Genomic DNA, 72,089 nt, shown 5'->3' with positions numbered 1-72,089 from the left:
GGTACAAGGGGAACAGACCCATCTTGGGGGACGTATGGACTTCCCCGGCTCAGGGGGGGTCCAATCAGGTGAGAACAGCCCCAGGAAACTTCCCTCCCAACTTCCCTCCAAACTTCCCTCAGGAGGGCAGTAATCGTCCACCCTTTAGTTTAAGTTTCTTCCCCAGGTACTTTCAAAATCCCAACATTCAGAACAACCCTCCTTACTCTACTTGCTTTCAGGAGTCAGACCACCAAATCAGGGAGAGGGTAGGCCAAGGATGGAGGGCTACCAGGGAAACCCTCAATACCCAAGTTACTCTGGGAGAAGGGACAGTTCCCCTTCCCAAGAGCAACAAAGATTTGACCCAAGACCCCCGTATTAGCCCGAGAGGGTGTCACAACTGGAGCGCCAGGTCCAGAGCTTGACCCAAGTCGCATGTTGAGAGCTCAGCAGAACCCTCAGATGAACATGGTGGCCCAGAACAGCTCAAACCCAGTATCTGGCACCCCGGAACAATGGCGGGGAGAGAACCCAGACAACCAGCAGGTTACAAAGAAGGATCGTGAGGAAAGGGGATGCAAAGCCCTGGACGAAGCTTCCTTCCCCACCCATGAAAAGCCCCTGGAAACCTCTGAAACTGAACCCAAATCTCCTACCCCCGAAAAGCTGAAACCTAGGGAACAGAGGGTAACTAGGAGAAACCAAGGGACAAAGAAGACCCATTTTGTAAAGGAAGTCAACGTCCTCCAGTTTGAAGGGGAAGAATCCCTGGAGGATTCTGGGGTGAACGTCTTCTCTTTCAAGGATAGGGGGATTCCCCACAAAGAAAAATGAGTCCTAAAAGACCATGACTCAAGGTGGGAAGGTATGGTGACTGACCTAGGGCCGCCTATCCCTGAACCCAGAAATGTCATCCTGAGAACTCAGAAGTGAATGAGGAATCCTCTCCCCACACCGGTTCAAGTGACTTCAGGAAAAAGGGGACAGCACAGAATTAGGGGAAGAAGGAGATTCCCAAATCCCGCCTACCGGATCAAGTGACTGTCTCCAGGAAAAGGGGGGCAGCACAGGATCAAGGGAAAAAGGGGATTCCAAAATCCCACAAATCTCTGAATGCCACATTTTATTTACAGATTTCCGAAGTCCAACACAGAAAACTGCCCAAGAACTCACGGTGTCGGAGTCCAAAATAAAGAAATTAACTGCCCAGCTGGCCAAAAATGCACATTTCCTTTGCCCCCTGGAGGAGAAAGAAGGTAAGTTTTATGCCCCTGTCTGGGGGCAAGGGCAGTGTTCGATTCCAGTGTTGGTGGATACCAGTCCCAAGCCACCCTTCTGTCCAAAAAGGCATTTGAGCAACTTAATTCAGGAAGGGGGAAGAGTTACCAAGTTACCTTCACACCTCTTCCTGGACAACTCCAGAACTTTGACGGGAATGACATTCCCATTGAGGGGACTGCAAATCTGTAGATCAAATTTGGGTGACACAAGCTGAAGTACCTGGTCATAGTCAACACTCCTGAGGGAATACCCTGTCTCTCAGGGAATGACCTCCTTTGGAGGTTCTCACCCTTCATAGACTGTGTGACCCAGACTAACCAGCCAATACAATTAAAACAGATCACCAGCTATGTAAGTCTAAATGGCACATGCCATATGGTTGAGCAGCGGTCTGACAAAAGTGAGTTCCACTTTAGGAACAATCAAGTCCCTGACATAACTGTAATTGCTGTAGGAGAACAAACTGGTGATGGGAACCCTTCTCCATTCCTGAAAATCAACCCTCCTTCCAGTTTTAAGTGTCATTCCACACTGGAAGGAAACACCCTGAAATGTTATACTGATACACAATTTCAAGAGAACCCAAGCCCCAGGATAAAAAGTGATGAAAAGCCAGCTCAAAGCTTGGCTGATATTCAGAAAAAGGGTGAACAGCTGTTTCTCCCCATTCAGGTAAATGATTGGTGGGGAGCCTATCCTCGCCAGAGTACGCCTGAATAATGGAAAAAGCTTCATCAGCAAAGCATTATTCAGGAAACTCCCAAAATATCAGACCATTCCCACATTTAAAATGATTGATAAGTGGGAAATGGGCCTGGAAACTCCCAATTCTAAACATCTCCTGCCTAGCAGGTGCATGCTCAAAATTTCCATTAGTGATAAAAGCATAGAGCATAATTGTTGGGTTGTGCAAGATGTCCCCTCTGCCTTCTACTTAGGCAGTGACATTCTCAATCAATTTGCAATTAATGTTGATCTCATTAATTAAGTCTGGTCCCATCTGGAGGGTAACCCCATGGGCTTTGACTATCCTGAAAAGGCATTTCGGTCAGCTCAATTGGTACTGTATGCAATTGAAATTCAAACTGGAGAAGAGGTCATCATCCCAGGACTGACCAGACAATTCCTAATTCCCCTCAAAATTAAGAGAGGACTGAAACTCCAAAACCCAGACGCGTATGTACATTGAATTCATCATCTTCAACAGCAGGGTTTGGGTTTGAACCCGACTCCATTAGTGGACTTAGAAAACAACACCATTCCAATACTGGTGGATAACAGCAACCCTAGGAGTATCACTCTGGGCGCAGATACCTTTATTGGAATGGCGGTTGATGCCTCACTTTTCTCTATTGACTTAGGGAATGAAATCATGGGACGGATCCCCAATGACTGCTACGATTGTGACGATGACATACCACCAGAAAAGATCTTCACCCGGCAAGGGAGGAATTTCTTGGTGTACTCTTCCTGCTCTTATGGGAGGAAGAGGTGACCTGTGACATCAGGATGGGTGAGGTGATATTCCAGGTCCACAGTGACTGTCTTTCCTACCTGAAACCTCCTGTCCAGGCCAACACCATAACAAGAGATCTCTCCACGCAGCTGGAGGATAAGGCAGATGGTTGAGGAACCGGTCAACCTCGCTGATGCCTGTGAGACCGAGAAGCAAAAGAAAAAGCTGAAGCAGGTGTTTTTTAGATTTTCAAGAAATCTTTGCTGTGGACTCGTACAACTGTGGTCACACTGAGATACATTCTACATCAATACCCACGGAACCTGGGATGACTCCCATATTCGTGAACAATATCAGTTGCCTCTCAAGTCTATGGAGTCACTCAGAGAAATCATAAAGAACCTAGAGTCCCATGGGATAATTCATCCAGTCCACAGTACCTTTAACGATCCGGTAGTGGGGATACTAAAACTTAATGGCCAATGAAGACTATGCACAGACCTTAGGGAGTTGAACAAACAGGCCCACATGTCCCGATGGCCTCTTCCCTACATTGACCAGGGACTGGCCCAGATCCAAGGATCAAAGGTGTACACTGCCATTGACCTGACCATTGGATACTGGACAGTACCTGTGAGTAGGGAAGACCAGTACAAGCTGGCCTTTACCTTCAGGGGGCAGCAGTACACGTGGACCCAAACTTCCTTTGGATATATAAACTCCCTCAATGAATTTAACATCTTTGTGCATAAGGCCATGCCTGACTTGGGTGAAAGGGGAAAATTGGCCTATGTGGATGATATCCTAATTAAAAGCTCAACTGTGGAGGAACATGTAGCAGAACTCTGCTATGTCCTGACCCTGTCAAAGAAAGCTTGAGCGAAATTGTCCTTCATGAAGGCGCAGTGGTGTTGGACCTGCAAGACTTCTTAGGGATGAAATCACCACTGAGTATTTCTGTCCCCAGGCGAAAAAGGTGAAAGCATTACTAAACTTGAAAGACCCCACAACTCTGCGTGAACTAAGGAGCCTTCTTGGAGCTGCTAATTACAGTAGAAAGTAAATAGAGGACTACGCTGAGGTCACGAGATCCCTGGTGCATTTATTAAAGGCCGGGGTCAAGAAGAATTGGAGTCCAGAGCAAGCTAGGCAGTGAAACTACTGAAGAGAAGCCTCTCAGAAGTGCCTTGTCTAGCTTACCCCATCAAAAACAAGGAGTTCTTCTTGGAGACGTGGTTCTCAAATACGTGCTTAACAGCAGTATTATACCAGAAGCATGACAAGGTCAATAAAGTCATCTCCTATGCGAGTAAGACTTTATCTTCTGTGGAGGAAAAATTCAATGATTGTCAGAAGGCACTCCTGGCAATGGTGTGGGCATTGGAAAATTACCGCCTGTTTATCCAGAGAGAGCACATCATCATCGAGACTCCTCACCGGCCTTTGCAATACCTCCAAAGTGACAGAATCTTTGCAGGGAATGTGAGTAATTCCAGAATTACTTCCTGGATTCTGTCCATGCAAGGCTTTCCTGTGGAGGTCAAATGTGGCCAAAACAAGAAGAGTCCCCTCTTGCAAGATCTGGCTCACTTGCATGATTGTGCTCAAGAAAACTGTCTCATGGAGAAAATCTCAAAACACCAGACAAAATGGAGGTGTACCTGAATTCCCCTCACAAAGTCTATGAAGAAGACAATGTCACGACCCTCGCCCAAAACACCCTCTGGCAAACCCATTGGCCAGGTGGAGTCAGGACTCGGGCCTCTAGAGCCTTGCATCCTCTTCAAAAGCCCTCCTGGGGCCAGTCCTGGCGCCTAAGGCGCCAGGCTCATACACCATGAAAAACAATGTGCTTGGGAACTACTTTATTGTGTTGTCAGGCAACATGGAGGTATCCATATAGCTTGGTTCCTAGGAACAAAGCTATGCGGTCTAGTGTTTTGGGTGTGGTAGCCTAGGGACTACTTTACCGGGACTATTTTGTTGGGGCTATTTAAACCACACCCGAGCAAGACAACACGCTTTGCGTTACTTTGCAGTTTGCAACGTGACGCTCACCGTCAGTAGTTGTACTTTCTTTTTCATTTTTTCCCATACGGGGCTTAAATGACCGAGGGGCCAGCCCAGTTTCAGTACGCATCTGCTATGATTGAATACGGATGTCTCGAAGCAGCCCGCAATCCGAAGTAATTATACGCGTTAAGTCCCACGCATATTCAAACTGCTTTATGCTTATTGGCAAAGTCAGTATTGTGATATCTTTCGCTTAATTAGTGAGTTGTACTTAAGGCTGCGTTTAATTTTTGGCATCTTTAGCTTTGCTAACTCTAATCTGATACCTGTGAGAATATGCAAGCAATTCCACTGGAGTAGGCAGATATGCTGGGTCTGACTTTTCGTTGTGGCACCCAATCTGGCGCTCCTAAATTATTTACAACCTCAGGGCATAGAGGGCCTTTATTTTGTTATCAACGTGCCTTCCCTCACAAATTGTTATGTAGTTATAACGCATTCGTAGATGCGGGTGAACAGCATTTTTACTCCACCATATTCCTCTGCATTGATTAGGGTTTGTTTCCCCCTGCTTTATGTCGAGGTGATCCACACTCGTCTGATGCATACTATTTGCTTTCTTTTTCTCTAGGTTACCCAAATACAGGATTCATTTGTCATTCTCTACCTTCATTGAAAGTCCTGTGCACTTTGGATTTCACTTAGTGCCACACCTTTCCAATTAATCACACACTTTCCGTGCTTGGATTCTTTTTAGAACCAGGTCAGTGTAATTGTGATAAAATAGGGGAGTGCCTTTCTTGGGTTTGAAGTTGCTGTGCTTCAGTGTTGAAGTTTGAGATAATCTAGTGATACCTCCAACTCCACTTTTTCTTCTTTTTGTCTCCTAAGATGTGAATTGATATTTTTATCTTGTTGATTGTTGGGCTGCATCTATAAAACAATGACTTTTTGCATCACATGCGGACTAATCTAGGTGAAACATGCCTTATTATGATAGTCTGTGCTATATGGTTTGGATGTGTTAACTTGTTAGAGGTTCAGTCAGTAAGTTCTTTTAATAATGTTTGTTATTTTGTCTCTTCTTTTTCCCTATTTTTTTCCAATTGCTATTTCGATTCCGATGGGGTGATACTTTCATTAGGTCTGATACCTACAATCAAGCTTGGAACCAGTCAGAGTTTCATCTATGAAAGTCATTGCAGCATACTATTATTTATGCATAAATCTTTGTATTACCACCTTGAATGCCATCTGTACTTCTCTTAGTGCGCCCTGATGAAGGCGACTATCAGTTCAGATTGGATGAACTAGATAGAATCTTGTCGCCGAAACTGTAATATGTATAAAATATAACCATTTTTATTTACAGGTTGTTATTACAGTAGGCACTTAGCACTTTGGCACACAACACTTTACTGGTCTATAGTACTTGTTGCTATAGCATTTCCACCTTGTTTAATGGAATCAATCTCTAAATGGATTTGCATTATTCTCCATTCATACGGGTTTAGGAATTTACTACCTTAAACCTCCCTTTTATCAATGGGTTTGATATAAACATTTTGCATTATTATCATGATTTAATGGTTTTTAACGTTGATATTTTTGTGAATGTATAAATATGTGTTTTTATAATGGTTTCAATAACTATTAAAATACGGAGTGAAATTTGAGCATCTGACTGAACCTCTTTTCATTTTGACCTCCTAGCTGTGATATGAGCACTTAAATTATTTCAGTGCTTCTCCATGTGACCTTCTTTTTATAATTTTCATGTATTAGTTCGGCCGGTCCATGGTTTACGGGATACCCATCCTTTTTGACAATTGGAAAATTACCGCCTGTTCATCCAGGGAGAGCACATCATCATCGAGACTCCTCACCGGCCTTTGCAATACCTCCAAAGTGACAGAATCTGTGCAGGGAATGTGACTAATTCCAGAATTACTTCCTGGATTCTGTCCATGCAAGGCTTTCCTGTGGAGGTCAGATATGGCCAAAACAAGAAGAGTCCCCTCATGCAAGATCTGGCTGACTTGCATGATTGTGCTCAAGAAAACTGTCTCAAGGACGAAAATCTCAAAATACCAGACAAAATGGAGGTGTACCTGAATTCCCCTCACAAAGTCTATGAAGAAGACACTGTCACGACCCTCGCCCAAAACCCCCTCTGGCAAACCCATTGGCCAGGTGGAGTCAGAACTCGGGCCTCTAGAGCCTGGCATCCTCTTCAAAAGCCCTCCTGGGGCCAGTCCTAGCGCCTATGGTGCCAGGCTCATACACCATGAAAAACAATGTGCTTGGGAACTACTTTATTGTGTTGTCAGTCAACATGGAGGCAATCCTATAGCTTGGTTCCTAGGAACCAAGCTATGCGGTCTAGTGTTTTGGGTGTGGTAGCCTAGGGACTACTTTATCAGGACTATTTTGTTGGGGCTATGTAAACCACACCCGAGCAAGACAGTTTGCAACGTGACGCTCACCGTGTCCAGCTATACCCCTGAACCTCGGAGAAGAAGAACCTGCAAGGAGACAAAAGGAACATCATTAGCAGCAGCATCTTACTTGAAGTCTTCATCTTTAGTTACTTGCAGCTCTTGAGAACAGCTTCCTTGAACCTGCACGCCTCCCAGACAGAACGACCTGAAAGAGGAAGATAGAGGCAACATTCAAGAAAGCAGTAGAGACATTGCAAATTACGAACTGCTCAAAAGGCTTACCTGGCTGGTCGCCTCTCGGCTGGCACCACTCCGGACATTCCACACGCGCTGAAGAACACTGCGACCTACAAGGAAAGAAGGAAAACACAGGTTACCAAAGGCAAGACATTGCAGCACTGTGCATAGACTTATTTACCGCATCATAGCGCTCTTAATGCGCCATCATTTACCAGCGGGCTCAACCAAGCCAGGTTGCCGCGCTGAAGCTTCGCATACCTAAGGGAGAAAAAGAGACATTATTAAACGAAGAAAGGCATGCAGGATAGCAACAATACTAAAGAACAGCAATAAGACCTACCTGAACAATATCAAACGGGCCGGCATCAGTGAAGTAACTGGACCGCACACGCCCACGAAAGACAATGCGCCACAGCAAAGAAGGTGAGGAGAGGGCCCCAGAGGGGCGGAAATCATACGGGGGGAGGGAGGATAATTACCCCGGTCGGTCAGTCTTGAACACAGTCCTCCTGTATTTTCAGGCAGAACCTTCCCCGCAGACCACATCTGGGCAAAACTGAGAAGTATACCAGCGAATAACCCGGCTGGGTGGCATCCCTGTGGATACCAGGTGAGCGTAACAGAACACGAAGACTACCACAACAAATCCACCTGGGCGCCATGGAGACATCAGAAATGGACCAATTGGCCCCATTACTAGGAGAGCTTCGTGCTGAGGTTCATTCTGCCCGAAAAGAGACTAGTGCTCTCCGGAGGGACTTGCTAGTGACCAAAGATCGTACAGAGGAGATCAGTAGGCAGATCCTGCAATCACAGGCAGGGCAGACTCCTCTGCCAGGGAGCAATCCACTGATGCAAAACCCCACCTTACCATCTACTAACCCCACTTCAGTACAGATCTCGTTACCTGGAACAGTTCCCCTGCCACCACCAGAAGGGTTCTCAGGCGACCCACGGAAGTATGCGGCATTCATCAATCAATGTCGCCTTCATTTTCTTTGTAGGACTGGAGCATTTCCAAATGATCAAGCTTGGGTAGCTTTTATCTTATCATACCTGAGTGGTAGTGCAGCAGATTGGTCGGTGCTGTTGGTGACCCATGACGATCCTCTATTACATGACTTTGGGGGGTTCCAGAAAGAAATGGAAAAACCTTTTGCTCGCCATACCCACGAACAAGCAGTAGACAATGAATTCTTATCCCTCCCACAGGGTAATCAGGATTTGTTAACGTACATTGCTACCTTCAACAGACTGGTTGCCGAAGCTAGGTGGCCAGAAAACAAAAGAACCACGTTATTCCATCGAGGCTTATGAGGCGAATTAAAGGACATCTTAGCCCAGGTGGTTGACCCGCCCAGAGACTGAGCTGAATTCATAAATCTGGTCATGCAGCTAGACCACCGGTTGCAGGACCGAAAAGCAGACCGGTCTAAGACGGGCCCTCGGACCGTGTATGATCTACCAAGAGAAAACACATCCCGTGTACCTGAAAATGCTGTAGAACCCATGCAGATTGGAGCGATACGGCCTCCATTAACAAAACAAGAGCGGGACAAAAGAAGACAACAACAACTTTGTTTGCATTGTGGGAAACAAGGAAATTTCCTGAAAGACTGTCCAGTAAAACCCCCAAGAAGAACAGTCGGGCCACAGAGAAGGATGAAGCTAAGGAATCGGAAAACTACCAAGCTCGACAAACGTAGAGGTCAGTTTGTCGAGTGAGAAGAAAGAGTTGCTGACCTCACACTTTGCAATACCAGTGATCTTAATTAACCACCAACGGTCGTCAAGAATGCATGCCGTTGAAGCATACATCAACAGCAGAGCAGTTGGAAATTATATTGATCAAGAACTGGCCGCATAGATGGGCTTCCTTTGTGTTCTAAGCCAACTATGGAGAAGGTAACCACCGTGGATGGGACGGAAATCGCTTCCGGACCAGTAACCCAGTGCACAGCCAGTGTAACCTTGCTGTGCCAGGACGGACATCAGGAGTCTAATTCGTTTGATCTCATCAGGGCACCTCAGTTCAGGCTAATACTAGGGATGCCATGGTTGGTTGCTCACAACCCTTTAATAGACTGGCGGGCATGAAAATTAACCTTCCCCGATGACTGCTCCCCTGCCTGCTATTATCAAGAGGAGAAACCTGACGTCTGTATCCCCATGCCTCCCGGAGCAACAGTATCAACCCTGGGAGTAACGAATACCTTGGCAAGCGAATACAATGATTTCGAGGATGTATTCTGAAAGGACCAAGCCAATACATTGCCACCGCACAGGCCCTATGACTGTCAGATCGACCTTGTACCTTGTTCCTGGTGCACAAATCCCTTGCGGCAGGATCTATGCTCTCACAGAACCAGGAAACCTTCATTTGAAATCCTATTTAGACCAGTACCTTGCAAACGGATTTATCCATCCTTCGAAGTCCCCCGCAGCCAGTCCTTTGTTCTTCGTACCGAAAAAGAAAGGGAACTTGAGAACCTGTATTGATTAACGCGCATTGAACCAGATCACCGTAAAGAACCGCTACCCCTTGCCACTTATCCCTGAGATGCTAGACCAAGTTAAAGATGCCCAGATTTATACCAAATTGAACCTTCGAGGAGTGTACCACCTGGTCCGAGTCAGAAACAGAGATGAATGGAAAACCGCCTTCCGTACTAAGTACGTCTTGTTTGAATATCAAGTAATGCCCATCGGGTTATGCAATGCTCCTGCGGCATTCCAATATTTCATGAATGACGTCTTGAGGGAGTTAATTGATGTGTGCACTTTAGTGTACATAGACGGCATCTTAGTATACTCAGCCTCGAAACAAGATCATGTCAGGCATGTTCGTTCAGTCCTCACCAAGCTCCGTCAACATCGCTTGTTTGCTAAGCTTGAAAAATGCTTTTTTCACGTCACCGAAGTAGAGTTTCTTGGTTCTATCCTTACTCCAGGAGGCATCAGAATGGACGTACACAAGGCAGATGCCATTCTGAAATGGCCTTCACCGACGTCTCTAAAAGGGGTACAAAGCATGCTGGGCTTTGCGAACTTCTACCGCCGGCTCATCCCAGACTTCTCTCAGGTTGTGCACCCAATCACAGTACTATTACGAAAAAACAATAAAAAGTTTGCTTGGACCGAAGAAGCAGAAGAAGCCTTTCAGGAACTTAAACAAAGGTTTACCTCCGCTCCAATCCTGCGACATCCTCATCCAGACCTCCCTTATGTCGTTGAAAGTGATGCGTCCAGTCTAGCAATGGGGGCTGTCCTTTCACAGAGAGACCCGGAAACCAGCCAACTTCATCCTGTGGCCTTCTGGTCAAAAAAGTTCTCGCCTCCAGAGATTAATTATGCCATCACTGACAAGTAACTCCTGGCTATCAAATCCGCCTTTAAAGCCTGGAGGCACTACCTTCTGCGGGCCAGACACACCATTAAAGTCATCACAGACCACCGAAACCTGCAATATCTCAAAACAGCCAAAGCCCAGTCCTCGCGCCAATTACGGTGGGCCCTTTTCTTCGCCAAATATGATTATGTAATCATGTTTCGACCAGGGGTCAGAAACGGAAAGGCGGATGCCTTATCTCGCATGGGCATAGATGAAATGGTATATACAACTCCAGACCCAGTACCTATTATACCTGAAGACAAACTCTTGGGTATCATGACAGCCTTAACACAAGCAGAACTACGAAAAGAAATTCAATGGACAATGAATCCTGATGTTTTCCTCGCATGGCAAACTCAGGAGAACAATATACCATCAAGGACCACATACCCTTTTTTAGAGATCGCCTATATGTAACCAAGAAGGAATTACAACAGCATATTATTTCAAATGATCACGATTCACTGATCGAAGGGCATCCTGGGATCACCAAAACCCTAGCTAAGGTGAAAGAGAACTTTTGGTGGCCTACCTGGCGTAAGGACATCATTCAGTATATTCAGTCCTGCGGTGTCTGCGCACAAAATAAATCACAGAAAAAAACCCATCTGGTCTGCTACAACCATTGGACATTCCTCCAGTTCCATGGCACACTCTTTCGCTTGACTTCATCACTGATTTACCTCCCAGCCAAGGGTTCAACACCATCCTTGTATTTGTGGACTTATTCTCGAAGATGGCACATTTTATTCCTCTCCAAGGCCTCCCGGACGCAGCCACTTTAGCAAAAGTATCCTGGAGGGAGTTTTTCAGCTACATGGCTTCCCTTCGGTTCTGGTCTCTGATCGAGGTAGCCAGTTTGTTTCTAACTTCTGGAAATAATGTTCTGCTATGGCGCAGATCGACGTTCAGCTATCTACCAGTCACCATCCCCAAACGGATGGCCAAACCAAGAGAACCAATCAGACGCTCGAGCAATATTTACAGTGCATGCTGCACCATGAACAAAGGAATTGGAAAGACTTACTATGGATAGCCAAATATGCATATAACAATTCATTGCATTCAAGCACGGGAGAAACGCCCTTCTATACCCTTTATGGCAGACATCCACGTACCTCTGAACAGACCCTCCAGCCAGCTTGGAAATGCCAGCGGTAAAGACTCTACACACAACCATTACTCAGGCTTTCAAGAAGGCGAAGGAACATCTTATTCATGCCAAAGAAAAACAAAAGAGATTCGCCAACCAACATCGGAAAAAGACCCCTGATTATCAAGTAGGAGACAAAATTTGGTTAGCCGCTAAATTCGTACCCATCAAGGGAACCCAGACCTTTCATCCCAGATACTTAGGACCCTATACCATTAAGGCAATTATCAACCCAGTAGCCGTGAAACTGGATTTACCTCCTAATCTACAAATCCACCCGGTATTTCATGTGTCCCTCTTGAAACCAATGCAACCCGGCACACGGATTGGGACACCACCTAAGCCCATACTTGTTGATGGTGAACCAGAATTCAAAGTCAAAGATATCTTGGACTCTAAATACTCTAGGTCCAAGCTATATTATCTCATTGATTGGAAAGGATTTTGACCACAAGATAGATCCTGGGAGCCCAGTGAGAACATCCATGCACCGCGTCTAATCAGGAAATTCCATCGGAACATCCCATCTAAACCTGAGCCAGACAGAAGGAACACCGGGAGAGGGGCCTTAGGGGGGAGTGCTGTCATGACCCTCGCCCAAAACCCCCTCTGACAACCCATTGGCCAGGTGGAATCAGGACTCGGGCCTCTAGAGCCTGGCATCCTCTTCAAAAGCCCTCCTGGGGCCAGTCCTGGCGCCTATGGCGCCTGGCTCATACACCATGAAAAACAATGTGCTTGGGAACTACTTTAATGTGTTGTCAGCCAACATGGAGGCATCCATATAGCTTGGTTCCTAGGATGCGGTCTAGTGTTTTGGGTGTGGTAGCCTAGGGACTACTTTACAAGGACTATTTTGTTGGGGCTATTTAAACCACACCCGAGCAAGACAACACGCTTCGCGTTACTTTGCAGTTTGCAACGTGACGCTCACCGTGTCCAGCTATACCCCCGACCCTCGGAGAAGCAGAACCTGCAAGGAGACAAAAGGAACATCATTAGCAGCAGCATCTTACCTGCAGTCTTCATCTTTAGTTACTTGCAGCTCCTGAGAACAGCTTCCTTGAACCTGCACGCCTCCCGGACAGAACAACCTAAAAGAGGAAGATAGAGGCAACATTAAAGAAAGCAGTAGAGACATTGCAAATTACGAACTGCTCAAAAGGCTTACCTGGCTGGTCGCCTCTCAGCTGGCACCACTCCGGACATTCCACACGCACTAAAGAACACTGCGACCTACAAGGAAAAAAGGAAAACACAGGTTAGCAAAGGCAAGACATAGCAGCGCTGCGCATAGCGCTTACTTACCGCATCGGAGCGCTCTTAATGCGCCATCATTTACCAGCAGGCTCAACCAAGCCAGTTAGATTTGCTGAAGCTCCACATACCTAAGGGAGAAAAAGAGACATTATTAAATGAAGAAAGGCATGCAGGATAGCAACAATACTAAAGAACAGCAATAAGACCTACCTGAACAATATCAAATGGGCCGGTGTCAGTGAAGTAACTGGACAGCACATGCCCATGAAAGACAACGTGCCCCTGCAAAGAAGGCAGGATGGAGAGCACACCTAATTCTACCACAAGGTGAGGAGAGGGGCCCAGAGGGGCTGAAATCATATGTGGGTGGAGGGAGGATACTTACCCCACATCTGGGGAAAACTGAAAAGTATACCAGCGAGTAACCCGGCTGGGTGGTGTCACTGTGGATACCAGGTGAGCGTAACAGAAACGTGCCAGGGAATGCCCACAGTTTATGTGGATGGGTGCTCCTACCATGTTGATAACAACGGGGAAAAGGAACCAGTGGTCGGTGTTGGAAATGCCTGGGTGAATGATGCCCCGGAGCTCTGCGCCAGGTACCAGATCAGTCCTCAAAGTAGTCAGGTGGAAGAGTTGATGGCGGTTCATCAGACCATCCTCACTGCCATGCAACACAGACTCCACAAACTGGTCATAATCAATGATTCAGATTATGTCCGGAACAGGTTTGTGGAGCACCTGATGAATTGGAAAACCAAAGGCATGATGTGTGCAAACAATAAATCACTCAAGCATTGCAAACTAGTACAACCCATTGATGATCTGGTCACCTCTAATAAGATGACCATCTACTGTAAGAAGATCAAGGGTCCTTCCAGAATAGAGGGACCAGACAAAACCGGAAATTACCTGGCTGACTAGTTGGCCAAAACCGGAGCCATCCATGGGGATCTCCTTGAGATCGAGTCCCTGTTGGGGGAAATCCATTTCTCTGCTGTCACCAGGACCCAAACACTTGCCCAAAATGGACTGTCAACTGCCCAGTGGAGTAAGGAGACCCCAGATGCTGATCTGATTACGCCACAAAAAGCGGATCTGATTATTGGGAAATGTTATCAACACATTGAAGACCCTGTGAACTTTCCTCTGACTGAAACCGATTACATCGTGAAAGACGATCTGCGGGTGTTGATGAAGTTTCCCAAAATGTTCTGAATCTAAGACTGTTTGTTGGTACAGAGATCCATCTCTGGATGTGACCAGTGGGTGGTACCGACCTCATTCCGTAGACTGATGCTAAGTCATGCCCATGACGCGGGCACAGCCAGTCATCGGGGGTTTCATACTTCTTTGGAAATCTTGCGAGAGGTCGCATACTGGCCACACATGGATCAGGACCTCGACCAATATTTGAAGGGGTGTCTTGTGTGTGCGCAATTTCAGCCAAGTTCACTCACACACCAATCTCCCCTCCAGAAAAGGGGGATGACAAAGCCTTGGTCAGATTTACAAATAGATTTCATCGGGCCCGTGATTCGCTCCTCTAGAGGAAACAAATACATGTTAACAATAACATGCTTGTTTACCAAATGAGTTCAATGTCTCCCGGCCCCAAATTGCAAGGCAGAAACAGCAGCTGCCCTGATGATCAACCACATATTCTCACGTTTCGGCCTTCCCAAAAGGATTGAGTTGGACTGAAGAAGTCACTTCATCAGCGAGATGATGACAAAGATGTGGGAGATACTTGGGGTAAAGAGAAAACTCCATTCCATATTGCCTACCGCCCACCATTCGAGCAAATTCGAGCTAATGACTGGATGAAAAATGGTGCTACCCCAGCATCTGCTATACAGAACTCAAGAGCAGACCCCGATTAAGGCATCCTCGACACATGAATATATTGAGAATCAGAGAAAACGGTATCCCTACATAATATCCCCACCAAAAATATCACCATAGATATGGCCATTTGGTTCGCCATAGGTGATATTTTTGGAGGAGATATTATGTGGGAGCGGGGGATTGTGGGGGTGTCCCCCGCACATTAAAAAATGATGCAGGGGTTGCGGGGTGTCCTCCGCAGGGTCCATGTGTGAATTTCGCCGCAGAAATATGGCGATATTTTTGCATCACAATATTTTTGCCGCATAATTAACACATGGAACTGAGAAAACACCTTCAGCATGCTTTTGCATACGCTCAGCGGAATCTAGAAAAATTGGCGGAGGGGATGAAAACCCACTACGATATAAAGACTACTAAAAAAGAATATCAAGTTGGAGACAGGGTCTACTTGTACAATTTTCAGAGAAACCAGACCAAGGACCGGAAATTCCTCCCCTCCTGGCACGTCCCCTTTGAAATTGTAGACAAAACTCACCTGTCACCTATAACATCTGTATCCTCAAAGGAGAACTGATGGAAGAAAAATTGTTCCAAATCAATCAGTTGAAAAGCTGTCATCCCATACACGCTTTGCGGCTGATTGATGATCCCAAGAAAAGTCGAGCAGAAGAACCATCTGAAGATTGAAGAGAAAGGAGGAAAAATCAGACAGAAATATTATGTTACATATATAAATATATATTTATATATATATATATATATAACAGGGAGTAATTTACTTGGTGTTATTGTATGAAAGAAAAGAAAAAAGTTGGGTTAAAAAAAATGTCACATGAAAATTTCAAGTTGTGTGAATTCTTTGTAAATCTTCTGGGGAAAATGTTTTTAAAAATGACTGAAATTTTTTTATTTTATGTTCTATTAGAGAACTAACAACCTTAAATCCAGCCTAAAGAGGACCCCGGGGACCTGGAAAGGAAGGATGAAAGGGGGTGCCATGCCACACTCTCCAACCCAAAGATGAAAGGGGATACTGCCCACTCCTTGAAGAATTAAATTTACGGGGAAGGAAACCCCACTCTGCCCTGCTCTTCCCCCAAAAAAGTCATGGAAGGATCTGTAGGGTGCATTTAAAGGCCCTAGACAGAAGCCCCTCACCTGAAAAGCAGCATTTAAACACTGACACCAAAAACGGCCTTGTTTTGCTTTTATTTCATCTGAATGCCACACATTTCTTCATTGCAACCAAAAACAGTCCTGCTTTGTTTTTATTTCCTTTGAATTACAAGAAGGTCTACATTACAACCAAAAAAACGGCCTTGCTTTATTTTATTTTCACCTAAATGACCAGAAGTTATACACTGCAACCAAAAACAGCCCTGCTTTACTGTTATTTCACATGAGGGGCAAGAATGACAACACTACAAAGAAAACGGCTTTTTTCCCCTTTCACATGAACAGCAGCCCTTAAACATTGCAAACAAAAAACGGCTTGGCTTTTTCTTTGTGTTCATGTCAAATTAAAGAACTATGGGAAAAGGGGGCCTGCCATCATTATCAATGGACTAACAGCAAAAGTGAATTCACCTAAGGAGGAGAATGTATAATCTTGTGACCTGCAATACAGGATGTAAACATTAAAAGCAAAAAGCCTGCACATGGCTTTAAAAGCCACAGTGGAAAGATAGCATTGCTCACATAGAAAATGTCAGGGTAATATCATGTGGGGGTTGGTCAAAGCAAATGCAGATTATGTTCCAACCCACAAAACTCCAGTCACCGCTGAATAAACCCTTACTGCAGGACAAAACGGTTCTGTATGAAGGCAGGAACTAATGATGACAAAGCCCCACTCCCACTGGATATCACACATATCCTATTATCCTATAACCATCCCACAATAAAATGTGATGCTGGAGAGGGCGTCATAATTCCCTGCTCTGCAGACATGAAGGCAAGAGCCCAAAGATTTCAAAGGAAGCAACATGTGGCTAGAACGTGACCAGGAGGTTTGAGCTCCTTGTCGCACCCCCTTGAAAAGAACCCACACCACTTCAAAGAGATTTATACAAATCTGTGGTTACAGACTGAGCCCAGGGAGATAGATGGCTGTGGGGGGAGGAAGCGGCCCTCCCTCGGGTGGAACAAGACACTCCTAAATTACATGAAAAGACTGATATTATTTTCGAAATTTTCGCAGCAATCAGAATAAGAATCAATTTCATTTTATGCTATTTTTTCATGTAATTTCTAGGTGGTTTTAAAGAGACTAATTGCATTTCCCTAGGACTTTGAGGACTGAAATGGCCAGTTAAGACTAGTTTCTGGCTGATCTGAACAGATGACAAATATGACAGTTGATGAAAAGATGGAAGATGAAATTAGGAACATGCTGGATCATTTGCAGAGTGGTAACTGTTATACATTTTATGAAAATGACAAAAATGTGCTAAAAAGCCATTCTACCTCGTACAGAGTTGCGATCGGCTTACCTAATTCCCTATGAGCAACTGAAACCGCATATCTTTTTTACATGGCCGGGGCTAATATAAGTATGAAGTTATGAGACATAACTGGTTTTTGCCAAAAAGTGGTCATGAGAACAAAGAATTGTAATAAATGCAAAAGATAGATGGTGCTCTCTTCTCTTGAACCAATCATGACTGGGGGCGGAGAGACAGAGAGAAACTGCCCAATCATGGTAGCAGGGATAATTACAGGGTACTCCCCCTAGATTGTAAAGTTAGTGATGTCATTTGTGCTATATAAGGGGAGCTGTACTAGGTCAAGGAGACAGACACACATCTGGGGAGACAGGAGAAGGAGGACAGAGAGAAAGCAGCTGAACCTTATGATCTTTGAGAGTGCAGTGACCAGACCCCTTGCCCTAGCTGTTTAGAATGGCCTGAGATCCAGCTAGCTGTCCTGAATCCTAAACCAAGGCTTGCTTTGTAAGTAACATATACCCCAGCCGTAAACTGCATAAACCCTTCCTTTTTAGCATTTCATCCAATATTTCCCCCATTGAAAAACTCATTTAAACCCCAAATTGCCAGTGTAAAGTACCCTTCCCATAGAAGAATGTATTGTTAGTATGTGTATGTAAGCATCTCTCTCTTAAAAACCTCACAGTTGTCTGTGTAAATCCATAGTATATTTTTTAAGTAAATCAATTAAATTCCCTATTTCAAATTCATGGTGCAAGATCATTACCATTCGAAACCAGCCATCTTGTCCCTGGTGTTGCATTTAATTATTATAGTCATTAAAGTGTTGCCTCATAAGAATTACTCTCATTGTAACTGAAAAACGAATTTGTCTATGTATTGTGTGCATTACCCAACAAATTCCTAGTTGCATCTGTCCTATTAAAACCCAAACTTTTATTCCATTGTGAGCAATTCCTTTTGCCTAGAAGTCTACCCGTATGTTCCTCTGTCCTTGTCATTGAAAATCTATTTTTCTCTCTAAACCCTTCCCTGAGCTGCCTGTCATTGTAAACCTCAGTATAAACAAATGTCCATTTGCCACTTCCCTTTTGCATTTGCTTTCTCACAAAACCGATTTTCCCATTTCATTTCTATTTTGCCCTGGTGTGCTGATTAGTATTCTCTAAACGTTCCCTATCTCCTAAGTGTAAGCAATCCAAATGTCCTTCTATTCTGTCCCCTAGCAGTTGTGAGTAAGAATCAAAATCCCATTCTGCCATTTTGCTCTAAAACAGGTTTTCACTTTCTTTGCTGGCTTCCCATCTTGTGGTGGTGGGCTTTACCCCAAATCTGATTTTACCTCTCTATTCTACTCCTTGCCATTGCCTTCCATTCAAAGAAATCCAGTTTAATAGATGTTTGGGGGTGAGTGTCGCAGGGAGGAGTTCTAAAACCGTGGCGCTATCACTTTCAATCTGATGGTATTTTTCTGTTTTGTCATTAGAACAAACACCAGTGTAACAGTCTATTTCAACCTGATTGTATTGCCCTGCTTGTCATTATAACAAAAGTGAGAGCCCATATCCACTTGGTCGCTCTAGATAGGAGATTGCATTTGTGTTGCCACAATTTTGGTGGCTGCGCTATATTGATTATTTTCCTTTTTCATTAAATAATAAATTAATAAATATCTTATTGATACACACCAGCCTGGTAGTCCATTGTGACACAGGGTGTTTATGGAGGTTGGGTGTGAGATGGGTCGGAGGCCTACTCGAATCCGTGGTTTATCAAAAAGAAAATCTGCTTTATTGTGCGCCACATTCATTGTCGGGGAAGGAGTCCCTGTCTGGAGTGTGCCGTGTAATAAACCATGACACTTTGAACTCTGAACTGTCCTGAACAGATGCCCATGGAAGTCGGACTGGTCTCCGGCGGACCTGAAAGTGCTTTAAGTGGACCCAATAGTCATACACATGAATGCTGGGAGCCCGCAGGCCCTGGACATGCTTAAAATGGCCCAGCCAAAATGTTATGTGAAGCTGTGGTCCTGGGTTTGTTGGTGGGGGCGGGGGGTGCCAGGCATGAACAATGGTTTTTTGTCAGTGGTGCCCACCAGCAACTGTCTCATGGTCCTGTGATCCAGGTCATGCAGGGTGCCTCCTGCGGTCTGACTACTGCGTGATCACAGTATTACTGATCCCGGTGCTTGGTACGGCATGCCCAGAAGCCAAGGGGTGAGTCAACACACCGTGGGGAACCATCAGAGAACTGTAAACAAGTCATAATAAACTCTGTCCTGTTTGTTCTAACTGGCCATACTGCAATCTGCCTTTACTCGACCTAGAGGCATAATGTATTCTGCCCTATTTGTGCTAACTGCACAGACCCAATTCTTCTCTGGGTGTGTCAAGAATGCATGCTAAATACTGCACTCTTTCTCGGAAACATAAGTTTATTGGGCACAGGAAAATCTTCACTGGTTTGGCTTACTGCGAATATTGGGATCTACACTGGTTGTTCTAGCGGAGTATACTGCAAACTGCCCATGCTGTGGAAACTTGGCCAACTGTGTTGTACCTTTTAAAGGCTAATTGGGAATGCTGGAATGTGTCATTAATGGGACTACTGAAATGCTGTGCTACTGTGGCAACTGCGCATACCATTACTCTGCAAACCGAGCACACTGGACTCTGACCTTCCTGTGTGTAACTGTACCCATAGAATCTAGGCTGTGTTAAATGGGTGGGATGGAATCTGATTTTACTGTGCTAACAAGGTATTCTGGAATCTGCCTGCTGTTCTTACTGAGCATGCTAAAATGTGCCCTTACTGTGAGAATTTGGCATACTGTATTCTGCCCTGATTAAGCGACATGGGCATACTGGTATCTGGCTTTATCAGGCATATATGAATCTACTTTTACTTTTTTATTGATCTTACGGGAATCTACCATTACTGGGCCTAATGGAAATTGCCTTGCTGTTGTCACTTGTCAATTTGAAATACATAATAACTAGGCAAACTTGGAATACTGGAACCTGTCCATATTGACCATACTTAAATCTGGTATTAATGTGTTAACATACCATACTCGCATCCTCCCTTAATATGCCATCTGAATCCTTGGAATGTGATCTAATTGTGTTTACTGGACACTCTGGTATCTGTCTTTGCTGTGATAACTGATCATAATGGAAACAGTCATGGCTTACTGGACATATCAGACTCTGCCCTGGCTGTGCAAAGTGGGGCACTGAGTTTTTGCTTTACAGTGCAATCAGAATACAAGAATCTGCCCTTACTGTTCTACTGAGGTGTAATGGAATCCAACCTTACTGTGCTAATTGGATATACCAGAATTTCCACAGGTTGTGCTAAATGTCCATACTAGAATCTGCCCTTATTTTATTCAATCGGCAGAGTTTAATCTGTGCACATTGCTGCAACTGTGGATACTCGATTCTGCTCTATTTGTGCTAATATGGCATGTTGGATTCTGCCCTCTCTGCCATCTGGGGAAACAGGAGTATGCCCATATTGGTCACAATGAATTCTGGCTTTGTTATGCGTAATTGGCAATTGGGAGTTTCCCTTACTGTTCTATTCCAACCTGCTATAATCTGCCCTACCTGTGCTTGTCTTGCACAATGGAGGCTGTGTGGCTGTGTGTACTTGACTTATTGGAAACAGCCGCGTCTATGCAAACTAGATATATTGCAATCCGCCTTTGATGTGCTAACTGGGCCAACTAATTGTCTGCCTTTTGCCTTTAAAATGCCAACTTGGAATATGGGAATAGCACATTATTGGACATACTGGAACTTAAAATATGTATGCTAACTAGGCAAATTGAACTGTCGCACTCTGAAACACTTGTGTACGAGCACGCGAGAAATAAAATATCAATATCAATATCAACTCTGCCCTTACTGTGCTAAGTGGGGACGCTGGTAGCTGCCTTAACTATGCCAGTGGGACCCATGGAATCTATACCTGCTGTACTAAAGATCGAGAATGGAATTTGCTCTTAACATGCTAAATGGTCATTCCAGAATGTGCCTTTGGTTTCATAAGCACACTGCGATTTGTCCTACTCCTGGCTACTTGGGCATTCTGGAATCACCCCTAACTAGGCTAACTGGGCATTCTGAAATCTGGCCAGTTTAAAGCTACTTTAATCTTCATTTACTGTTTGAGCTAAGCATACTGTAATCTGTCCTGACTTGCATAGTGGAATCTGCCCTTGCTATTCTCACTGATCTTATTAGAATCTGGTGTGCCCGTAGCAATTTCCCATAATTGTCTCGGGAGGATAGCTCAGCGGCAATGTGCTTGCCTGGGAAACAAGACGACAGAGAAATACAGGTTCGATCCCCACTCTGCGCTTAGAAACCTCTGGGTATTAAGTGCGTTATAACCCCGGTCCGCGCTTAGAAACCTCTGGGTATTAAGTGCGTTATAAATAACCTATCATATCATAATGGAATCCACCCCTGCTATACAGCTTCTACTGCAAACACCTACAATGACTGATGGGGTCTGTATACGGAACTCGGAATGCGACCCTGCCTTTCAGACTCTCGCTACTTAAAACATGCTACTTAAAAATAATTAAATCTGGGATAGGCATGGACCATTGGGTTCTGTCTCCTGGGATGGCTTAGAATGTGGATATGGGACTTGGGATAGACTTCCTTCCCTTGGGCATCCCTATTGATACCCGCCCTACCTTCCTGCCTCTCTCTCTCTCTCTCTCTCTCTCTAGTTAAGGGCACTCATCTGTGACTCTTGCAGTAGGGGTTTGGCTTCTGGGCTCCAACCCTGACGGTTGCTTCAGGCGCTGATGTGGGACTCCTGACTGGGTAATACCTCTCCTGGTTTGATCTTCTTTTTGGTTGTCAATCCTTAACCCTGCTCCTAGTGTGGACTCAGCCTATCTGCTCATGACTGTATCAGAGTGGAGGCCTTGTGTAATAGATGGCTGGCTGGCAGACTGTTGAGTTCAGGTCCCTCTCTTTCCTTCCAAATATTTAGATGAAATTCCAGGACTTGCATAAGGGGAGCTGAGTGTATGGGAGCTGGGAGTCCTGCTCGCTTTAAGGGGAAGTGGCTACAGAGTCTCTGGTTTCATTGTAAGGGAAAGCACTCTGCTTTGGGGAGCCTGATTTCCCTTATCCTAAATGGTCTATGTATCCCAAGTTTATGGGCTGTGTCCCTTAAATGGATGCTGTGCCTAGTTGGTGCCATGTGACAGTGTCCTACCCTGAGATGGAGAATGAATGAGGGGGGCCAGGGGATCCTCCCCATACCAGGGCCCATAATCTGCTAGTTTGGGGCGACACCGAGGCCCTCCGTCACACCACTGGACATTTCCAGAGTGAGGCAGGAGACCCCGGCCTACATTCTAGCTAGATGGAAACATGCCTTCTCTGAACGCCTCTGCTCTGGATCATCAGACTAGAATCTTACTAAGAACCAAACAAACTGTCCTTGCACTGGGACTCTGGTGCAACATCAAGTAGCACTTCAGATTGTTGAACGTCTTCTGAACTTAAGAAAGAAGCTGCTCAACACCCATCCTGCTGCCCCAACCCTCTGATCCGTCCTATCCTTTTATCATTGCATTCTCCCCCGGCACTAAGTTGCATTTGAACCATGTTCACCCTAAATGCATTCCATGTACATACCCATTCCGTGCTAACTCGGCATCAAGGAACCAGGCACTGCTGTTATTTCTTTCAGATAATGGAATTTGGCACTGCTCTGCTAACTGGGCATAATGGAAGCTGACACTGCTATATGAACTGGCCTTTTCCTTAGCAATGGTTTAATAACCTTTTTTTAATCAAATATCAATATGAGGATAAGCAGCCCTTTGTTGAAAACACCATGTACACGATGGAACAGCTACTCTAAGATGGCACGCCTAGAGCAAATCATGGCAATACCAGCCACATGAAAGCACACCTTGCACATATGATTGCAATCGCCTGCCAATGGAATGGTGTGATGGCCTGGGCACATGACGCCAATCCCTAACCTACGCCTGTACAATGGCTCCATATCAGCCAACACTATTGGCTTTGTAAATGCTTGTTATTTTCGGTTGTGTTCTTTGACGAGAGCAGCACTAACAACCGGTGATGCAACGTTGGCGCGCCGTGTTTCCATCCCTCTTACAGGAAACATTGCTGGTATGTGTGTGTGTGTCAGTTCAGTGAAGTATGCTCAGGCAGACGAGGTTGCAATGTACTAGGAAAGCATGAGGTGCAGAGATAAGAACGTGTGAAATAACGAAATCATGCGAAGCAAATGTGTGCCAATTCCCCACCCAACCAAGGGCAAGGATTCGCTTCAAGAGGAATATCTTACATACCCTAAAGAAAATGTCTTTCACGAAGAACGTTTAGGCAGTACCTCCACATCTTCAAGCAGCCCGGCCCTTAATATTTTCCACTTCTTGAGATTCACTTCCTCACACCATTTAGGTTATAAATAATACACTGAAACTTTAACCAAGTACTATAACTTCTCAATGTGTTGCCTGCTTTCTGAGTGCAATGCAGAGTGTGAAAAAGCTCAAAATGGCGTGCATTGTTCTGCATTCTCAGTGGAGATATCAGCCGGGGTCTCTGCCTGCTATGTCAACCTGACTTCATGACCCGAGCGACTATTAATTTTCTCTTTATGCTTTCGGGGGCTAAAATGAGTCTCACAACATATTGCTGATTCAGTAGACGCAGATGTGTGGCCATGAGATGTTTCTATTGTGCTAATTAGCCTAACAAATGAGAACTTTGAAGGCAGCCTTCACTTAGTCAGTGCCTGGACTATTATACACATTGATAATGTAAGTGTGCCGTGTTGCCATTGATGGTGTACCTTCAATAATGGAACATCCAGAACTGTGTTATGGGCTTGTTTGCAAGCAATCACAGCCGTTAATGGGCCAGCAGTTAAATAACGTTATTGCCTACAAATATGGGCCTTAGCCAGCTGTGTAACGCCAATTTGGAAACTGAGGAATATACATCTAAGGGAGATGCCCCAACTCTGACTACGCTGTGATGTAAATGACAAGGCAAAGGAAGGGAGATACTTTGCCTATCAATTAAATGTGATTAATGACCTTAGAGCAGACTGTATATTTATTTCTGAAAACTGTGCCTTTAAAATACATGTCTGTTTGTTTTCAGGTTCATTCAAAGAATTATTTTGCAGCCGTGCTGTTGTACACACCGCCTTAGTGTAATGTACAAATAAACCATTTATCAATATTAATTATGCTATGTTAATAAGATTCGTACTTCACACCACTGCCATTTTCATGGTCTCCAGGCGATTGTGGGGTGCATTTAAAGGCCCCAAACAGAAGTCCCTTTCACACGAATAGCAAGATTTTAAACACTGAAACAAAAACGGTCTGGCCTTTGTTTTTGTTTTTGAAGTAAAATTAAAGAGCCATGTGGAAAGGGGCTACCTGTCATTACCAATGAATAAACAGCATTTTAATTTACAAAAAAAGGAGGAATCAAAGATCCCTGTCACATGAAAACCAGGATTTCTAAACACTGAAAACAAAATGGCCTGCACAGGTGTATGCAAATAAAAGCAGTTTTGAAAAGTGAAAAAGTATCACTGCTGTCAGAAAAGTGGCAGGAAAACAAAACACGATGTGCGGGTTGACAAAAAGCAATGTATATTATGTTTCACCAACACAACTTGAGTGACATTTGAAGAGCCACTTTGTCTTCATTGAAAATGTCAGCCCCAGGCAGACCCTTTTGCTGGCTGTCGGCAAAACTTCACAAGGAACTCTCCTACTCCCAGCCTGGATGTGCCATCTCCCATCTAATTACCAATTGCAATAAAACGACCTGCTAAAGGTGTCAAAATTCAGTGTTCTCCAGACCTACTGGCTCTTAAAGCATTGACTTCAAGAAATGTTACCCTTGCCTGGAGCATGACTAATATGTGTGAAAATGGGGGTACCCACTTCAAAGAGCAAGCTTTCAACACATACGAGACTGATAAAAAAAACCTCTGGGTACAGGCTGACTCAGTGAAAATAAATGGCCGGAAGTCAGGAGGATGGCCATTTGTCCCACATAGAGATTCACAATTAATTTAAAAGGACTATTATCATTTAGGCCTTTTTCTCAGCCATCATAAGGCAGATGGATTTGATCTATGTATCATTTGTTATGTAATTTCCAGGTGATTTGGGGGATATCAAATTCATATACCAGTGACTCAGGGAACTGTAATGGCCAGTGAAACTACATTTCTGGCTGATCTGAACATGTTCAAAATTTGAGAGTTGGTGAGCGGGTGGAAAATGAAATTAGGGATATGCTTAATAACGTACATATTTATAACTGCTGTGCTTTTTATGGACATGGCGGAAAGGTGCCACATGGCCATGCTACATGGTATGGTTTTGGTGGTCGGCTGATCTAATTCTCCATGATTAGCTGAATCCGAATATATGTTTAGTATGGCATTTGCTGGTAATATTATGAAGTTGTGATACATAACTAGATTTTGGCAAAAAGTTGAAAGGCAAACAAAGGGCGATTTCAAATGGGAATTGGCATTTGTTGCTCCAGACCCCTAAACCAATCCTGACTTGGAGGCCGGGTTTGGGAGGAGAGAGAAGGGTTTTTGCCCAATCGTAGTGGCAGGAACTATTGCAGGGTACTTCCCCAAGATTGTAACATTGGTGGTGTCATTGCTGATATATAAGGAGGACTGCCCTAGGACAGGGGAACAGGAAAAGAGAAAGTAACAGGAGAGAGGGAGACACACAAAGACACACAGACAGACACATACCATCAGGAAGGCTGCTGAAACCTACCATCTGACAGCTGGAAGTAAACACCAGAGGAGATTGCTGAGAGTCCATCTGTGTGGAGCTGTCTATCTCTAGGAAGGCCTCAAAGCTGACTGATTCCTATGGTGTTGAGAAGGATGCCATCTCTGAGAGTGGAGTGACCAGACCCCTGGCCTATCTTTCCAGAGTGTCCTGAGATGCAGCTGCCTTTCCCGAACCTTAAACAGAGGCTTGCAATGAAAGTAAACCTGATCCCTGGGAAACCAAAAGGTGGGGTAGTCTGCTTTCCTTGAATCTTTTCCCTTTATAGCGGGGGGGGGGGAGCAAAACTGTGTAAATACTTAGCCTATTTAACAAAAAATATTAATTAAATTAATTCCCCATTTGGCAGAACACTACGGGTGATTTTTGCTAAAATCCTAAATTAACAAAGCTCACTTCCCAGTTTGCGCTGAAAACTATAGCCTATATTTTCATTGGGTAATCCTTGTTGTCCAGCTGACCCCCGACTTCTTTACGGAAGAGAGGTTTCTTTGTTCTTAAATCAGTTCAACCTTTTGATCCAGTTTCCCCATCCCAGGCCTTTCAGCAAGGTGGTCTGAAATCGAAAATTCCCCAAAGCATTCACATTTTTCTGTCTGACTTCCCAACATAGACCAAAGCAAGGGGGGGGGTCTGAAAAACAAACTGATATGTCATCCTGTGTTTATTTTAAACCTAAAGTGTGGAATCGCGCAACATTACATGATAGGTACCTTCATTATTGATCAGTGTAATTATTTTGTGAAGTGAAATTTGCAGAAAGTGAAGAATTGTGATTGTGTTCTTTTTAACTCACTTTTGTGATTTGTTTATGCTGAGAGAAGTTGATTGTGTTGTGCCAAGGATAAAGTGGTGTTTGACATATTCTTTCTAATTTCTATTACTTTTAATTTAAATAAATACCAATATATTCCCCGTACATTGGCCTAGCTCTTGGCTTATTGTTATCTCAGCGTAGAGGGATCCAAGGGGCATGATGTGTGTCTGAGATAGGTCTAAAAAAGAATCTGTTAAACAGTTTGTTGCATAACCACTTGAGTGGGGAGGGAAGGAACTCCCTGTGTTGAGGGTGGCTTCTCAATAAACTGCTACAATTTGGGGTCTGGCGCCGGGATTTGGCTGCCTTTTCCTGACCCATGACAAGTACATTGTGACACTCTATTCATTTTGATGTAATTGCATTAAGGTGGACGGAAAGTCATCTTTGTTTTGCTAAAGTGCCACTAGGACTTGACCCCTGAGTTCAAGGGAGGTGTATAGGTAAACAATTAAGAGTGTGTTTGAATATATTTAAGTGAGGAAATCAAGCAGGAACAGGGTAGATTTTACCCCTGCATAAAGCAAGATTTTACTAAGGTGCAAAAGCCAATTAGGAAACGTATTACTGTACAAATTGGTGAAGCCAGGGAGCATCTCATAGCTAAACTATTTCTTAAAGTAGAATGTGTTGTGGACGATGCTGGAAGCTGTTAACCCAGAATTGTGTGGGAGATTACCTCAGTAAGTAATGATATTTGGCTTAAACCCGTAATATTGCACAAAGCACTTGAGCATTTTATATGACCACAACTGCTCATGATGCACAGATACAAAGGGCTCAGCTAACTGCTCAGTTATATTTTCATTTGCTGTTAGTGGAAGAGCAAAATAGTGAGCCTATTAGGATGAATCAGGCTGGAGACTTGTCACAGGCCCAGGATCATGTTCAACAACTCAAAGATGAGTAAAAAAACACGACATCAAGAGAGTGCAGAGGGTGAAACAGAGTTGTTGCACTGAAGAATGCACAAACAGAGTGTGTAGAAAATCTGAGTGCACCGCAACACAAGCTAAATGAACAGTGTGCTCGTAAATTAGTCTTTTTGAGGACATTATGACATTCCAATCAGAAATAAAACAATTAAAAACTGAAAATAGTCAATTAATTATCCAAAGGGTTGATTCCCAAAATGACTTTGATCAGATACATCAGCAGGTAAGTACTCTGAAACAACAGAGGATGCATCTGATTCAGAAAAAAGACCTCTTGAATCAGGACATCAGCGTCTAATTACAGAGGATAAATCAGTTGGAAATGGAGGTACGAAAGAGTCATTCAGGTTCTCAGGAACTGACCAGAATTAGAGAAGAAAGGAATGAGCTAATAGAGCGAGTGAGGCAAATATAAGCTGAACTATTGGAGGCAGCAAAATGTAGGGATGAACAAGAGAAAGAGATTAGTCTCCTGAAGGAACAGCGCCTCTAACATGCACGCAGAATACAAGGCTCACAGAGGGAAAATGAATCACTTCAGCACAAGGTGCAGAAAACAAAGGATCAGTTGGTAGCTCAGACCAGGGTGCATGAGATTATTTAGGCCTTATTGTCAGAATTAAAAAGCCAGCTCTCTGACTACTAACAGCAAATAAATAAAGAGATACGCAGGTGTCTCATCAAGAAAATCAAAATTTATAAACAGGACCTGATGCACCCTGACCAATCATGATATGGGACACAGTCCACTGATCAAGGGGAGGCACCCTTCCAAACAGGGGCCTTGTGCCAGTCATTTCCATCCTCTTGTGCACAAATGGGAACCAATCTCATGCAAGCCACCTATCAAGAACAGGGCGACATGAGGCAGCTAGACTTACCCAGGCCTAGTCCAACTGATCAAGAAGTCCTGTCCCTGTCTGATATTGATGGGTATTCTTCTTTACCAAACAGAACGTACAGTGCTGGACCAGTGTGTCCTGGGAAGTAAGGAATAATATGGTAAGTACTTCAGGCCATGAAAACTCTTATGAGGAGAAAGTCAGGGAGTTAGATTGGCTGAAGATGTGATTACAAAGAGACCACATTGCCTGCTTTGCTGAAGGATAAAAGCCAGACCCCCAGACTAGGAAAGACATTCTAAAAACCTCCATATATCCAGGGGAAGAGGGAATTCCCCAGACTCCCTGGTGGGAGGGATGAGGAAACTGGTTTCTATCCTGAGCCTAAAAGGAACTCCAGGGAGAGTGACCCTGAGAGTTCACTTTGGTCCAGGCAAGAGGAGTCCAGACACTGTGGTTCTGAGAGATATTTCCAGTCTCATAGAAATAGGGAGCGCCTAGAAGACCAGGAAGGGAGTACCAGTAGCAGAGAAGGGGTTTTGTGAAAGTCCAAATAAGACAAATCAAGGCCATAAAGAGCTTCCTGACCCCATACCACACGAATGCCAAGTATTCGACATTGTCAAGGATTTTAATCAGGCACACACCCAGGTTTCGCCTAGCATGTAGTGCGCAATGAAACCCTTATTTATTTGTGTCTATAAGTTCAACATTCTGAATGATATACCACTCATATCACACCAAAATACCACCAGGTCACACTGAACCAGGAATCAGGCTAGCTTGTAAAGGTAAATATTTATTTATTTTATTTATTTATTTAATATTCAAATTAAACGTAAGATATATATATATATATATATATATATATATATATATATATATATATATATATATATATATAGATATATATGACAGCAATCACCTAACGGTGACAAGACAGTTCAAAAATAAGCAAAGCAATTGAATTCACTTATAATGATGCAGAATAGAACATGCAGGAAAACAAACAGTTTTGGTTTGTGAACAGATAACGTTTAGGTGAATAGTTTTGTTTAGATACAATTGAGCAATCCTACACAGATGTAAGAAATTTTCAGGAACGAAAGACAATGTCTAGAGTATAGATGTAATCTTCCCTCCCCCAAACAGGATAGAAAAACATTTTTGGACATTGACACTTTTAAACTGACATGTGAAAATTGCTTTGTGAGACAATGCAAAAGGGTGCAAAAATGCTTAAATGGATAGAAATTCTCAGGAAAGCAACACTAAACAGGTCCTAACACACATGAGCTATAATATAAACAACTGTACACACTTTAGATATGGATAGGATTGAAGAAACCTTTAAATGGGAAGAAGACGTGTAAACTTTTGAAAACTGAAAATTAGCGGCAAACTTTTACTATGCAATATTTGTGGAAAACAGGTCAAATACACTGTTCCGCAATGCGATTATTAGTTGGGGATGTAGCGAAGGGTCATAGGTATCAGTGAGTTGAAATTACGTTTCTATCTTTAAAATTGAAGAAACTATAGAGGTTTTAGTGAGAGGCGTTTTTTGAAAAATAGGCGCGAAAATGAAACAGAATTCGGTTTTAAAAATGACAGATCGGTTTTATTATACTGCATTAATGACTATAAAAAAGAGGAGGCCACACATGAATCTTCACAGTTACGTGGCCAGCGCAATCGTTCATGTGGTGGATACTCAATTTCTTTCTGGGATTTACTTTAGTTACTCAAAATCACTAAGGAGTTATGGTTTTGTAACACAGATGAGAAAAATTAGCGCAAGAAGGATTTGAACAATACTATGGGTCACTGTTCTTCCTATTTATACTTACAGTTCCTTGTAATTAAATTGGACCGTCACGGTTCTGGTCATTGGATCGGGTCAGGTCTACCAGTAACAGGGCACTTCTGGAGGGGTTGGATCAGCGGCAGGGTTGTGGTCAATTTTGAACTGCGCCTCAGACTGGATTTGGATGGGCCCTTCTGGTCACTGGACACGGCAGATTACATAATGCAAGTTTCAGTGAGCAAGCCTTAATGGTAGCAAGCCAAGCCGAATCAGAATTATTGTTTTAAAGTTCTGGATGTTCGAAATTGGGTCTAGCTAGCAAGAGTTCAGCAATGCTAAAGTCTGGATTTTGCAAAACAATATCTGGATCTTCAGAGAAGTCTGGAGTCAGCTACAAGATGAAGAGTTCTGGAACAAGGTGCTGCGTGGAAATTTGGAGTGGTTCTGGAAGCAGTGTGTCTATGTGGAGAGAAGTTCCTATATTTATACTGTCAAATGTCATCCCCCCGGTTTATGGTGTGGGCAGAATTTCAAAAAACACCCCCACAGCTGTGAGTGGCTGCAGGCACATGCTTTGTTTTGGTTGGCATTCAGAACAGAGCTGCCATATTTACGATGGGATTTAGAAACTCCCACATTGATTTTGACCAAAACATAACTTTTGCACAAATGTACGTTTTTAAAATTATGTTCCCTAATAAAATCGAACACATAAATATCATACTTGATTGTCTATATTCACATGCACTCCCCATCTTTGTGAGAGCTGTCTTTGCCATTCTACGGATTTTTATCAATTTTAACCATAAAAGTTTGGATTAACCATTTCTAATTCAGTACATCTCTGGGCGCTTATCAGTGGATCATGCACATACAATCTTAGGTTTGCAACATTAATCCTTCTGCTACAATGAACATTTTTTCATAACTTTGGTTCCTTAAATGGTGCAGGTGTCATCAATGTCTTCAAATGAAATGCCTGAAATTAGGTTAATGTCTTCCAATTTTCAGATGTATCCCTCTTTAGGTTGCTCAGGTAAAGAGTTTCAACTTCAATCACACATAAGGATTCAATAAGTCACAGCATTTTTTTTTCTTGGTACATCCCCTTCACAAGCAACAGCTGTCCAGTCCTTTGATTAGGGAGGTGTGTCCCTTTCCTGGAGAGGGAGGTTTTCGGTCCCTCCAAGCAGAGGTCAATGCTCAACCTGTCCTTTGTTCTTGGCTCAGCCAGAGACGAATGTCTAATGCGGTCTCATTGCTGCTTGTTGTCATTATGCGGGAACCATTAGGCTTCCTGTTTTCAAGGGAGTGTCAAGCTGAGATGTCAACTTTCCCAGGCCAGACCCTGCCCAATCAGAATTAAGAAGTTACTTCTACTGGGTTACTGTAAGATTCACAATTTTCTTTAACACATATAAAAATAAGCATAGTATATAAGGGATTTGGACATTTAAAAGGATTAAGCCCTTCACAAACATGCTTTAAATAGACGCATTTTGCAATTTGTTCCATAAAAAGAACACCTTTAAACTGGGATTGACAGCTAATTTCCTTAAGCAGCTGTCAGGCAGCAGGGAGGCCTGGCTCCCTCTGACTGCCTAGAGAATCTATGATTTCAGTACAATTTTCCTTCCAATAATTCACTGGAAAAATGACTGACTTTAGTGCCAAAACAGCACTTTGAAGGTTGCCATTGATTAGAAAGCTGTATATAGGGGCATTTTCAGATTTTAGCTGTTCTGTGGCCTTGCTTCAGGTGACAGGTGACATGCGACAGCAGTGATTCCTGTTTTTACACCAACTTTGCCTGTGTGTGTCAGGGTGTGCAGCTATTTTGTGGTCTATGAACCCTGCGCAGTCTCGCAGATTCGGCGCACCCATGGGTTATTGCCTCAGTTTTTGGCAGTTTTCTTTCCCCATTGGCAAAGGGGTGCAGTGGGGTGCATTGGCATGGGTTCTGTGTGGAGCAACACTCTGGATCTCTTGGGATTTTCCTCCCGGTCCCTGAGGAGGTCCTCCTTGGTGATTGGGTGGATTTAATTCCAGTACTAGAAAACAGAACATAGCATGGGTATGGAAATGTCCCCACTACTGTTCCCCGAGGGGTATAGTGGGGCGGATGCATGCATTAAATAATAACTTACAACATTCCCCGCCTATAATTAATAATGGTCTTAACACTTTCCCCTCGTGCATACTCAATGAACATTTAATCATTCTTTTTAGGTCTCCGGATTTTCCCCCTCTGGGTTTCCAGTAGGCTCTTCTATTTGCCGCAAAGTGTGCCTGGGATGCCAACTCTTTAGCTGGTTTATGTGGACCCACTTGTCTTCCCCTTCTGTCAAATTTCCCTTGGGGATGCAGATTCTGTAGGCGACTGGTGAAATGTTGTCCACAAGTTCAAAAGGACCCCGCCAACTTGGGAGGATTTTGCGCTCTTTGGCTTGGTTTCTTTGGAAATTGTACAAGTAGACCCGGTCTCCTACTTGATATTCCTTTTTAGTTGTCTTAAGGTCATAGTGGGTCTTCATATTATCTGCAGATCTTTCTAGATTCCACTGAGCATACGCAAAAGCATGTTGAAGGTGATTTCTCAGATTCTCAACATACTCATGAGTTGTGGAGGCATTTATCAAGGTCTGCTCTTGGGTTGGGTTCTGTAGAGCAGATGCTGGGGTAGCACCATCCTTCGACCAGTCATCAGCTCAAATGAAGACATTTTTGTTGCAGAAGAAGGGATAGATCTGATGGCCATCAGGACAACTTAGCCCAGAATCTGAAAACTTGTTTAATATGCTCACAATTGTTTAATGTAGCTCTCAAGTCCACCACTAGAGGACAGTAGTATGCAATATGTAGTTTCCTTTTTACCCCAAGTATCTCCCACATCTTTGTCATCACTTCGCTGGTGAAGTGACTACCTCAGTCTGACTCAATCCTTTGGGGTAGTCCAGAATGCGAGAAGATGTGATTGATCATCAGGGCAGCTGCTTTTTCTTCCTTGCAATTTGGGGCCGGGAGTCATTCCACCTGTTTAGTAAACAAGCATGTTACGGTCAACATGTACTTGTACGCTCTAGAGGAGCGAATCACGGGCCCGATGAAATCAACTTGCAAATCTGAGCAAGGCAGTGTCATCCCCCTCTTTTGTAGGGGAGCACAGTGTGTGAGTGATGTTGGCTGAAATTGTGCACACACAAGACACCCCTTCAAGTATTGGTCGAGGTCCTGCCCCATGTGTGGCCAGTATGCAACCTCTCGCAAGATTTCTAATATTGTATGAAACCCCTGATGACCGGCTGTGGCCCTGATTTAGCATCAGGCTTCAGAATGAGGTGGGGACCACCCACTGGTCATGGCCAGATATGAATCTCCTCACCAACAAACCGTCTTGGATTTAGAACATTTTTGGACATTTCATCAACACTCTGAGGTCCTCTTTCCCAATTCAATTGGTATCCATCAGGGGAAAGTTCTCAGGGCCCTCAATGTGTTGATAAAACTTACCAATTATTGGATCTCCTTTTTGAGGCGTAATCAAATCAGCATCTGGGATCTCCTTACTACACTGGGCAGTTGAGAGTTCATTGTGAGCATTTGTCTGGGACCTAGTGATAGCAGTGACCTGGATTCCGGCCAACAGGGACTCAATCTCAAGTAGATCCCCTTGGATGGCTCTGGTTCTGGCCAGCTGATCACCTAGGTAATTTCCAGTTTTGTCTGGTCCCTTTACTTTAGAATGACCCTTGATCTTTTTCCAGTAGATGGTAATCCCACTAGAGATGACCAGATCATCAATATTCTGTATTAGTTTCCCATGTTTTAGTGGTTTATTGTTAGCACATAGCATGCCTCTGTTTTTCCAGTTAACCAGGTGCTCCACTAACCCGTTCCGTACATAATCTGAATCAGTGATTATGATCAGTTTGTGGAATTGGTGTTGGACAGCAGTGAGGATGGCTTGATGCACAGCCATCAGCTCTGCCACTTGACTACTACGGGGACCGATTCTGTACCCAGCAGAGGCTTCTGGGGCATCATTCACCCATGTATTCCCCACGCCGGCCACAAGTTCCTTTTCCCTGTTGTTGTCAACATGGTAGGAGCACCCATCCACATAGACAGTGGGCATTCCCTCACACTTGTATTCTTCATAGACCTTGTATGGGAAATTAAGGTATGCCTTAATGTTGTCCTTGGTTTTAAGACTGTCGTCCTCGAGACAGTTTTCTCTGGCACACTCATGCAAGTCAGCCAGACCTTGCACTATGGGACTCTTCTTGTTTTGGCCATATCTGACCTCCACAGGAAAGCCTTGTATTGACAGAATCCAGGAAAGAATTCAGGAATTACTCACATTTCTGGCCCGGATTCTGTCACTTTGAAGATATTGCAGAGGCTGGTGTGGAGTCTCCTCGATGATGTGTTCCCCCTGGATGAACGGGCAGTAATTCTTCAATGCCCACACCGTTGCCAGGAGTGGCTTCTCACAATCATTGAATTTTTCCTCCACAGAGGATAAAGTCTTACTCGCATAGGCGATGACTTTATTGACCTTGTCATGCACTTTGTATAATACTGCAGTCAAGCATGTATTTGAGAACCCTGTCTCCAAAAAGAACTCCTTGTTTTTGACAGGGTAAGCTAGGCAAGGTGCTTGTGAGAGGCTTCTTTTGAGTTGTTTTACTGCCTCGGCTTGTTCTGTACCCCACTCCCACTTAACCCCCCCTTCAACAGATGGATCAGGGGTCTTGTGATCTCTTCGTAATCCTCAATGAACTTTCTGCTGTAATTAGTCAGTCCAAGGAGGCTCCTTAGCTCCCGCCGAGTTGTGGGATCTTTTATTTTCTGAAGTGCTTCTACTTTCTTTTCCTGGGGACAGAGACCCTCAGGAGTTATTTCATGTCCCAAGAAATTGACACGGGTCCTACACCACTATGCCGTTTGGAAAGATAGTTTTGCTCTGGCAACCCTCAACTGTGTCTGAAAATAACGGATCTTGCTATGTGTTCCTCCACAGTCGAGCTTTTGATTAGAACATCATCTACATAGGCCAGGTTACCCCTTTCACCCAAGTCGGCCATGGCCTTATGCAAGAAGAAATTAAATTAATTGCCGGAGTTGATGTATCTGATGGGAGTCTGGGTCCAAGTGTACTGCTGCCCCCCGAAGGTAAAGGCCAGCTTGTATTGGTCCTCCCTACTGACAGGTATGGTCCAGTAGCCATTGGTCAGGTCAATGGCAGTGTATACCTTTGACCCCGGGATCCGGGCGAGCCCTTGGACAATGTAGGGAAGTGGGGACCCGTTTGTTCAGCTCCCTTAGGTCAGCACCAAGTCTCCAATGGCCGTTTGGTTTCAAACTCCCCAGCACTGGATTATTGAAGCTGCTGTGGACTGGACGAATTATCCCACGGGACTCAAGGATCTTCATTATTTCTCCATGGATGCGGGAGGCAAGCGTTATTGCTTCATAAACACTGGAGTCTTGCCAGGATCCATGGGAATTGTCGTTGTGTGGATTTCGGTGCAACTACAGTCATATGAGTCCACCACAAAGAGATCCTGAAAATCTAAGAAAACTTGTTTCAATTTTTGCTTTTGCTCTAGAGTCTCACAGGCATCAGCTAGGTTGACTCACTATCCAACCATCTGCCTGAAGCCCGGAAAGACTTCTAGTTTGGCTATCTCAGCAGCCTCCTCCAGCTGGGTAGAGAAGTGCCTGGTTAAAGTACTAACTTGGACTGATGGCTGCAGGTGGGGAAGCAGTCCTGGTGGACTTGAAAGATCACCTCACCCCTACTGAAGTCACAGGTCACCTCTTTCTTACCATAAGGGCAGGAAGTATACACCAGGAAATTCCCGCCATGCTGGGTGAAGATCCTGTCTGGTGTTGTGTCATTGTCGCTATCACTGTCAAAACAGTCATTGGGGATTGGTCCAATCAGTTCATTACCTAAATATAGGGAAAAATGTCAGTCATCAACCGCAATTCCAATAATGGTGCCTGCATCAGAGTGATACTCCTAAGGTCGCTGTTATCCACCACTATTGGTATGGTGTCGTGTTCTGTATTGACTAATGGTGTTGGGTTTAACCCCAACCCCTGCGGTTGGAAATGGGCATTTAGGTGAACATATGTGTCAGGATTTTGCAGTTTCTGTCCTCTTTTAATTTTTACTTCAAGTGTGAATTGTCGGGTCCGTTCTGGGATGGTGACTTCCTCTCCAATCTGAACTTCAACTGCATATGGCAGCAGTTGAGTTGACCGAAATGCTTTCTCTGGATCATCAAAGTCCATAGGATTACCCGCTAATCGGGACCAGGCCTTGAAGTTTATTAGGTACAAACTAAAGGCAAAGCGATTGAGAATGTCACTGCCTAAATAAAATACAGCACGCACATCTCAAATGACTCAAAAATCATGGACTATGCTCTTGTTGCCTATGGAAATTTTGAGCATACACCTGCTAGGCAGGAGATGTTTGGAATTGGGTGTTTCCAGTTCCATTTCCCATTTGTCTATCAATTTAAAGGTGGGAATGGCTGGATGTTTTGGGAGTTTTCGGAACATGGCTTCGCTGATGAAGCTCTTACCGTTGTTCATGCACACTCGGGCGAGAATAGAGTCCTTCCCCCCATTTAACTGAATAGGGATGAACAACCGTTCTCCAATTTTCTGAATGTCAGCAAAGCTTTGAGCTAGTTTTTCATCATTTTGGACTATAAAAGTGGGATTTTCTGATTGTGAATTGGTATAGAATTTCAGAGTATTTCCTTCCAGTGTGGAATGCCACTTTAGACTGGAAGGAAGGTTGATTTTCAAAAATAAAAAGGACTTCCTGTCTCCAGTTTGTTGTCCTACTGCAATTACTGTCACGTCGGGGTTGTTGTTGCTTTGAAAGTGGCGAATGTGGCATGTGCCATTTAAACTAACAAGGTTGAAACTATGTTTTAATTTTATTGGTCGGTTAGTCTGGGTCCAGAGGACCTTGTTTACACAATCTATTAGGGGAGACAATCTACACAGGATGTCATTCCTCAGTAAACAGGGTGTGCCCTCGGGAGTCACAACTATGACCGGGTGTTTCACCTTGTGTTGCCCAATTTTAATGTCTAAATCTGCAGTCCACTCGACAGGAATTTCATTCCCATCGAAGTTCTGAAGTTGTCCAGGAAGAGGGGTGAGGGGGATCTGGTACCTTTCCCCCCCTTCCTGAATTCAGCTAATCAAAGGCCCTTTTTGACAGAAGGGTGGCTTGGGATCCAGTGTCCACCAGTGCCAAAAATGTACATTGCCCTGGTATTTGGACCAGGGCATAAAATCTTCCCTCCTTTTCCTCAAGGGGGCAAAGATAATCTGGGAGGGTTAATTTCTTTACTCTTGATTCTGACACAGGGGTAGTTTGGGCAGAATTCTGTGTGGGAGCTTGGGAATCTGTAAGAAAAAGGTGACAGTTGGATATTGGGGATGTTTTGAGCTCCCCTGGTTCTGATTTTGGGCGCCCCCCCCCCCTTTTTGGAGGTAGTCACCAGAATTGGTTTGGGCAAGGTGATTTTCCAAGCAATCATTCTGGGGTTCAATGATGGGCGGTTTTAACTCAGTCCCCACATTTACCCAGTATGGATTAGGATCTCTCTGGACCCATTTTTCTTTGGCAAAGAAGCTGGAGTATTCAGGGGAAAATGCCCATTTGACATATTGAATGCAACTCTGGCTATCTTTCAATTGGAAAGTATCCATCATTTGCTTGTATAGCTCGAGGTGCTCCCAAACTGAATATTTGGCATTTTTATGATAGGGAGTTAAGACGCTCCTAATAGCCTTGATTTCCTTCGGGGATCTTTCAGTAGGGCCCTCTTAATTTTGTTGGCCTTTGTAGTCTTAGTCACCCGTGTCCACTCATCCTCTGACTTAGAGGCACTGCTACAGGAGGTGGCTATATGATCCTCTAGGCTCTCCCTGATTCTGCGAGCTTGGGAATGGCTTGCAGAATGTGGGGACCTAGTTTCTTGAGGCCTGTGGCGCTCAGAAGAGTCTTCTGACTCTCCCTTGTTCCCAGAATTGGCTGAGTACCCCCCCCCCACTGCCCTAGCTGGGACGAGGTCTTTAAGATACTCTTTATGGGCCTAGTTTCATGGAGTTCCCCACCAAATTTCACAGACTGATCCTTTGGTAGGCGGTATTTTTGAGGATCCATTTCCCTGATTCTTCCCTCACTGGAGTATTCCTGATGAGAGAGACTAGCCCTAACATTTGGGAATCTGTACTGAGATGCCCGCCCATCCATTTCTGGGAGGCGCTGATCTGTCAGTCCCAAAGTCTTCCATCCCCGTGGTCATTGGTTCATATGAGCCAGTGGACATGACGGCGGCAGAGTCCACGGTACGGAAGGGGTTAAAGTCCCTGATGACAGGGGTCCTGGTGTTATGCTCAGGGGTTTCTCTGTCCCTTCGTACCTCATTTCTTTCAGCCCCTATTCCCTGGAGACATGCCAAAATCTGACTCTTTTTCTCCTCTATTAAAGCCTTACTGGTATCAATGATTTGCTCTTGCATGGCGTTCTGTTTGTGGAGCATATCATTCTTTTCACCGAGAGCCTCATTGTCTCTCTATGCTTCCTGCCTGGATTGGAAATACTGTGGCAATTTTTGCTGCAGGAGACTCACCTCCTGAGGTTTGTCATTATTGGTCTGAGTGTTCTTTTCCAGAGCATCCTCCACCCGCCTGCTGTGCTCTAGTAGCTTCTCATATTGCCACTTCATGGCAGGAGATGGGAGGAACATCAGTATGCTTTTTAAACACGTAGTGGACGCTTAGAGGCAGATGGTGTGCACAGAGGCACTTATAACAGAGTTGTGAACATACTGGCAAAAAAATGTTCATACCTTTCTTTTATGGTGATGGGTGCTTATGTGGATGAATGTGCATGTATAACTCCTGGAATGTTTCACTGAACTTTTCACTGGACGTGCTTTCCAATAATAGCACACACAGGCTGATTTTGTAACGGTACATATGAAGTCTTGTAGAGAACTGACATTGTGAGTCTTGGAGGGCATTGTTGGATGCGTGTGTGAGTACTTAGCGATACCTAATCCTTATTAGGTATCGCGTGGTGGGAAGAGGATAGTGGAAAGGGAAGAAGGACTATGCATGATTTACTGGGGCACGGCTCTCACGATACTTTGAGGGGGGCACGTGCTATATTCTGCGCTTTTGAACATGCTGGCCAATGGAAATGCGATTGTTGCAATTGTCCGATCAGGTGGTGAGAGTGTGTGTTACAGGAAAGGGTGGCCATATTTTGTTTCATTACTCTGTGTAGTGAGGCTGGCAGAAATGGCGAGATGCACAGTTTTCATAGTGGGTGATCGCTTTGTGGTAGATCTGCTCCAGTATGCCTTGGAAAGAGGCCTTAGTGACAATTTGAATTTGGAAGAAGTGGAGGCTTTGTGGTGCAGTGTCCCTGTCCGCACTTATGACCATTTGCTTGCAGAATGTCGATGAGTGGCCACTTTAAGTACTTTACATGTTGTGGTAGTGCACTGTGGAGAATTGCTTTTGGGTTCCATAGCTTGTGCAAGTGTATACCGTCAACTCAAAAAGATGATGAAAGAAGTGCAGCACATTTTTGTCACTGCGAAGGTGCTTTTCTCATGTATACCTCCAACTCCAGTATATAACTATCACAATGAATGTTGTCAGCAGCCAGAGGTAGGAAGGTGTTTTATCAACAGAAGCATGTGTGCATTTTCGCGTGGTTATCGAAATGTGCACCTTCTCAATGGAAATGGCATTTCATTGTCGCCCAGTGGCAATGACACTTTGTTTTCCAATCTACAGGCTGCACTGAAGATGCTATTGTAAGAATGTGAGGCGCAGTGCAACAAATAAAACCAATTATAAAAGCCTGAAAAAAGAGTTGTTACTGTGGAAGCTGTTTTAAAAAATAAAAAAAACTGCTTTTTTAAGAGCCACCACTACAAAGGACATCCATCCCCTATCCTGGTTGACATTTATTCCCCTACTCCCACGCGTGCACACCTGGAAAAGTCCACGGACATCGCAACAGTTGCAGGGTTGTACGTGTAACATACGCCCCTTTTGCACATGGCCATCTTATATTTGACTGTGGAGGACACACGCAATAAGCTTTCTAGGTGTGGAGTGCACGCACAGATTGTGGTACACTGTATATTTGTCGACCTAAATGCAGAGGGTGAGCTTATGGCTGAGTGTTGTATAGAGTCACAGCGTATGCTTTGTGGGTGAATTGCACATACATTACTTCACATTGAATGGAAAACAGATTCCGGTGGGAGTTATGTGTGGAGTTTATCATGTGGTTTTGTATGCATCTGGAGCACCTACAATGAAGTGAATGCTTTTGATTTGTCTGTGTGAGACTTCGGTGACGCTCGATCCTGACAATGTTATTGATGTTGATTGTGGAGGGACAAATGCACACCATGTAACATGATTTGTAGTGCCGTTTGTGCTGAGGGAGGCAGTAGACCAGGTAATGCTTCTGTTTCCGATCTCCTGCATAATTTTGTATCCCAATATGCAGACACCCATGTAGGCGCATTATTTTTTATTTGGTCTGGAAATGGAGAAAGCGCGGTACATTGTGAAGAAGTGTATTTGTGTCTTTTTACAACTTGTGCTATTGTCGTGCTGTACAAATGGGAATCTATCATTTCACAGCACGAACAGTTTTCCCCACAAATAGCATTCTTGCTGATATTACTGCATTTCCGAATTCTGCACGCTCTACACACATTGCCTTGCTGCCTTTTTTGGAAGTATAGGAATAATGTCAGTGCTTGTTGTTGCGCACTTGGGCTCTTGAAAATGCACTGCAACACGCACAACCATCTGTTTCAACAGCCACCCATTTCTACCTGTTTCCATTGCAGTGTTTTCTCACACAGAGAGAGATGTACTGGATAGACCTCCTTGACACACAGCAACCAAGGGGGTGAATGAGGGCTTCTCATTGAATTGTTTTATCTAACATTTAGAGTAGTTAGACTAGATTAGAGGTGTAGCACAGATGGAATGACGCTTCAGTCAAGGAAGAGCGAGATGACATGAAGAGCAATGATCTAGAAGGTTTAACAAGGAGCCACCCAAATATGATGAACAGAGAGGTGGACATCAGGTTAAATAAATATGCATTCAATACTATACTCTTGGTTGCAGAGCTAACTGATGGACAGACTACTACAGTAGAGATCGGTATATGGCTCGATATACCATATGACCGACATTGCTTGATGTGATACATAAACATTTGGTGGATTGGAAATATGGGTAAATGACATTTTGAGATTGGAAATATTAGTACAGCTTGAGTACAGGAGGAGATGTAGGTATGCACTAATACCCAGAATGAGGTCAGTCATATTTTTGACTGCGCTTAAACATAAAGATAGTGACTGCATTGGAACAGCTTTATAACGATATTTTAATAATAGTACTCTAGCTGATAGAGATAAACACAGTTGAATACATGGTGTCACACTATGTGGTTTGAAGTCTATACACTACTTTGAGAAGCTGTATGAATGAGATTTCACATTATACAGCTGGTCGACGTTTCATGAATGAGACTTTACAATGTATATGGAAGCCGCAGAGCAGACAGCCAAGGTACAAGGCAGGTAGAAGTTTCATGTATATAAACTGCACAGAATGCTGTCTGTACACTACTGTGGACAATTATGCGGAGAGCAACCTTTCTTCCATTGAACTAACATTGGAACAATATATGTGTGGAGTGTAAACCTACTGCAGAGACCTCATTTATTGTTCACAAGGACTGATATTTGACTATTTTGGAATGAAAGAGGTGATTGCTATCAGGCTGGACCGAAACAGATGCATGGTTTCCTACTTCAGTGCGGTTAACTGTGTTTCATCACGTGAGGCACTGTGAGAAGGAGAAGCAGCTTAGATCCGTATGCCGAGAGGATACATCAGTAGAAGGCTGAATTTGAATAAAGATTTTCGGAACATCAGGTAATGATGAGCTATGAGATTATAGTATCCATGCATCAGTTAAAAGTGGGAAGGAACTGCAGAGTGTTAGGTACAGAGAAGTTATCACTAAACATAATCTTTTGTTACAGGACAATAAGAGAGTGAAGCACGGGAAGCCTACACGCAGAGGATCTTGGAGGCTCATTGTTACACATCGAACTTTAACCTATCTGCTTTGCAGCACCTAGATGTCTAACTGGACTACAGGTAGGGATAGGATGCTGTGGCTTCGACATTCTTTCAAAAAGTGAATGGTCTTAAAATGGTTTGATTAGATCTCACTTCACTTTCTCCGTGATCTATGTTTACTTGATACTGGTGCCCGGATACCAGGCCAAAGGTATGTGAAATTTAATGAGAAACTTATCACGGAGTGAGAGGTGTCACCCTTCTTTGAATATAGTGGAACAGTATTATAGAGTGAGGATAGTCACTGAGCACTAGCACATGAATTGGATTGCTTATCTCGGGGTAACTTAATAGTACTCTGGAATGGCACTGGTGCTTCGAGATAAAGATGGAGTTTACGATAAATGTTTGGAGTACAAACACCAATGTGGTCAAGGCGCCCCAGTGATGGTTGATTAAAATGATGTCTGTGACTATAACTGTATAATCTAAGGGAGTAGGGGTCTGATATGGATAATTTATATATGTGGTTACAGAAATTGTTTTGCTCCTGAAGAAGTCGTCACCCCATGAATCGCGTTGGGCCAGAGAAAACAAAGATTTCAGATTGAGGAACATTTGTCTTCTTAGTATAATATTCTTTGTACAATATACTTTTCTTTGTATCTTTTCAAGTATGAATTGTATTTTTCTAAGTGGAATATGTATTAAGGATGACACTGAATAGGGTGGGCGCTGTTGAGCAGCCCGTAAATGGCTGCCTAGCCGTGGAGCTCCGTGAAGGGTGGACCAAAATCCGACTGCATCGGTGGACCACGCTACGCTCATCACTCCAAATTGATCCAGTTCGCTGCTGACAGCATACTGCCTCCCTCGCTCTGTTTTCGGCTCGAATCGAGCTCTGGGCGACTTGCTGTGCCCTGTTATAGTTGGGGCCGAATCGTGGGTGTGGGCCTTGGCGCTGCTGGAGATCTTGCTGGGAGCCACCTCCCCAGGAGGCTGCGCCGCTCGTTGGTGGCGCGTGTGGATGGTGCCCGCCCGCCCCTGCCACTTGATCCCTGCGGGCGACTGTGGTTGTGTCCCCCCCGAGTGCCGCAGCGTCCCTGTCATTTGGCCGCATTGCACCGGGGGGCTGAGGCTTTGCCTGGGCTGGCACTCTGGACCGCCCCTTCTTCCTGCTCTGCGATGCCGTGGCCTGGCCGGCCGACCCTGCTAACCGCAGGACAGTGGGGTCCTGCTGGCATCAGACTGCCTCCGAGACCACTGCACCTGATGACCTGGAGCCACTTTAAGTCCCCACACCTTGGTTGCTGACTGCCACGGGATCCGGCGGCATACCCCGCGGGCCGAGGTCTGGGCTCGCGGGGCAGGTGAGGAGCTGGGGAGGGGGTGGCTGACTCTCCAACATAAAACATCTGCGCGCTGCTGCACACACGCAGGTGCTTTCCCGGTGCTATGACCACCTCATTGACTGGACTGGACCGCAGGCCCTGGCCCACCTGATTCCTGGGTCCCAATGGTGTTGGTGGCTTTACCATTTGTATTGGGCTACGGGCCCCATTGTGTTCAGCCACTTCTCCCCAGGCCTTCCTGTAGCTGCATCTCATTTTGGCCACTACACTCCTGCCTGGTGGGCATCCCACCGCTCCGCCTGTCATTGGCCCTGCCAGAATCGGCCCTGGGGTCCAGTGTCAACTGAAGCCCGACAGTAACTGCAGGCTTGTGGATCCTATCTAGTCTACATCCATCAGCTAAGGTGCCCAAAATAACACCACCTCCTTCATACTGTGATATGAATCCGGAAGGCATCCCACTTCTTTCATCATGCCAAACATCGCCCTGGCAGCGTGATAGCGCAACCCTTCATCGCCCTGCCATCCCTTACATTAGAGGGCAGCTCGTACCACCGACCCCATGGTGTCCATATAGCAGCCTCATCAGCACTTAAACCACGTATACAACTGCTGTGCCACTGATTACCCCTACTCCCTCTTCACTGCAGAGTCTTGAGGCCACTGGGCACAAATTTGGCCCCACACTCCTACTCTTTAATCTGAGTTGGGCTTCGCCCGCCTGCGCTCCTGCTACCACGCCTGTTATGCCTAACAGATCCAGAGGGGCCGGTAAGGTGGGTGCCATGGACAAATTTGCGAAGGCCACAAACCCGGCAAACCCAGCGATGAGTGCGGGTCCTACAGGCCCCTCTTTCTAATGAATCTGGACACTAAAATCCTCGCCAAAGTCATTGCTAACCGCTTCCTTCCAGTCATGTCATACATGTCCATGACAACCAATCAGGCTTCGTACATGGGAGATCCACTTCCCATAACATCAGAAGGCTGCTCAATGTCATGGCGCAGATCGACCAGGGTGCAAATGCAGTTGCAGTCACACTCGATGCCCAGAAGGCATTCGATATGGTGTCCTAGAAGTACATGTGGCTGGTATTGGAAACTATGGGCATCAGGCCCAACATGATTAGATAAATTAAGTTACTATATACTTCTCCAGTGGCCAGAGTTCGAGTCAACTCCCTAACATCGGGCCTGATCCCACTCTTCGGAGGCACCCGACAGGGCTGCCCGTTCTCCCGATCCTCTTCCTCCCTGGTGATAGAGCCAATGGTTGACCACATTAGGGCACGCCACTCACGCAGGGGGATATGGGTGAAAGACACTCCTGAGATAATTTCGCTCTATGCGAATAACGTGTTATTGTTCATCAGAGACCCCGCTACCCACCTAGATCCAATTTTGCGTGACATCACTCGCATAGGTACTGTCATGATGCCTACCCCCGGAGCACCAGGACAGGCCCAGCACCCCCGGGAGCAGGCATCATGCCCTCGGGTAAAAGCCCAGCGGCCCCTAATAGGGGCTCTTTGGACTTTTTCCTGGCACCTTTGGCGCCAGGCTCATGTTGGACATCAGTCTTGGCGCCATAGGTGCCACGCTCATAAAAGAGGGTGTTTGGTGCACTTACCTGACGCAGACCATGCTGCATGAAGCCTCAAGCCAAATGAGGCTTAGGAGGGACTATTTTATCAAAGGAACTATTTTACTTGGGTGGGGACCGTGGAAGAATACTTACCTGGAACTTCTTCCAAGGCTATTTAAACCACGCCCGGACTGCCACACGTGCTTCGCGTTGCTCTGCATCTAGCAGCTGAACGCTCACCGTGCCTGCTCCTGCATCTTGCCTCCAGCCACACCCGCCTCGATCTTGGGATACCTGAAAGGAAGGAAGGGAAGAGAAAAGGTGAAAACCAAGAACTTAATCTAACTTCCTACCTGTGTCCGGAACCATCACGCCAGCGATCCTGAAGATAGACATTCTTTAAAAGCATTGCGCTACTTGTTGTAGCGCCGCGCATCACTCACCTGCCTCGTGGGCTCTTCACTATCCACCGCGACCTTCTGGGCATTCCGCCACATCTCTGCACCTGCAGGGAAGAAGAAGAGACAAAAGGTGAGCAGGAGGAACAAATGAGGAAAGCTTGATTTTCCGTCACAAGACTTACCTGGCCATATTTGACGGAACCAATCCTCATTTCGGGTCGGCGTCACTTCTTGGCCTGGTACCACACCCCGGGCCCTAAGGGGAAAAAAGAAAGACATTACTAGAGTGATTCAAAGACATTTAAAGGGATCATTTTATCACAAACTCACCTGAGTTTATCTCCGGCAATATCCCTCGAAGCATCACTTCCACTCTGCACCTGAAAATAAGGACAGATTGCAGGTTAAGAAAAGCAAACAAAGAGAAGACTCTATTCTGGAACTTTTTAAACTGCATACTTACGTCATTTCGCCTTCCGAAACCAGTGAAGTAACTGGTCAAATACGCGCCCCTGCACCAGAAGCAGGATGGAGAGCTCATCCATTCAAACATTAAGGTGAGCCTTGATTGGGGATTTCAGAGGTGGTCAGAGAAGAGCAAAGGGGAGGTGGGAAGCAATCACAATACTCTGCAGTCAGTTAATCCCCTTTCTCCACCTACAGAAAGATTTTTCTACGGGCCAGACAAGCCAGATTTGGGGGTCCAGTTCAGTCGGTGTTTCGAATCCTGCGCATCACGCTTGAAGAGGTCACAGCAATCCAGACCATGTCAGCGCCTCCGTGGGAGCCAGGTGAGCGTTACAGAACGCAAAGCCTTCCTACAAATTCCCACCCAGGCGCTATGGAAACTTCTGAGACTGATATGTTGGCCCAATTACTGGGGGAATTACGGGCCGAAGTACATGCCGCTCGTCAAGAGACTAATGCCCTCAGGAGGGAACTAATCGTATCTAAGGAACAAACTGATGACCTGGCTAGGCAGGTATTGCAAGGTCAAGCTGGGCAAACCCCTCTACCTGGTTCCGGGTGGAATTCTGTTCCTGTAGCTTCAAGTAACCCTGTGCAAATCAATCTACCTGGAAATATGCTGCTGGCCCCACCTGAACGCTTTGCTGGGGACCCCAAACAGTTTGCCGTATTCATGAATCAATGTTGTTTGCACTTCCTATGCAGACCTGGGGCCTTCCCTAATGACCAGACCAAGGTAGCTTTTGTGTTGTCATACCATAGCGTCTGTGCTGCCGATTGGTCTGTACCACTGGTTACTCAAGATGACCCAATCCTCCAGGATTTCCAAGGATTTCAAGCAAGCATGGAGAGATTATTTGCTCGACATTCTCAGGGACAAGCTCTGGATGATGAACTTCTATCCCTGCGACAAGGCAACCAAGAACTCCTCTCCTACATAGCAACCTTTAACAGACTAATCGTGGAAACTGGGTGGCCAGAGGATAAAAGAATCACATTATTCTATCGGGGTCTACGCGGAGAACTTAAAGATGTCTTGGCCCAAGTTGTAAATCCGCCCCAAGAATGCACAGAATATATAGACTTAGTGGTCCAATTGGATCACAGGCTCCAAAACCGAAAAGCGGATCGGTCCAAGTTTGGAACCCGGGTGTTGGTCAAGACCCACGTCACTCCCAAGGGTGCCAATGTCTCCGAGCCTATGCAAATTGGAGGGGTTAGAGGACCTTTAACCCAAAAAGAACGTGAAAGGAGGCGGCAGTTAAAATTATGCTTTATTGTGGGAACTCTGGACACTTTCTACGAGATTGCCCGGCAAAACCGCCCAAGAAGGTGGTAGAAGCCGCTGATAAAAACCATGAAGACTCTGTTTCGGGAAACGACTCCGTCCGACAAGCATAGGGGTCCGCTTGCCGAGCTTGAAAACTAACTCTCAGACCTCGCATTTCATTGTGCCAATGGTTCTCGTAGATCCGGAACAGCCTAAGCGGTTGCATGCAATAAAGGCATACATCGATAGTGAGGCTATAGGAAACTATGTGGATCGTGAATTGGTCTCTAGGATTAACCTCCCTCTGCGTCCAAAAACCAGCAAAGATGTCATCACCACAGTCGATGGAACTGAAATTGCCTCAGGACCGGTAACACAAACCTGCTACCCAGAAATTCTGAAGATTAGTCTAGCATCTGTAACCTCTGTCTCCATGCAACTGCCTCCGGAATACCAAGACTTTCAGACATCTTCCAAAAGGAACAGGCCAACACGTTACCCCCCCACAGATCGTACGATTGCCAAATTGATCTGGTGCCCGGTGCACAACCCCCTTGTAGCAGGATTTATGCCCTTACTGAACCTGAGAACCAGCATTTGAGACAATATTTAGATCAATACCTAGCCAATGGTTTTATTCGCCCGTCAAAATCCCTGGCATCCTCGGCTTTGTTCTTTGTTCCCAAAAAATAAGGCGACCTTAGAACTTGTATCGACTACCGCGCATTGAACCAGATAACAGTTAAAAACCGTTACCCTCTGCCTTTGATCCCTGAACTCCTTGACCAGGTGAAGGACGCTTGCGTATACACCAAGTTAGATCTCCGGGGGGCTTATCATCGGGTGCGAGTAAAAGAAGGCGACAAATGGAAAACGGCCTTCTGTACAAAATATGGTTTATTCGAATACCAGGTGATGCCTTTTGGGTTGTGCAACGCGCCTGCTGCCTTCCAATTCTTCATGAACGATGTCCTTCGGGAACTTATCGATGTTTGTGTTGTCGTATATATCGATGACATTCTTGTGTACTCCTCTTCGGAATCTGATCACAGAGAGCATGTCCGGGCCGTCCTTGAGAAATTGCGCCAGCACAAACTGTTTGCTAAGCTGGAAAAGTGTGTTTTCCACACCACCGAGGTGGAGTTTCTTAGATTCATCCTGACACCTAATGGGGTCCGAATGGACTCACGGAACGTGGAGGCCATCCTCAAATGGCCATCTCCTAGCTCGGTAAAAGGGGTCCAAAGCATGCTTGGTTTTGCCAATTTTTATCGCAGATTTATTCCGGAATTTTCACGTGTAGTACAACCCATCACTGCACTTTTGCGGAAAAATAAACGTTTTGAATGGACCAAGGAAGCCGAACAGGCCTTTCAGGAATTGAAAGATAAATTCCCGTCTGCACCTATTTTGAAGCACCCGCGACCCGATCTCCCATACATAGTCGAAACTGACGCGTCCAGTTTAACCATGGGAGCTGTCCTGTCTCAGAGAGACCCTGAAACCAACCAACTGCATCCTGTAGCATTTTGGTCCAGAAAGTTCTCACCGCCTGAGGTAAATTATGCAATTACCGATAAGGAATTATTAGCCATTAAGTCCGCCTTTAAGGCTTGGCGGCATTATCTTCTTGGCGCCAGGCACACCATCACTGTGATCACTGATCACCGAAATTTACAATATTTAAAGACTGCCAAGGCTCAATCATCACGTCAGCTCCGATGGGCTTTGTTCTTTGCTGAGTTTGATTTCGTAATCACTTACCATCCCGGCTGTAAGAATGGCAAAGCAGACGCACTATCTAGAATAGGAATGGGAGAAATAGACACTAATTCAGAACCTGTGCCGATCATTCCCGAACAAAGAATTTTGGGATTAACCTCCTTACAAACCTTTGAAGACATTCAAGCACGAGTAAAACAACTCCTGGACTCTACCGCCTTGCAGGATTGGATCCAAAGGGGGTCTTACTTTTCGGTCAACGATGGCCTACCTTACTTCCAAGAACGCTTATTTCTGCCAGAAAAGGAATTACAAGAACTGGCTATTTCCCGTCATCATGATACCCTGATGGAAGGAGATCCTGGCATTGCCAAAACTGAGGAAAAAATTAAACGACAATTCATGTGGCCTTCCTGGCGAAAGGATATTAAATCTTTTGTGATGTCCTGTGGAGTTTGCTCCCAAAACAAAGGCCAAAAGACAAAACCCGCCGGTCTTCTTCAGCCTTTAGACATTCCACCAGCGCCTTGGCACACCTTGTCACTAGATTTTATCACGGACCTGCCCCCTTGTAATGGATACAATACTATTCTGGTTGTGGTGGATCTATTTTCTAAAATGGCTCATTTTATTCCGTTGAAAGGATTACCTTCAGCTTCTGTCCTTGCTAAGGAATTCCTCGAAAATATCATCCGCTTGCATGGATTCCAGTCCATATTAGTCTCTGACCGGGGAAGCCAGTTTATTTCACATTTTTGGAAAAGGTGTTGTCAACTGGCACAAATCGACGTAAGACTCTCAACCAGCCATCACCTACAGACCGATGGTCAGACGGAGAGAACGAACCAGACCCTTGAACAATACCTACGGTTTATGTTGCACCAATCGGAGGGAAATTGGAAGGATTTGTTATGGGTGGCCGAATATGCATACAATAACTCGGTGCACTCTGGAACTGAACAAAACCCCTTTTACACCCTATATGGACATCACCCCCATACTTCAGACCTGGACTCTCCTCTGAGCCTTGAAATGCCCGCAGTAGACCATTTGCATTCCACTATAACTCAAGCATTCAAGAATGCAACTGCCCATTTGCAACAAGCGAAAGAAAAATACAAGAAAAATGCAGATCTGCATCGGAAGGAGTCGCCTTCATACCAAATAGGAGACCAAGTATGGTTGGCTACCAAACATTTATTGCTCAAGGGACCTCAAACTTTTAATCCTAGGTATTTGGGCCCTTATTCGATCAAAGCTATGATTAATACAGTGGCAGTCAAGCTCGATCTGCCAGTTAACATGCAGATTCATCCTGTTTTTTATGTGTCACTTTTGAAACCAGTGCAACCAGGAACCAGATTAATAAAGCCACCAGAACCAATTCAGATAGATGGGGAGCCTGAATTCGAGGTGAAAAACATTTTGGATTCTAAAATTTCAAAATCAAAACTTTTCTATCTAATTGATTGGAAAGGGTACGGGCCTCAGGAAAGGTCTTGGGAACCCAGCAACCACGTACATGCACCTCGGCTGGTAAAAAAGTTCCATCGGGATTTCCCAGACAAACCGAAACCTCCAGAGGGAACGACCTTGGGAGGGGCCTTGGGGGGGAGTGCTGTCATGATGCCTACCCCCGGAGCACCAGGACAGGCCCAGCACCCCCGGGAGCAGGCATCATCCCCTCGGGTAAAAGCCCAGCGGCCCCTAATAGGGGCTCTTTGGACTTTGTCCTGGCGCCTTTGGCGCCAGGCTCATGTTGGATATCAGTCCTGGCGCTCATAAAAGAGGGTGTTTGGTGCACTTAACTGACGCAGACCATGCTGCATGAAGCCTCAAGCCAAATGAGGCTTAGGAGGGACTATTTTATCAAAGGAACTATTTTACTTGGGTGGGGACCGTGGAAGAATACTTACCTGGAACTTCTTCCAAGGCTATTTAAACCACGCCCGGACTGCCACACGTGCTTCGCGTTGCTCTGCATCTAGCAGCTGAACGCTCACCGTGCCTGCTCCTGCATCTTGCCTCCAGCCACGCCAGCCTCGATCTTGGGATACCTGAAAGGAAGGAAGGGAAGAGAAAAGGTGAAAACCAAGAACTTAATCTAACTTCCTACCTGTGTCCGGAACCATCACGCCAGCGATCCTGAAGATAGACATTCTTTAAAAGCATTGCGCTACTTGTTGCAGCGCCGCGCATCACTCACCTGCCTCGTGGGCTCTTCACTATCCACTGCGACCTTCTGGGCATTCCGCCACATCTCTGCACCTGCAGGGGAGAAGAGGAGACAAAAGGTGAGCAGGAGGAACAAATGAGGAAAGCCTGATTTTCCGTCACAAGACTTACCTGGCCATATTTGACGGAACCACTCCTCATTTCGGGTCGGCGCCACTTCTTGGCCTGGTACCGCACCCCGGCCCCTAAGGGGAAAAAAGAAAGACATTACTAGAGGGATTCAAAGACATTTAAAGGGATCATTTTATCACGAACTCACCTGAGTTTATCTCCGGCAATATCCCTCGAAGCATCACTTCCACTCTGCACCTGAAAATAAGGACAGATCGCAGGTTAAGAAAAGCAAACAAAGAGAAGACTCTACTCTGAAACTTTTTAAACTGCATACTTATGGCATTTCGCCTTCCGAAACCATTTAAGTAACTGGTCAAATACGCGCCCCTGCACCAGAAGCAGGATGGAGAGCTCATCCATTCAAACATTAAGGTGAGCCTTGATTGGGGATTTCAGAGGTGGTCAGAGTAGAGCAACGGGGAGGTGGGAAGCAATCACAATACTCTGCAGTCAGTTAATCCCCTTTCTCCACCTACAGAAAGATTTTTCTACGGGCCAGACAAACCAGATTTGGGGGTCCAGTTCAGTCAGTGTTTTGAATCCTGCACATCATGCTTGAAGAGGTCACAGCAATCCAGACCAGGTCAGCACCTCCGTGGGAGCCAGGTGAGCGTTACAGGTACACACTCTGGATTCACCATAAATTACACTAAATCTGAGCTCTTCCCACTCACCAATTCCACCCAACAACCTGCCACTGAGTATCCACTCCGCTGGTCACCCGATGGGATTAAGTACCTGGGGGTCCAGGTGTCCCTGACCAGGGACGCGTTGCTATCAAACAACTACCTGGCCGTGGCACAGCAAGCTGAAGCCAAAATGGCGCGATGGCGCTCCCTTCCATTGTCTCTTGTCGGGCGACTCTCCCTTATTAAGATGGTACTGCTCCCCAAGCTGCTATATATATTCAGTAATGTACCTGTCTGGCCAGGGGGAAAATATTTTACAAGACTGCACAAACTGTGCGCACAGTTCTTATGGCACTCTGCCGCTGTGCGCAAAAAATGGTCTGACATGACACTCCCCTACGATAGAGGGGGATTCACCGCCCCTGACCTGCTGCGGTACTGGCTTGCGTCACACGCGCAATTCGCCTTTTATTGGTATCCTGGGCCCCCGCCTCGCCCCCATGTCAAGTTGGAAATTTTGGCAGTAGCAGGCACTAATGTAATGTCATTAATACTACACCAACAGTATGTACCTGACTCGCCCATTGACCCGGTCCGAACCACTGTGCACGCTTGGGGCCGAATATTCAAGGCCTGCGCCGAACAACAGCCATATTACAAGTGGCTCCCCGCCTGGAGATTTCCTGGGCTGAAACCCACACACGACACGGCCCTGACGTGACACTGGGAGGCTCTGGGGTATCTCACTCTAACTGACTTTTACCCAGATGGGCAGTTTATAACTCCATAAACGTGGAAGCCGGGCCATTCAGGTTCAGCATTGGAACGCTTGCAGTTCTATAGACTCTGCGCCGCCTTCTGAACTGCTTGGTCTGGTTTTCCTAACGAGCCCCCTGACTCCCCAGGGATTGCCTATATTGCTAACTCGGGTGGCGCCCGGGGTGTGGTCTCGTCACTATACAAGCTTCTCCTTATGGGAGCCCCGCTCCGTCCCTCCAGGGCCTGGGATGACAGGGCGACCGAGCTGAATCTGGAACTCTCTGACTACTTATGGGAGAAAATGTGCTCACACACTAACAGAGTCCCCTTCAACTTTTGCTACCGAACCATACAATACAAATTGCTAAACAGAATATATTACACCCGCACAGTATTTCCGGGTTTGCTCGTACCGCCCTGCAAACATGCCCTCGATGTGGTACAGAGGGCGCTGATCATCTACACATGTTCTGGGAATGCCCGAGTTTGGCGGTATTCTGGGGCAAGATTCTGGAGGAGTCACTATCTGGAATCTGTGACATTGTGATTGGCCCAGACCCGATGGGTGTTTTGTTCGGGGTGTGGCAGGCTGAGGGAGCTAAAAGTATGGCACCATTTCTGAATGTGGCCTGCACAGTGGCCAAGAAGTGTGTTCTGCAGAACTAGAAGAGTTCTTCTCTCCCCTCATTCTACCAGTGGCTAAACCTACTCACCTGGTCCCGCAATTGTGAAGAGGAGTACATTAGCATGATCCCAGGTCACTCCCGCCCTAAAAACATTTGGTCTGCTTTCAACAGTTACCTGCATAGCCTGGACGAGGCCTCCTCAGTGGATGATCTCTCCCAGACCTCTCGTTGATGTGTTGATGCACTATGATACACCGTGATGCTTTACTCCCCACCTGTTGTCGTATCATTGTTTTTTCTATACCACTGTATTATATACATAGATATTGAACTCATTGGTTGTTCTGATGTATGTGTATGCGATATGCCTCTGCCAACAAAAATAAAAGTTAAAAAAAAGGATGACACTGAATATATTGAAGCCTATGTATATGTGAACATTGCACTTTGACTGATTATACAAATTACATTGACTATTTTGGCTAAATTGTTGACTTTATGTTCAGCTACAAAGGTGTGCAGGGGACGGGAGTGTCTTATTTATAGACATGTTGTACTTATTGTGTATTGTGTAGACCTTGTGTCAGGGTCTGTATTCCTCCCCTGCACCCAGAGTTTTCTTTAATTTACCCTGAGATTTCAGGATAGAATATTTTTTAATTAGGTGTGCATGCATACATTAACATGTTTGCTTTTTAATAGATGCCCAGTAAAAATGTCATGCCACATTAAGAAATGGCTAGACTGGCTGCACCAAAAGGCCAGTCTAGCTACATAATAACACATATCATGTTTGCGTTTTCATGAACGTTATCTAAAAATGCAGTAGTAGCACTCCACCATACCTGAACCCTCACCCACCCTCTACTGCCTCTGCCCACACCCAATAAAATAACCTTCTCGACCAACCACATGCGCAGTCACATACACATTCACACAACATTCCCTCCCTCATTTACATACATACTTCACTCACTCATTCACATGCACACCTATGTATCATACACTCACTAATTCACACACGCACTCAGCCATCCATACATCATACATTTACTTATTCACACACACACACACACACAAACACACACACACTGTGTTCATAATACTTATACACACCCTTGTATGCCCATAAGCATACATATATACATACAAACGTATACCATAAAAATACAACACCCTTGCATGCACACACACTTGCCTGTTTCCAGTTGCCCAGTCCCTGAGGGACTCCTCTCCAGGAGGCCTCTGGCAGTGGCTCCTGCTCTTCAAGCAGAAAGGAACCAGGAAGCTCTGAAGCAGAGAGAGCTTCCTGGGTCCTGGCATGTGCAGTGGAACTGGAGTACCACCATCTCGCACCACATAAAAACGAAATTATTTATTTTGTGGCTCTAGAAAGAGGTGCTCTGGAGCTGGAGGGCCTTCATCTCATGCCACAAAAGGAATAATAGATGATTTCCCTTGCGGCGTGCGGGTTGGAGGCACTCCAGATCCGGTACACCAATCTCGTTGCCGCAAAAGAAATAATTTCTTTCTGAAGTCTCAGTACTTTAGAAAGAAATAATTCCTTTGTGGCATGAGATGGAGGCAGTGTGCTCAATCTCACGCTGAAAAAGGAATCATTTCTAACTAAAGTCTGAATGCTTGCACTCGTATTTCAGAAAGTAAGTATTTATTTCTAAAGTCTCTGTCCCCCCAGGGCATGGGTAGGCAGGAACCCACATTGTGGGTGCTGCAGGGGCTCCCACTATGCCACTGTGTGTGGGCCTGAATTCTTTAAAGATCACAACTCCAGTGAAGTGTTTGCAACAACCTTGAGGGACTCTAGCCTAAAGTGAAACTTGCAGTGTAGAATAAAGACCCATCGAACTTTGCAGTCACTGTAAAAGGCAGGACAGGTGTGATCAACTGAAAGAATCATAACATAAGGAATATTGTTTGAAGGGAAGATGTACTAGACAAAGGGCCTCATTACGACCCTGGCGCTAAGTGAAAAACGATGGCGGTAAATGGTTACCGCCATCGTTTACCACCAGGTCCGATCATGACCCGTGACCGTTAACTACGATGCCATTAGCGGCATCGTAGTTAACGCTGCCGCTAACTGCGCCAAGGGCGCGCGCACGCGACCTCCCACACCGTACTTAGCGCCATGGCGGAAAGGTACGCGAATGCCGACCCAAGCGGACATGCACCTAACGCCATCACCCAGCCCGTTAAGTACCTTACCGTCATGGTGCTAATTACGCCATCACAAACCAACCGTAAAGGGCCATGTAAAGTGAATGCAGCTGCCACAGGTGCACAGAAACAGCACAGGTGAAGGCAATACAGACTCAGGAAGTACAAAAAGAGCACACCCCACCCCTTACCACACCCAGTCACACTCCACAATGATACCAATACGACTAGCAATGTTGGGGCTGGGGGACCTGATAGCAATGGAAGTGCTACAACAGCAACAACAACAACAGGCAGCACAGAGGAGACGCAGGAGGAGAAGGAGGGCAAGGCAGGCCCAGCAAGCCCCACCAGCACAGCCAGTGCCACCACGCAGGCAACCCCCAATCCCACGCATCAGAGCCAATCCATTCAACCTCAATGCTGAGCAGATCCACACCCTGTACCGTTTGGACCGGGACACCATCACCGCCATCGTAGACATGACACACAACGACATCGTCAGCATGATAGAAACTCCAACCGCCATCCCACCCCTACTGAAGGTAGTGTCTGTACTCCACTTCCTGGCCACAGGCACCTACCAGCACACAGTGGGGCACTTGCATGGCATTTCACAACCATTATTCTCACGAACACTCATCCAAGTGCTTGATGCCCTCCTCAAGCACACAGACGACCACATCTCATTACCACGGACTGCCCAGGAGATGGCAAACACCAAAGTGGGTTTCCATGCACTAGCCGGCATACATTGGTTGCATTGGTGCCATCGACTGCACCCATGTGGAATTGGTGGTTCCACGTGCCATGGAGGTACCGTACCGCAACCGGAAACAGTTCCACTCAATCAACGCGCAAATGGTCTGTGACTCCAACAAGATCATCACACATTGTTGTGCCCGATTCCCCGGATCAACCCATGATTCTATGGTCCTGAGGAACTCCACAATACCACGCTACATGGAGCTACATGCAGGCCCAAGATCATGGCTACTCGGTGAGTCCAATGTCATGGAAGTGGGCAGGTGAATGACGAACCGATGCATACTCCACCTGGCTGAAAGGGGGGGGGGAATGATGCATACTCCACCTGGCTGAAAGGGGGGGGGGTGATGCATACTCCACCTGGCTGAAAGGGGGGGGGATGATGCATACTCCACCTGGCTGAAAGGGGAGGGGGAATGATGCATACTCCACCTGGCTGAAAGGGGGGGAATGATGCATACTCCACCTGGCTGAAAGGGGGGGGGATGATGCATACTCCACCTGGCTGAAAGGGGGGGGGGTGATGCATACTCCACCTGGCTGAAAGGGGGGGGTGATGCATACTCCACCTGGCTGTAAGTAGCAGAGAGAACGGAGACAGAGGATACCCTGGAGCAACCCATACTCCACCCAACACCAGTAAAGCCAATAGGCAATGTATGTAGCCCTACCATGTGAATGAGGTTGTGTCCCAACCATGACACAACCATCTGCAAGTGCATTCTACCAAATCAGACCACATTGTCAACAATGAAAAGCACCTACATGCACGTCACCAAACACCATCAACCAATAGGCCTGTCCCCCATAACTGCCCACGAAGGAGGCACATGACGGACAGAAACATCAACACACCATTACATAGACAGCAGGGCCCCCACAATGTCCCTGTCTACATCAGCATTGCTCACTGGGGTCATGATGAGGGCCACAGCAATGTTGCAATGATGTGCGCATTGCCATCACAGGACATGTGCCAGGCCAACTAACCAAACGGCATGAACGGACACAGTGGATGGGCACTCACAATGCACTCAACCCCTCTGCATACATTGGGTGATGGCATGCAAAACAGGCCATGGGAGCCATGAGCATATACTGGTTGCATTGCGTGAATCAATTAGTGCATGTAGAAGTGAGCCAAAGTAACAGTTGGATGCAAGCCATGGTGGCACATCATGTTCTTGATCAGACGACATGACTGACACATACATTCTCGCCTACATACAGGTGATGCAGGCTATCCCCTGAAGAGGTGGCTCCTTACACCAGTCCGGAACCCACAGAACCAGCACGAGGAGGACTTCAACCGTGCACATACACGTACACGTGTGGTCTTAGAGCAGACATTCGGCCTATTGAAGGCACGGTTCCGATGCCTCAGCAGGTCTGGTGGGGCACTGCTGTACCGCCATGAGAAGGTGGCAAAGATCGTCATGGCATGTGTCATGCTACACAATATGTGCGTCAGACGGAATGTGCCCCTGCCCCCTGACGCAGAACTGCAACCACCTGACGATGAGGATGAGGAGGGTGCAGATGGGGTGGCACCCTGTGGAGGAGGCGATGCACAGGAGGGGCGTGCAATGCGCCAAACTATCATCGACCACTGCTTCTAGCACACACGGCTGGTGTGTATCACATGGAGACTGCACTTGGGGCACTGTGTGTCTCTGGGACATGCACACTGTGGACTGTACACCAATAAAGCACACATATGCAATGAAAATGTACACACATTTCATTTTGGGAAAGCAAAAAGTGTATTTCAATCATAAAACGTCGTGACACCACCACTCCCCTCTCCCACCTCCCCCCTGCACACCCCAACACACCTCCTCCTACCTCCCCCTGCACACCCCAAAACACCTCCTCCCACCTCCCCCCTGCACACCCAACACACCCCCTCCCACCTCCCCCCTGCACACCCCAACACACCCCCTCCCACCTACCCCCTGCACACCCCAACACACCCCAACACACCCCCTCTCACCTCCCCCTGCACACCCCAACACACCCCATGTAAGTGTCAACAGATGCCTGTGACAGTGGCCATAGGCTGTTACAAGCCCCCTCTCCCGGCCCCCGGGGCACCCCTGGCTGTGGAGCGCAGGTTACGTCCGGAACGTCGGACGGGGCTGCTCTGTGCAGAACTGGCAGCGGAGGATGTCCCTGCCTGCCCCCGTGCATGCACGTCCTGTAGGGTGTGGGTGAGCTCAGTGAGAGCACGACGCAACCCGGCATGTTCACCACAGATGTCCCTAGACATGGCCTGCATAGCATCCCTCAGGGTGGCAGTGCTCTGCGCTACTTCGGCCCTTAGGGTCTCCGTGGCCTGTTCAATGGTTGCCCTAGCTCCCACACATTCCGCGGCATGCTCAGTCAGCATCGTGGACAGTTGTTGCTGCCATTCTATGATGTCCTCGAGGGACTGCTGCCCCTGCTGGGCCATGCCCAGTGCTGGTGGTGTGATGGAGGGGCTGCTCCCCTCCTGTGGACTGAGGACTGGGCATGGGGTAGAAGGCCACTCCTCTTCCTCTGTGTGCCCCTGTGTGTGATCCTCATGGGGGCTGGCGTTTGACAAACAGGGGGAATGTAGAAGGTCAGTGGGGCTTCTGACTTCGTGCTCCTCAATGTCAGAGTCTGAACATGCAGCAATTGCAGCTGTTTCACCCATGTTGCTGCTGGCCGCAGACCCGGTGCCTTCTGTGGAAGGCAATGTTGGTACAGGTGGAGCTGCTGCTGCTGGCCTGCTGCCTACAGGGGTGCTTGCCGGTGGGCCGTCCGGTTTGCTTGCAGTGGATTCTGCTTGTTGTGGGGTCTGCCTCACTGCAGCTGAGGTTGAGGGTGCGGGGATGGTATTATTGGCCTTCTTGGCTCTCTTCGTCGCAGGGGTGTCCTGGTCCTCGGGGTGTGAATCTGTGCCTGTGGTGGAGCAAAGGAGGGAGGGCGTTATTGATGGGTCTGCGGACTTTGGAATGACAATGATTGACATGATTCTGGTCAGTAGATGAGGCAGATTTCAGGCAAGGCCATGCAGGTTGTCTCCTTTTTGTGTAGAATGTGGATGCAGGTATGTGGGTGCCAGCAGTGTATACAGGGTGGTGCTCGCATGTGGCTATGGGCAGTGTGGAGCTAATGTGTTGCATTTACACTCTAGGGCAACCTTGTGCTACACATGAATGGACTGCAGTGACTATGGCATGTCTTGTTTGAGGCACCTACCTTCATCGCCTGATGTCGGAACTCCCCTTTCCATCCCTCCGACACCTTCAATGCCTTCCATGCCAATCGTGGTTGCACAAATCTCCTCCCACGGTTGGAGTTTTAGTGGGGATTCCGAAACTCCACCGGTACCCAGGGCAAGGTTGCGGTTCGCAGAGATGACGGCTCTGACCCGTATGCGAAGGTCATCCCAGCGCTTCCTGCACTGCTGTGGGGTACGGGGTACGGTCCCCATCGCGCTGACGCGCTCGGCCACCAGGGCCCAGATGGCCTTCTTTTTCGCTATCGCTGTCCTGGTCATTTCCGTGGAGAAAACGACAGCTGCGTTGTCTTGCAGGGTCTCCGCAAGCATGCAGAGTTCCTCCCGGCTAAATCTTTCCTGGCGCTGGCGGTCACATGCCTTCTTAACAACTTTAGGCATTTTTGGGTAGTTGGATGGGTGGGTGATTGGTTGGGACAGGTGTCAGGGTTGGATCTGGTGTTGTTCGGTAGGATGGCAATGGATTGTGTTTTTAAAGATGTCCGACGTGCTGTTTCCCGTTCCGCCGCGATGACGCTATTTCCGGTTCTGCTTTTTACGGTGGCCGCTACTTACGGTGGCGGAAGTGCACCTTGCTCGCCCTACGATGCCGGTAGGGGCCTTTTCCGCCATGGCGTTAATTGCATTACCGCCATGGCGTAATGCTCGTGCGCGATGGGTCGTAATGTGGCGCTCTTTACGCCATCGGCCCACAGCGTAAACGCTCATTACGCCATGGCGGTAATGACGGCAGATTACCGCCTGGGTCGTAATGAGGCCCAAAGTGGTCCTTTAGCTGCCCTTTGAGTTGAAGCAGTCTACCACCATTCCGATATTAGATTGTAGGATTCTCCACATGCCTTTGTCCACAATGCCAATTGTCCTGCACTCTGGTTATCTTTTCTTGCAACCCACCTTTGTGAGCATATTTGCAGTGGCAGATCTTAGGTTTATTGGTGGTATATACTTTTTAAAGCAGCCTCTGAGGAACGTATGGCCCCCTCTTATGCATTATCTAAAGAAAGTTGGAAAGTTAGAGGGAAGCCTATGCTTGATAAACTAACGCAAAAAGTCTCTGACTAATATATTTTTACCAGGAGAAGAGTGCCTCTGAGAAGTGTTAATTTTGTGTGATAGACAAGGGACTCATGGAGGAAGGCTCGAACTCATGTCACATTGACAAGATGAGAGTCTATAAGAGAAAGTCTATGACCCATTTGAAGTTGTCAAGATGCATCTTGACTAAAAGTTCAAACGTTGATATCAAGCCAATGGGGAAATAATCAAGTCTGATAAACGACTGAGACTGACAAGTAGTCCCTAAAGAAAAGGTTTCTTCATAAGTAACATTGTTCCCGGCTGTGCAGCTGATGAATCCATAAAATAGGCTACATTGAGAGCACACTTCCAGAAAGAGCCTTAGTAAAATTGAGAGGAAACATAACTTTCCTGAGATTTCTTTCATTTCTTTTGCAACATTTCACCACGTGGGTTGCACTATGTAAACTATGGCAGAAGCCAGACATGACATTTTCCCTAGCAGCATCTTTGAATATGAACACACCCAGATGCTTTTCTGAGTGGACCTGGTAGAATAAAATGTTGGAAGCATTGCTCACACCCTCCAAGAAAAGAGCAATTCCTTGCACATTGGCAAAGTATACAGTCAACTAACATCCAATGTCTTCAGCATCATTTCCTTTTTCAAGCTGGTTTCTGTTACTGTGACAGATTGCCACATAGTGTGTGTGGGATAGCCTGAACATTTTTGATTATAAGAAATAAAGTGATGCAGATAATTCTGTTTCTGAAAGGGAAGCCTACTAACTACACAATCTTTTCATAATGCCAAAATCATAGTGGACTCATGTGCCTTCCCCCTATCAGCTGACATATGCAGTAATTGCCTTGCAGTAGCATCATGGAAAGGTCATAGGTCACATATACAATACTGAAAACCGCTGGAACAGGCAGAGGTGGCTTTTTAATAGTCTGCACCTCTGGTTCAAACTATAATAATTGTGTGCCCTAGCCAGCCTGGCACCATGTCAAATTCTAAATATAAACCATGTCTGGTTATGACTGGGATCACACAATAATACAGTCACAGCATTTGCATGTCATATTAGTGTCGGCTTGGATATGTGACTAAGATATGACAGGTCTGATGTGTATTAGCTGTCAGTCAAGTTTGCAAATATGTTTTCTCTGACTCCAAGTTGCACAGACTGGTGTGTCCATCACATAGATGTAGCAATCAGTATGTTGGTGTAGAGCAGAATTCACCAGATGCCTGACAAGATAGGGGACTGCAAAAAGGAGGACGTTTCCAAGATGTTGCCCTTTTGTGTTATTAAGACATCCTTTAGCACATGTGTTAGCCCTGTGGCGCTGGTTCCTAAAAGGTCCAGCAATGGGAAAACTGAAGTCTGTTTTTGAGTGGACTATAGGGTGCTCAATTCCGTGACTAAGACAGATGCTCACCCCATGCCTTGTGCAGAGGAATGTAATTACAATTTAGGTGCTGCCAAGTACTTGAGTACCTTTGACAGTACGGTTGGATAATGGTAGGCTGGCCTGGCTGCCAGGCGAAAAAAAGAGGTCAGCATGTCCACCACAGAAGGCCACTATCAATTTACTGTTATGTCTTTAGGATTAAAAATATCCCTGCTGCCTTTCATAGGATGGTAAACCAGGTCCCAGTGGACTTAAGAACTTTAGCACTACCTATTTTGATGATGTTACAGTTTTTGACACAATTAGGATGACCTTGTTTCCCATATGAAGTAGGTGATTGAAACCATACAGAGTTCTGGCTTACCTATCAAGGCCCAAAGGTGCTAGATACCGCAGGGTACTGTTATGTATTCCGGACACCAAGAGGCTGGGGGTAAGAAACACCCTCTACAAGTAAAAGTGCAAGTGGTTCAAGATTGGTATGTTCTTACCCATAGACTCAGGTGATAGCATTTCTGGGCCCCTGTGGGTGCGCCACATCATTTATAAAGTGTTGTGGGGTCATTGCCCTCCCTTGAAAGATGCCAAAGAAGCTCACTTGGACTCCTGTCTTCCAAACCGCTTTTCAGAACTTGAAAGATATCTCGTGCAGGATGCCAGTTCTGAAGATCCCAGATCCGGGGAGGCTTTACAAAGATGTCTCGTGCAGGATGCCATTTCTGAAGATCCCAGATCCGGGAAGGCTTTACATCTACCCCATAACCCTTACAATCCCTTGAATAATAATGTACCATCTAAATTCGATTTTAAGCAGTGCACCCAATCTGAAATTCATAAAATAATCTTAGACACACAATCCACGTCCTGCCTGGTAGATAGCTGCCCTGCCAACAGCCTTAAGGGATCCATGGATGTTCTGGCTGCCTGGATTAACAGACTAGTCATTATTTCCTTCCAGGAGGTCCAAGTCCCACTCTCATTGAAGGAGGCATGGATTATGCCACTCCTGAAAAAGAGCAACCTCGATCCAGACGTAGAAAAAAAATTCCGGCCCATAACAAATGTGCCATTCTTGCTCAAATCAATGACAGAGTGGCACATTTACAATTACAGGAATTTGTCGAAAACAATAGTATTCGTGTCACACGCAAATCAAGATTCAGAGGCAGACATGGAACCGAAACTGCTATGCTAGACCTCAAGGCCAACGGTACCAGCATAGTAGACAGAGGTCATCCGGTCATGCTGATACTTTATCTTTCAGCATCTTTTGATCTGGTGGGCCAAACTCTCCTGGTGGACAGATTAAAGGTCCTGGCCGGCTGCTCCAATTTGGCAGCCCAATGGATCACTTCCTTCCTGGGGCCCTGTACTGCTAGAATGGCAACCGAAGGTGCTACATCTACACCAGCAGTCACAAAGTGTGGAGTCCCACAGGGGTCCTGTATTTTCCCCAACATGTTCAACAATTATTTCAGGCCCTTGCTTAGCCTACTGGACCACCCGAGTATGCAATATACCAACTATGCAGATGACACTCAGTTCGTCCTCAAGCTGTCAGGTGATTACATACAAGACTCCCACGCCCTTAATTCAGTCTGTGATGCCATCCAAATTTGGATGGCCGCAAACTCATTTGCCCTGAATCAGGAAAAAACGTAGTTATTTATCATGGCCTCAGGACCACACCTAAAGAAACTAACACCAGACTATGAAAGCTTCACCATTGCTGGAAGTAGACTAAAGGTGGATAAAAGTGTTAAATCACTGGGCATGTATCTAGAGGCAGAACTCACCATGAGACCCCAGATCTCCCATATACGTTCCACCTGCGGCTATGTTACCAAACTTCTCAATCATATTCACCCCTTCATTTCTACCAACAGTAGATCTCTCTTGTCCTCTTCTCTAGTAAACACCAAGCTAGATTACTGCAATAGTCCACTGGCAGGCATGTCAGATGCATATTACAACTGCCAGAAGGGCATTACACTGGCTGCCTGTAGCTCACAGGATCACACAAGATCCCGACACTGTCTTATAAATGCTGGACCACCACTGCCCCCAAATACCTGACAGACTGCCTGATGGTGATTGCAGTCTCACGATAATTTCAAACTGATACAACCAAGGTGCAAGCTGGCCAAATTTGGCAGCACAAGCTTCAATGTACAGGCACCAACAGTATGGAGATATCTTCCTGTGGTAATGAGAGCTGACAGTATTCTCATGAAGTTTAAAAGTTTAGCCAAAAGTGTGAGAAACCTGAAGGTGTTCTCACTGTGGGTTCACTGTGAGTGACAACGGACCAACACCAGAGCCGTATACCTGACATGTCCCAACACAAGGGTCGGGCAGAGTCAGGTATATGGCTCTGGTGTTAGTCCATTGTTGCTCATGTGAACTGTCCATGAGTATGTGTTTGTGTCGGGATAGAGGTTTGGGGGGTTGAGTTCCTAGGTATCCTACCTGGTAGGATGGGACAAAAGTGTTACAAGGAAGGGGACAACGCGTCTCACCCTCCGGTGTCTCACTTAAGCTCCCCGAGGACCCCTCATCCAGGTGATCCCCCATACTGGTCCACCCCCAGGAACTGGATCCAAAAGCTATGGCTGTGTCCTGGCCACCTGGATGACAGACCCCCAGGGCAAGTCCTTTCCAAGATGGCCTCTCCCTTTATCTGTGCACCGGCGTGCCTTCCCACTTTCTGCTGGGTGCCTGGGATTGGTCCTGGCCCACTTCATCAGGGCCAATGAGTAGGCCGGCAGGCTTGGCCGGCCCTCCTCTCAAGGCAGGCTCCTAAGGCCCTGTCTAACCCTGTCCACCACGGTACGCCCCTAGCCACCCCTTTTAGGTCCCTTGAGGGTGCCCTCTATCTCCCTCTGACTCCTACCAGTGTCTCCATGTCTCCACCACCCCCGCCAGTGTCTCCATGTCTCCCCCACTCCCGCCAGAGTCTCCATGTCTCTCCCACCCCCTGCCTGGGTCTCCATGCCTCCCTCACCCCCGCCAGTGTCTCCATGTCTCCCCCACCCACCGCCAGGGTCTCCATGCCTCCCCCACGACCTGCCTGGGCCTCCATGTCTCCACCCGCCAGGGTGACCATGTCTCCCCCACCCCCGCCAGGGTCTCCATGTCTCCCCTTCCCCCTGCTAGTGTCTCCATGTCGCCCCCACCGCCGCCAGTGTCTCCATGTCTCCCTCACTCCTCACCAGTGTCTCCATGTCTCCCCCTCCCCGACATTGTCACCATTTCTCCCCCACCCCCGCCAGTGTCACCATGTCTCCCCTACCACCCACCAGTGTCACCATGTCTTCCTTACCCTCCGCCATTGTCTCCATGTCTCCCCCTCCCCCACCAGTGTCATCATGTCTCCCCCGCCCCCCTCCCAGTGTCTCCATGTCTCCCCCACCCCCGCCAGTGTCTCCTTGTCTCCCCCGCCAGTGTCTACATGTCTCCCCCACCCCCGCCAGTGTCTCATTGTCTACCCCGCAACTGCCAGTGTATCTATTTCTCCCCTGCCACTGTCTCCTGTCTCCCCTGCTTCCTCCTTTTTTACCACCCCCCTTTCTTCTTCACCTTCTCCCCTTCCTGCCCTTACAATTTAGCCCCCTTCTCTCTCCTCTCTCTCCCTCTCCACCACCTTTCCTCCCCCCCCCGCCCTCCGTCTGTCTTTTCGGGCACTACCCCAATTGCTTTCAAGCATAGTAAGTTGTAGCCACCTGTCTTACTTACTGTATACTTCTCCCCCTCTCCTCGCACTCTCTCCACCCCCTTCACCTCTAAACCTATGCACTTACTTTTATGATCGGTCCCTCGACCACTGATAACTGCTGTCTGTCCCCCTTTCCCCTCTGTCTTTCTCCTCCCCCTCCCTCCCCAGCACTATCTTAAATAGTCGTCGACCTTCTACTGATAGGTGGCACACTGCTCCAGCAGTGGTGGAAGGGTGCCACTCCAGTGGCCGCAGGATAAAAATGTTACAAGGCATACAGGGAGCTCAGGGCTCTTCCATTTCCGTGCTATTAACATCATAGCTGCCAATGTCAGTATCACCTTTGCCTTCTCCCTCCCTCTAGGTTCACCCGCCAGGTCTTTTGTCCGAATGCCTAATAGTATGTGCACTGGAGAGCTATCATCCCCCAGGCCAAAGACCAGATCTTGTGCCTTCCGTATCTCCCCCCAAAATGGTGCAATCTTTGGGCATGACCACCAAATGTGCTCAGAAGATGTGGGAAATAGTGTCTCTGGAGTGGGCAACTTATACCACTCTCAACAAACTTCAGAGCTTTGGGGCGGACTGGGGCAAGCTGTTGGAATTTCTTAAAGATGACTTTAGGGTGATATGGTGCCCGCAGCGCCTGCGACTGTTGGATCTACAATAATTGTGATATGTTTATTCAATGGAATGGTGATTTGGGAAGCGGAGGCTCGTTGTTTGGGGGGAGAGAGGTGGGAGGGGGGAGGGAGGGGGCTAGGGGATGGGAGGAAGGGGGGAGGGAGGAGGAGGGGATGGGAGGAAGGGGGTTTTGGTTTTGCTTTTATCTTTCATGTGTTGCAAAAATGTAATAAATAAAGTTTTCAAAAAAAAATGTTACAAGGAAGGGGACAACGCCTGCCCCCCCCCCTCGTCAAAGACTGTGCAGGGACATTTGCACCCTTCCTCACCGCCTTCAACAAATCCTTGAACTCAATAGCCTCCTTGGCATTCGCCAGTACGGCTACCACCCTGGCCACGGTACTGAAACAGCCCTGCTCAACTTAAAAAAATCAGAAGGATGACATCAGGGACCTAGGCAAACCTGCCCTACTCCTACTCCTATACCTATCGATCGGTGGCCTTCAGCCTGGTAGACCACAAAATACTCTGCCACCACCTCACCTACTCAACACATTTCTCTCCCAACGCAATCGACTGGATCACCTCTTTTCTGCAAGGTAGAGTCAGGAGATTTTTCTCTGACCACATCTGTGCCAAACCAGATACCATCCAATTCACAGTACCAGAGGACTCTTGCATATCTCACACACTCTATAACATTTTCACAAGACCACTATTCAACATACTGGACTCGCTCGGCATTGCCTACACCAACTATGCCGATGATACACAAGTCCTCTCCACCTATCAGGTGAATATGAGGCAGATGCCAAGACCCTCAACTCCGCCTACTCCCCCATCCACGCATGGATGGCAGAGAACTGGCTATGCTTGAATGGAGAGAAGACAAAACTTCTACTGCTAGGACTCTTGGACACACTAAAGAAACTGTATAACCAATAGTCATTATTCACTATTGACAACACCCAATCCCAGTCTCTCAGGCTGTTAAAACTCTAGGCGTTTACCTAGATTTCAACCTCTCCTTGTCAAGGCAAGTCAACGCTATTGCGTCCTCTGCAGCCTATTACACAAAACTACTAAACTCAGCTAGACCCTTCTTACCACCGAAAAAAACTGCCTTACTATTGCAAGAGCCATAATTGGGTCTAGACTAGACTATTGCAATGTCCTCTTCACAGTCACGTCAGTAAATAACCCTGAGAAACTCCAAACCATCCAAAGTAATGCTCTCTGGACTGCAATAGTCATCCCCAGAAGGGATGACATTTCCTCTGCTAGAAGACGAGCCCATTGGCTACCCAACAGAGAATGTGTCCACTTTAAAACACTTGCTTTAACCCACAAATGCATCAACCACACAGCCCCACCCTACCTATCACAAAGAGTAAACAGATCCCTCTCCTCCAGACCAAAGAGAACACCCTACGCTAACCTACTCATAGTACCCAAAGTGAAATGAGCCCGAGGGAGCAGCTCCAGTTTCCCTTTCATTGCCGCAAGCCAATGGAACTCCTTGCAACTCCACCTTAGAACATAACCCTCCCACCACACTTTTTGTAAAACCATCAAAACACTGCTATTTGTCTGAACCGGCATCTGAACAACCAACACTGATATTGTGGAATGAATGTAATGTGTAATGTAACATTATGCAATGTGATGTAACGTCCCTGCCTGCAACACATGATGTACGCTCCCTGTAACTAAGCCATTCAACATTGTAACAGCACCATGATGCCCGCGAGCTGTTTGTGAGCTTTATAAATGCAAAATAAAATAAATAACTAAATGAAACTCTCCCTGGGAGATCCCCTGGGTACCAGTACGTCAAGGTCAGTCCTGACATGACAAAGACACTCTCCCACTGGGTTTCTGATTAAAGGAGTTGTTTTGAAGTAGGCAGACATGGGGTGGAGGTAGACTAGCTCAGAGATGGGTTAGAGGCAAAGAGAGGGGTCCAATCATTTTGGATTCTACAAAGCTCTCTACACTACCCGACAACCCACTTCTTCCTGCAGACAAAGCACAATGGGTATGGCATCAGAGGACACAGAACACGTGTTAACAGCAGCCTGGATTGGTCTCTTGACACCAGGCTTGCTTTGGGGCAATCCACTGAAGCCTTTTCTCTTTGTAAGGGGGGAATTCATGTCCTTAGTTGATTCATCTTTGGACTTCAAGACAAGAATTATTAATCTGGAACGCTTTTGGGGATACAGTATATTTCAGAGTCCTCTGCCTTAGAGGGGAAGACCGAAGCATCTAAGTCAGATGGTTCTCTTCTCCCTACCCCCTTCAGGGGCACATTTCCTGGAGTGCACATGTGGAACAGAAGGACTCACCTTGTGCCTGGAGACCTTGAATTGGCCCTCCCTTCAAATCAGAAGTCCAGAAGCAGCACAGAATCCTGTTTACCACCTCAAGGCAGCTTTGAGCCAGCTTGATCGTGTTTGACTTTCTTCAAGCCACTACAGTCCATGCAGTGAAGTCCAACCGCTTACCTGCTTCTCCTGATAGCTGCATTCCCAAGTGTGAATCGATGCAATAGAAGCATCTTCTCGGTCAAATACGAAAGGCGACTCAACCAACTGAAAGCAATCAACTTGCCTGTCTCGAATGCCAACTCGACCTTGTGGATGCAACATTTTGACCCGACTCAAGCAGTTTATGTCATTGTTAGGACACATTGATTCAGCCCTTCAAAAGTGGTGACTCAATCCACACAAAGCCCTGTCTACATACTGACTCGCCGTCGACTGACCACTAGGACTGCAAGACTCGTCCAGCTCTGTACTGCAGAAAAGTCAAGCACCCAATACAAGCAATAAAGGCATTTGCTGTGGTCCTATCCCCCTAGAGTCCTATAAGCCTCCACTCTTTGCTTTTTCAGGAAAATGCCAAGTACTTTTGACATTTGCTGCTCCATTGAATTGTCTTCGCCCCAGTGCTCAATTTTCTCTCAAAGTCTGCATCATGTCTGTTTCCTTTACAGGGGTGGGGGCTCAGTATATTTAATTAGTTGTTGGCATTGTTAGTTTTTATCAAAGTTCCTATTTTTATAGACACTGCAGGAATAACTACCAGGCTGTGCCTGGTTCTCCTTTATGATTGGGATACCTGCTGTGTTTGGTGTAATGTGGGGGCTGAGCAGGCATTTCAGTCAAAACGAATTCCTAGACACCTGCAGAAATACGAAAAACAGTATTTCTAATGGAGTCTGTTATTGTCGTTAAAATAGCAGGGCAAACTAAAGGTACAACCCTGTAGGTGGGCTTTCATACCGACAGAACCATGAATATTGTTTAAAAAAAAAATAACATTTAAAAAATAATTTTCCTAGAATGATAAAAAATAGAAGAACAATGCTTCTAGAGGTCTGGTAAATTTCTTGAAAATATATATTTTTAAATTGTATATTTGGTTTACAAAAACCTTTATACATTACCAAATGAAAATTAAAACAAACATTATCGTTTTATTATTTTGCTATACAAATCAAAATACATTTAATTTATTGTTCCCAAAAAACCTTATAAATACTTCTGAGAAAATGTACGGCAGTTCAAACCATCGGCATGGTGTCACCCTTCAAAACACGATTCCATAAGCAACCTGGAAACACCTGACCAATATCATGCTCAAACCTATCTTATTAACCTTCTAAAAAAAGAAGAAGGCAGGCCGCTAAATGACTCTGGTCATTTTTTTCTTTTTTTGAGTCACCCATCCAAATATTGTTAGAAATTCTTTTGTTCTGTTTTGATCAAAGGCCAACCAGGAACTTAACATGCCCACAGGTCCATATATGTTACTTTGATAGTGTTAGAAAACATTTTAAGTCAAAACCCAGAAACTTAAGATATTATTTTTTCTATTTTGTCTATTAGTAGAGAATCTTAAATGATATGTATTAAAATGTTTAAAAACATATTTAGGGTCCTGTCATGGTGGGGAGTTCCATGAAGACATTATTTAATTATTCTGAAGAAACCTTCCTAACCTCTTGGAAAAGATACATTTAAAAAAACTATTTTGTCATCCAGCGATTCATTGAAACAAAACAAAGACGTTAACCAGACACAGCAAACGTTATCATCGGTCACCTCAATTATGGGCAAATGAAAATTACAATATTACCTATTATGAATATAAATTATGAGAGGTACTGTCAATGACAAAAAGCGTTCTTATCAGGCCTGTTGATTCAACTTAGCTCATTTGTGTTCATATAGGTATACAAGGTGGGGGGACATGAGATGAACAATGGGCAAGCGAGTAGATGTGGGAACATATAATGTCAATACAAAGGCAAGCAAATTCACAAATATAGTGAGTTAAATGTTCTCCAAAACTTAAGATATTGTGATGAATCCTGCGTAAAGTTTCCTCCCACATGGCCAGGGGAAGGCAGCCGCTAAATGATCCTAACACTAGGGGTGGTATTAGCCAGGTGGGTCACCCGGGAGGCGAATTCCCACAAGCGAGTGTGAAGCTCTGTTAGGAGAGACACTGTATTCATTCTCTTTGGAGGATGAGACTTACATAGTACCAGACTACCCAATTTGCCTGTTGTCAGAGTTAGGCTTCCCTTCCTAAAGGCACCTTAACTGTCAGATGTGAAAACCCTTAAGGTCAGCCTAAAAATGGTGTATGTAAGAATCAGAGAATTGATGCTATCACTTCTGATGGTTGTAATTCCACCTTGGGTTGGAATTATAAACAACAATTATTCATTTTTTGGAAGCCTCTCCTAAATATACATTGGGTAAATGATTTAGTAATAAATTAGGTTAGAAAAACTCAGAACATTAGGGACTTCAGGTCCCATAATGCTCTAGATACTGTGACAAGGAAGAGAGTGCAGAGGTGCAGACCATAGCATATGGTCTAGTGGTTCTGATGGGCCACACCGGAGGAGGGATTTTGAATATTTAAGACCCCATCGGTGCAGGCCATGAGAAGACGTAAACCACTGCAGTG

The sequence above is a fragment of the Ambystoma mexicanum genome, chromosome 7q, assembly GCF_040938575.1.
Source record: "Ambystoma mexicanum isolate Mex_15411 chromosome 7q, UKY_AmexF1_1, whole genome shotgun sequence".
In the NCBI taxonomy this organism is placed as follows: domain Eukaryota; kingdom Metazoa; phylum Chordata; class Amphibia; order Caudata; family Ambystomatidae; genus Ambystoma; species Ambystoma mexicanum.
This window is presented reverse-complemented; position numbering follows the sequence as displayed.